The sequence below is a fragment of the Micromys minutus genome, assembly GCF_963924665.1.
Source record: "Micromys minutus genome assembly, chromosome: 6".
Classification (NCBI taxonomy): domain Eukaryota; kingdom Metazoa; phylum Chordata; class Mammalia; order Rodentia; family Muridae; genus Micromys; species Micromys minutus.
The window spans coordinates 73,879,543-73,951,324 of record NC_137975.1 but is presented as its reverse complement, the minus strand read 5'-3'; the positions used below and the strand labels follow the sequence as shown (position 1 = coordinate 73,951,324).

Below are 71,782 nucleotides of genomic sequence, written 5' to 3'. Positions count from 1 at the left end.
ATTACAACGCTGTAAGCTGAAATAAACCCCTGTGCACTCAAGTTACCTTTGGCTGTGATGTTTGTCACAGCGACAGAAAGGCAAACTACAACAATGTGAATATCTCTTCTAATAAACCTCTTACCCAAAAGGGCACTCTGCCTCAAGTGTCCCCTTGCATCCCATACCAAAGCACATTCATTATAAAGTCTCTTATGTCAGCCCATGTTGAGTTGGAAAGATATTTGCACAGCTAACTCCTATGAGCCAGTACAAGTAGCCACACACACCATCGACGTCTGTTCTTGACTTCAGCATCAATAAAATGTTCTTAGGCACTGTGGTGTTTTGAACAAGCTATGTCCCCCACAGGCTTGGGTATTATAATATTTGGTTCCCAGTTGATGACATTCGTTGGGGAGGTGGTACATCTGCTCTGGAAGACGTGTGAGAAAGCGTGTTGCTGAGGATGGGCTTGCCCTATGTGCAGTTTTCTCTCTGTTCTGTGTTTACATTTAAAGATGTGATGTCTCAGCTTCCTGTTGTAGCTGCCTGATGTCATGCTGTTCTCACCATTACGGACTCTGATCCCCTTAAACTATAAGCCAAAAAAACCTCCTTCTTCTGTAAGTAGCTTTAGCAGCAACAGAAAAATAAAGAGAATGGGTACTGAATGTCAAGTGTATTTCTCTGGACATTCGAAAGCCATCGTACAATTGCGTCAAGTCTTCCCTGTAAGTCTGTGAGGTCAATTGAAACATGAATTGGTCACAAACAGCTAAACACTGGGGCAACTGAACTTACTTCTTTCTAATCCGAACAATTAGTAATGAAAGCCATTATGTTCTCTGTACTGGACAAATGGAGATAAAACATCCCATAATCATGTCTATGACAGGGAAAGGGGAGAGAAGAGAGTTCACAACCACAAATAAGAAATCACTTCCCCCAAGGACTAGAACACCAACCACTGAGCACTCATTGAGAGGCCCATGGCTCCAGCTGCATGTGTACTGGAGAGTATCAGTGTCTGGCGTCAATGTGAGAAGAGACCTTTGGTCCAGGAAGGGCATGTTCTCCCAATGTAGGGGAAGCCAAGGTACTGAAGTGGAGATGGTCACTGGGAGCTAGTGCACCTTCTGGAGGACAAGTAGAGGGGGAGGGAGTAAGGGATCAGAGTGGGCCAAAGGGGTAAATACAGAGAGTATCTAAGAAAGAAAGAAAGAAAGAAAGAAAGAAAGAAAGAAAGAAAGAAAGAAAGAAAGAAAGAAAGAAAGAAAGAAAGAAAGGAAGGAAGGAAGGAAGGAAGGAAGGAAGAAAGAAAGAAAGACAGGAAAGAAAGAAAGGAAAGAAAGAAAGAAAGAAAGAAAGAAAGAAAGAAATCACGCCCTTCCCAGCATCACCGGCACTGTGCCTCCTTTCCACCAACACCTCTAGGTCCACTTCATCTTCCTAAAAGCAGTTTCAGGGCTGTCCAGGCATGCTTTGCCTTGCTTCCTGACCAACAGCTGTCCCAAGAGTCTGATTCCCTTCCACCCTCTGGATAACTGGATAACACTAGCCTTCTTTGACCTCTGATGTATTTTTAGAGGTCTTTGGTGAATGTTCTTTAGCAAACAAGAGCAAGCTGTCCCTGGTAGAGCAGAAGAAGTAAGTGTTAAGCTAAAAAGGCCTGAGAGAACTGGTTCGAGGAAAGATTTCACACAAAAGATCACTTTAAAAAAAAAAGAAGAAGCAGGTGGCCTGAGCTAAATTTGAAAGACATTGTCCAAGGAAGGAAAACTAGCTGGCTGTCAGGATGGGGGACACACAAGGGAGTACCACACAGATGGGTAGCAATGAAGGTAACACTGTCTCCGAAAGCACCTCTGAGGATACGAAGAAGTCTTTGGGCCCAAGAGCTGTCCTGGCTTCTGCCTTCCTCCCACCTGCTCACTGTTCCAGGCCTACCAGGAAGCCAAGGATAAAGGAGCCCAGGGGAGAAACGCTTTATGCTGTAGAGTAGAACAAGAGAAGGAAAACAACTTGATTCACGCGATAACCCCATTTAACATTAGCAGGTTGAAATCTGTTAGATGGTAGTTTTAAATAATCTCCAATACTAGAGTCTGCCTTTAGGACAACTGTTTCCAGTATGCCATTATAATGAGAAGACTGTTAAACAGATTTATTAGGAGATTAATAGTATCAGCATCATGACAAGGTTTGTTTGTTATGTTTCTTCAGATGAGTCTCACACTGTAGTCCAGGCTGGCCCTGAATTCTAACTTGCTTCTGCCTCCCAAGTGCTAGTATTATATAGGTGTGGACCATTACATCCAGCAAAAAAAAAGGTATGTGTTGTATGTGCAAATTTTACATTGTTTCTAGAAAGGTCTCAGATGTCCAAAACTGCTTGATCAGACAGAAGGTCTTCCCACACTGTGGAAGAGCTGCACATAGCTTCTTATGTTGCAACACTCACGGCTATTTTTATATTTCAAAAGGTTAACCGCAAATTCTAATAGTACTGGTTCATGACAAATTACATGAAATTGTATGACCCATATATAAAGGTGTATGTGTATGTCTGTGTGTCTGTGTAGTGTGTGTATGTGTGTAGTGTGCATGTACTGTGTGTGTATTGTATGTGTGTAGTGTGTGTGTGTTGTATATGTGTGTAGTGTGTATGCATGTTTTATATGTGTGTTGTGTGTGTGTGTACTGGGTATGTGTGTATAATGTATGTGTAGTGTGTATGTGTGTAGATGCCAGAGGACAATCTCAGGTGTTAACCCTCAGTCACTACCCACCTTACTGTGAGGCAGACTCTGTCACTGTCACTGCATGGAGCTCACTAAGTAAGCTCAGACTGCTGGGGAGTGAACTCCAGTGAGCCTCATTTCTCCATCTCCCCAGCATTGGAATTGTAAGCATCTGCCACAGAGCTTGGCTTTTTGATGTGGGTTCTAAGGATCAAACCCTCGGGCCCTCAGGCTTGCGTGAAAAGCACTTCACCAACCATCTTCCCAGCCATACATTAAGTCTTGTTGTTGCTACAACCAAATCCAGCTCCATCTGCAGCCACACCATACAACAGTAGAAAGTATTTAATATCTAACCCCTTACAGAAATAAGGCAGATCCCAGTCTAAGGAGCGCTTTCTTAGAGACATACCTACCTGCTGTATCCCTGGTATCAGAAGCATTTCCAGAACTCTGATCGCAGATTCTGCAGGGCAGGGGAGTCTGGGTTCTCTTTGCTGCCTGCAGAGGTCTGACAGATGGACAGTTTGGATTAAAGGCATCTGAAAAGCAGCAAGCAAAATGGCCGGCTATAAACGTACTACTTTTTGTAAACCAGTGAAATTTCCTGTTGAGAGCTGTTCTCATTCTTATCACCAAAGATAAAAAAATAAAATTAAAAAATTAAAAAGTGGCAGCCCAAAGAGTTCTGCATAAATAGGCCTTGTTAAACGTATCTCTACAGCTACCCCTCCTACAGCCACCCTGGCCTGAGTCTCTGCTTTAGGGAACAACATTTCAGTTTGCTTTTCTGTTCTCCTGGTCTGGTTCACATATCAGTAACTCCCACTTTTAAAATGGCATTTTTTTTGTGCCACATAAAACTTGTATCAGATTGGGTGTGGTGGTGTGGTGGTGCATGCCTTTATTCCCAGCAGTTGGGAGGTAGATGGAGTCAAATCTTGGCAGATTTCTCTGGGTTTGAGGCCAGACTGGTCTGTGTAGTATCAGAACATTTGGGATTATGTAAAGCAATCCTGTCTCAACGAGACAAGACAAAAAACAAAATCTGTGTAAAGGCCAGAGAAATGTCCCAGTGGGTAGAGATGCAAGGCCTGGCCATCTAGATTCAGTCTCCAGAGCTGACAAGATGCAGGGAGAGAACATGTTTCCACAGGTTATATGCTCTGATTCCCATGTGTCCTGTGGTACACATACATGTGTGGGCGCACAGAAACACACACAAGATAGATAAATGGGAAAAAATAAGTTAAACTTGTATTATGCTTTTCTTTTATTAGCCTGTCTCATGGTAGTTTAATTCTCAAATCAAATCACAATCTCAAGAAGGTGGAATTTAGTCCTGTGCCCTTCTGTGTCCACTGCTGCAGCTACAGGAGACCAGAGGACTAGGGACCGTTATCTGATTTACCTCCTGCCCTCCAACTGACCACCCCTGCACTAGTTCAGGATCCAGAGAGAAGACCCCATAGGATCTCTACTCTTGAGCTATTGAAGTCACCATTGAATAGTTATAAAACAATATGCCTCACTCTGAACTCACCCCATTTCCTTCTTAACTGAGTTAGAGTTGCACTGTTAAAAGTAAACATATTAGGCTGTGAAGACCAGTGGATGCAGAGGGTTTTGATTTGGGGGGTGTTTTGGGCTTTGGTTTGGTTTTTTGTTTGTTTGTTTTGTTTTAAAGAGGTGAAGTCCTGGGCTGGAGAGATGTCTCAGTGGTTAAGAGCACTGTTCTTCCAGAGGTTCAAATCCCCAACCACCTGGCGGCCTTCTTCTGCTGTGTCTGACGCAGTGTACTCATATACATAAAATGTATGAACCTTAAAAAAAAAAAAGAAAAAAAAGGATGTGGAAACTACCTTGGAGAAATGTTCTTCTCAATTTTGGGGAGAAAAGTGGGCCACTGTAGTTTCATAACCATTAGGAAAGCAGAGGGGCTTTGGTGGCTTTAGAGCAAGTTCCACAGTTCCATTTTACAGATATGTACTGTTTACCTACTTGATTCCTGGCACTGTTCTAGGTTTGGCAGACTTCAGTTACTAAAACTGATTTTTAGAACTTATTACTCTGTGTGTCTGTCTGTTTCTGAGTGTGTGCATGTGGACGATGTGCATGCTGGACCCTCAGAGGCTCTCCACCCCCGGTCCAGGCTTCTCTCTTTCACTGGCCTATACCCAGGAATTCTAAAGAATGCAGTTTCGATGTGTATGTATGCCTGAGACGACCAGGAGCTCCTCTGGAGCGAGTAGTACAGACAGCCTGGTGGTTTGAGACCAAAACTGGAATATATACTTCACGGGTTGCTGCAAGCCCCATTCAGAGAAGATAACTCTGCAGAATAAGAGTTCCATTTATAGCTAAAACCGTTTTAAAAAGGTCCTGTTAGTTTGGTGCTAGATCCTGGCTAAGGTACCTAACACATAGCCTGCCTCTGCTGCTCCTAACCCTCAATCACTTGTATACTCTTGCCTTTGCTCCTCTCCTGTTCCTGATATTCCGTTAACAGGGAACAGTCACCAACCTTCTCACCCCCAGTGAACAGCTGATTTCTTCTAAAAGATGGATGTCAAGAGGCCAGTGGAGAGGTGCATGCTCCAACCCAGACTTAGAGGGAGACTCTGGCTGGCCAGTCCCAGTTGCACCTAACTACAGTTCGCTTTGATTTGGACAGTTGAGGACTTGGTTCTTTCTTGAGAATCTCAGGATTAGCAGAACAGCCTTAACACAGAGGAGTCCCGGACACAGCTCAGTTTCTATTCAGCAGCACAGAAAAGTATGCTGGGGGAAGAGAGTGAAAAACAAGGCACTTGAAGAGGGCCAAGTATGGACGGCCTCCTTAACCATCCTAGACAGCCAGTGTGTGTGATGCTGTGACCTTGGTGCCTGGCGAAACATTCAGTCACTTCAAGTCCTCACACCCATTTTCAAATCCCATTCTGTGTATCTGACCCGTCCCAATGCTGTCTCTTCCCTGTCAAAGATAAAAAAGAACCCAGAGACATTGATATTTCATCTCATTTCATTTTTTATTTTATGGGTTGAGAGATGGGAACAGCTTCCCAGACACACTTTTTGAACAGAGAGGCAGAAGAGGTGGAGGGTAAGAGGGTAGGGAGGAGAAGAAGAGGGTAGGGAGGATAGAGGGTAGGGAGGATAGAGGGTAGGGAGGATAGGGGGTAGGGGGGATAGAGGGTAGGGAGGATAGGGGGTAGGGGGCATAGAGGGTAGGGGGAGAAGAGGGTAGGGAGGATAGAGGGTAGGGAGGATAGGGGGTAGGGGGGATAGAGGGTAGGAAGAATAGAGGGCAGGGAGGATAGGGGGTAGGGAGGATAGGGGGTAGGGAGGATAAGGGGTAGGGGCCATAGAGGGTAGGGGGGAGAAGAGGGTAGGGAGGATAGAGGGTAGGGAGGATAGGGGGTAGGGAGGATAGGGGGTAGGGAGGATAGGGGGTAGGGGGGATAGAGGGTAGGGAGGATAGAGGGTAGGGAGGATAGAGGGTAGGGAGGATAGAGGGTAGGGAGGATAGGGGGTAGGGGGCATAGAGGGTAGGGGGGAGAAGAGGGTAGGGAGGATAGAGGGTAGGGAGGATAAAGGGTACGGAGGATAGAGAAAAGGGAGGATAGAGGGTAGGGGGGATAGAGGGTAGGGAGGATAGAGGGTAGGGGGCATAGAGGGTAGGGAGGATAGAGGGTAGGGAGGATAGGGGGTAGGGGGCATAGAGGGTAGGGGGCATAGAGGGTAGGGAGGATAGGGGGTAGGGGGCATAGAGGGTAGGGAGGATAGGGGGTAGGGAGGATAGGGGGTAGGGGGGATAAAGGGTAGGGAGGATAGAGGGTAGGGAGGATAGAGGGTAGGGAGGATAGAGGGTAGGGAGGATAGAGGGCAGGGGGCATAGAGGGTAGAAGGAGAAGAGGGTAGGGAGGATAGAGGGTAGGGAGGATAGAGGGTAGGGAGGATAGAGGGTAGGGGGGAGAAGAGGGTAGGGGGATAGAGGGTAGGGGGGAGAAGAGGGTAGGGGGATAGAGGGTAGGGGGGAGAAGAGGGTAGGGAGGATAGAGGGTAGGGGGGAGAAGAGGGTAGGGGGGTTAGAGGGTAGGGGGCATAGAGGGCAGGGAGGATAGAGGGTAGGGAGGATAGAGAGTAGGGAGGATAGAGGGTAGGGAGGATAGAGGGTAGGGGGCATAGGGGGATAGGTAGGGGGATAGGGGATAGGGGGAGCACAGTAGGGATCAAGGAGAGAAAGAAAGCACTAAATAGGAGGAAGGGGGTGGCAACAAGTGGGAGGGAAATGGGGAGAGAAGGGGGAAAGAAGGAAAGTGGGGTGTCTAGTGGAGGAACAAGACAGAAAAGCAGGAAGGGAACATGATTGAAAGGAAAAGGTAACTCTGGGCTGGAGATAAAGAACGGTGCTAGAAAGTATGGTGACCTGTTCTGTCAACTTGATATACTCTAGAATGATCAGGGGAGTGTGGATGAGGAAATTTCTAGATCAGGTTGGCATGCAAATGACTCTAAGAAATTTTCTTCTTTGAGTTGGGAGGCACCATTTCTTTAACTAGGTAAGCCAAGGACTGAGTAGAGGAGAGACGGAGCTGAGCACCAAGGTTACTGGGGAACTGGGTCCTCCCTCCCCAAAAGAAAGTGGAGTAGTAAGTGGAGGAAAGACCAAAGGCATGGAGGCTTGTAGAGCTGAGTCTTTAAAGAACCTACTCGGGCCTACCCCTCTCATTTGCATTCACGAGCAAGTGTTCTGTTCTGGGATAAAGCTCAAGATAAAGAAGCCTCTCCAGCAGATCTAGGCACACCGCCTTCTTTCATATGTTAATCTTGGTGATGCAGCCTTTCTTACACTGGCGTGCTTTAAGCCTGAGGTTCTCACCCTGCAGGCTAAAACTCCTTTGGGGACCGTTTTTTTACCAGGGTCCCATATCAGATAACCTGCACATCAGATATTTACATTACAATTCATAACAGTAGCAAAATTACAGTTAGAAAGTAGCAACAAAAACAATTTTACGGGTTTGGTGACCCTAACAGGAGAAACTGCCTTGTAAGGGCTACAGCATTAGGAAGGTTGAGAACGGCTGCTTAAGCAATTGCTCTCTGCTCTTCACAGTGGAGACAATGTAACCATTTTTCTGGACCGTTTAACATTCCCTTGACATCACGGACTAAAATTGCAAACTGAATTAACCCTGTCTGGGTGAAACTGCTTTTGTCAGGATATTTTTCCATAGGTAGAGAAACTAAGACACCCATCTTGGGTGAGTCACTACAAAAGAGAAAGAAGGAATTCTCTGGACAATAGTAGGGTATTTTACACCTGAAGTCTCCCTCACATTAACAAATCAAGGGTTGCTGTGATGAGTTCTTGGTTCTTACCGTGGAATATTGTTGTTGCTAAGGCATAAGTAATAACAAAAGTATTGGAGCAGTTTCTCGAATTTTCACTACACTTAACCCCTTGAAGCCATTCCTGCAGTCATTCTGCAGTGTGCGGTGGTGATCTACTATCAAACAGGTCACACAAAGAGGTAGAGAGAACAAGGCACATGTTTCAACAGTCCAGTCTTGGGGAGTTGGCATTGGTGGTGGGTGGGAGAGAGAAACAAAGGCTGGGAGGGGTGAGCGTGCCTGTAATCCCTGAACTTTAGAGGCTGTGGCAGGAGGACTGAGAGTTCTAGACCATCCTGGGTTCTGTTAGCAGGAAAAAGACAGAGAAAGAAGAGGGAGAAAGAAAAAGTGCTTTTAATAATTTCCATTAACTTTTGTGGAGAGAGGGTCTTACTCAGTATGTAGCCCGGGCGGGTCTCCTGCTAATGCCAGGCCTCTGAAGCTTCCAAATGCTGGGGTGACAGGCATCTCCACCATGCCCTGATTACTGTTACTGCTGTTGTTGTGAGATATAAAAAATAAAGTTTTTAGGGGCTCTGAGACTTTTCCAAAACACCCATTTTTGAGAAAGTAGACAAAGACAGAGTTTACTGGAATGTGAGACCCTAAAGACATAGAAATGGCTGAGTGAGACTCAGAGACTTTCCAGTCATCCCAAGGCTATGAGATTCCGCCTGTGCCTGACAAATAAAAACAATGGCCCAGAGTAATTCTCAGAAAAACAAAACACAGAATATACTGACTGATAGTCACTTGGCCCTCTAGAAAACCCCTAGATAGGGTCCTGACACATGTCATAATTAACTCATGCTCTAATCACCCAATTCTGAGAAACAAAACAAGGACAAAACCCCTCAAAGTTTTGAAATATATAAACAAGGTTCTGAAAACATAAAAACAAAGTTTAAATAGACAGGTCAAGCTATACTGACCAAGCTGAGTTAAGACAAAACAAAAATGATTGCTTTAGGAACAGCTCCCCTCCCCCTCCCTGTACTGAATACCAAGGAAAACTGCAAATTGTCAACAACCTTACTGCCAACGTTTCTTCCCCCTTTCCTCCCCCTTCCTCTCCTCTTTCTGAAAATTATACTTCTGACCAATGGTAAAATAGTAGTTCACCCCCCTCATAAAAAAGTATAAAAGATGTATGCTTTTTGAATTCAGGGTTGACTCCCTGCAAGGATGAGCGACCCCATGTACACAGAATAAAAACCTCTTGTTATTACAGTGGACTATCATTTATTTGTGTTCTGTGGGTCACGCTCCTGAGCTAAGACTCCTCGGGGTCTTACAACAATTGCTGTTATTTATCCTGGGGATTAAACACAGGGTGCTAGGGACGCATTCCACTGCCACTGTAACTATATGTGCTGGCAACTTTCGTGTCAATTTAACCCTAGCTACAGTCCGCTGAAAGGAGGGAACCTCAACTGAGAAGGTGGTTACAAGGCTTTTTCTTAACTAGTCATTGATGGGAGAAGACTCAGCCCACTGTGATGGTGCCATTCCTGGGCTGGTGGTCTTGGTCTCTACAAGAAAGCAGGTGGAGCATGCCATGAGGACCAAACCAGGGCCTCTGCCTTATCATCTGCCTCCAGGTTCCTGCCCTGTTTGAGTTCCGGTCCTAACTTCCCTCAGTGATAGATGACAATATATATGAATGCTAAATACACTCTTTCCTGCCCCAAGTTACTTTGTTCATTTTTTTTCATTATGGTAATAGAAATCCTAAGACAATATATTTATTCTTTATAATTGACAAGTAAACATATAATCCATCTATAACACACAACAGGCCGTAAGCATATTAGAAATGGCTAAATTGAACTAATTAACACACAATCAGCTCATGTCTGTTTACTTCTGTGTTGGTTCACGATAAAAAAAAACTTTTAAATTGCAACGAGTGGGGGTACAGCCTGCACAGAGGCAGGCAGATCTCTTGAATTTGAGGCCAGCCTGGTCTACAGAGAGAGTTCCAGGATAGCCAGGCCTCTTTTTGGCTTCTTTAAAAAAAAAAAAGTTTAAAACCAGACTGAAAAAAAATTACCTGAAAACCTTTCCACCACAGCCAGTAACCCCAGAATTCAGAGGGCACGTTCTCCAATGTAGAGGAAGGCCAAGGCACTGGGGTGGAGAGAGTGATTAGGAGAGGGAGCACCTTCATGGAGACAAGTGGAGGGGGGGATAAGAGGGGTGTGGGGGAAGGAGATAACATTTCAAATGTAAATTCAGAGAGTATCTAATAAAAAAATAATAATAAAAGGAAGTGGTCTAGAGTTTGGAATAAGAAGGCCAAAACAAAAGGCTGGCCAGAGCCAAAGACAGCAGCAAAGCAGGACTTAAGAAACAAGGGGGGGAAAAGAGAGAAAGAAAAGAAAAGAAACAAGGACCAAATAGTGAAAAAGTTGTATGTATCTGTTCATTTGAACAAGTATTTAAGGTCACTTATGTGCTGAACTACCCAGGGTTACCGGGTAACAGAAGGTTTCCTTAAGACACTTACACTACAAAGTTTAACCGCTTTTTACTACACCACTGACTGAGTCAGAGGTCTGGAACATGAACAGGATAGAGTAGAAATGCTTTTCTGTGTATGTGTGAAAGACACACCCAGAGAAAATTCTCAGAATCTAAAATACAGTTCAAAAGTTCACTGGTCATTCTGAGTCTTGCTCTTCCTCCCCTTGTCCCTTTTTTGGATTTTTGAGGCAGGGTTTCTGTAGGTAGCCCTGGCTGTCCTAGAACTCACTCTGTAGACCAGGCTGGCCTTGAACTCAAAAAGAGTTTGAGTGTTCTGAGTGTTGGGATTAAAGGCGTGGTCCAGCACACCAGGACTGTATCTGACTCACTATCTCCTTCACACTCACTTCCACACACAGGGACGAGGCCTCACCACAAGCACAACTCCAGAACCTCTCAAGTGGGGGGAAGAGGGGAAGAAAAGAGCGACTGAAAGGGGAGGAATAGGAGGGAAGGGAAGTAAGGGGCAAAAGGAAAGGAAGACAGGACGGAGAAAGGATTATTTCTGTCTATGCTACCTAGTAACAAGTTACAGCTAGACACAGGATACTATTGGCTGATGACTCCTGGCAGGCCAATCCGGGACTTTAAACTGCTCAATGGAAATTGTGAGACTTGCATGCGGAGTGGGTCCACCGAGGTGTGCGGTCGCGAGTCCCCTCACTTTGCGACAAATAGAGAGCGGAAAGTTCTTTCTTCTCTACTGTAGCAGTTTGTTCTCTGGTGGCGACTGTGCGCAGCAGCGAGCGAGCTGGAGAGTAGAGAAAAGGCAGGATAATCAGCATTTGAGGGTTAGAGAAGAAAGGAAACGCAGGTGATTCTAGAAGGTAGGGAAGGGGGCCCGTAGGAGCGGGGGATGGGACACAACACAGGCTGCTGGGAGGGGAAAGCCGGATCTTTGACTCAGGAAAGAACACCTGGGGGGAGGGGTAGACTCACCTACTCGGTTTTACCTGTGGTTCACGGGGAGGAGGGAGGACTGAGAAGGCGAGGGGGGAGAGAGGAGGGAAGAAAGCTTGGGAGGAGAGAAGGAGGAAAGAGGAGGAAGAACTCGGTAGAGAAGTAGGAGAAAGACCCGGGGATTCAGAAAAAGGAAGGAAGGATGGAAGAGAGAGAGAGAGCTTGAGGGAAGGAGGGGGAGGAGGAAGAGGAGGAGGAAGAAAAGCCCAAGAAGAAAGGAAGAGGAGGAGGGAGGGGGGAGGAAGATCAAATAGCAGCTGAAGAAACTAGACTCTGGAAAGACAACTGAGCCTAAGACAGCCGAAAACGGTCTGCCTGGTGTTTGTGTTGTTTAATAGAGTGTTTAGTGAATCCACCTGTTAAAGTATAAACAGCTCCATAGGAGAGAAGAGCCCATCTAAGGCACAAGGTCGAATGCTCATGAGACCAGCGTAGGGACAAAAAAGGTGTAATGTACATGAGAATCGTGGGTGATTTGTCCTCTGTACTTCTAGGTTTTCTGTCCACATGTGACCTGGGTGACTCTGTCCTGAAGACCTATGGAGCCTGTTACTTCCCCGCATTCTTGTCCGCTAGCCTCCCTTCTCTTCTTGGTCCTCAGCCTGCTCGTGCGGGTCTCAGGTACAGCTGTAGGCTTCTTGCTCCTATCAGCTTTTCAGAGAGCTGTGGCCACAGTTTTGACAGACAGAGGCGGGAAGAGGGACTGCAGCTGTGTTGGCTCAGCCTTCTGAATGTGAACGATGGGTTTATCCCAGTTTTGTCCTACAGAAGTGCAGCAAGAAAATCGAAGGAGAGCCGTAAATGTCCGAGTGGCAGCATCCGAAAGAGTTGAATAGATGGAAGTAGGTTTGAATAGTATGTTTTGGTTAAAACCACATCACCAAATACTAATATTTAAATGCTTCCCTTGCCAGTGGTACATACCTGTAAACTTAGGAGGCTGAGACAAAACTGCCAAGAGTTGAAGGCTTGCCAGGGGTACATAAGATGCTGTCTCATAAAGCACAACAAGGGGGCTAGTCTTGCATCTCAGTCAGTAGAGTGCTTTCCTAGCATGCACGGGCTGTGGTTTGAACCCCGGGACTGTGCTGTTCTCAGGCATTGGGCTGAATAACAAGTCTTTCTGAGTGCTGGATCTACACGGCATGCTCAGGGTGACTGCAGTGTTCTGGTCACGTAGGTTCTGGTTTTCTGGTTTTATTTTGTTTTTGTTCATGGCTGGACTTGAACTTGCTATGAAGCTGACGATAACTTGGAAGAGCTGATCTTCCAGCCCTCATCTCCTCAGTGTTGGGATCATGGGTGTGCACCACACACATGGGTAGTGTTTTGTTCCTGAAATATTTGCGGCCTCCTTGGGTTGTTTCCAGAAATGCTGCCTGCCAGCTACAGCCACCAGCCCACTGTGATGCCCCTGTGGCCTTGGATATAACTTGTCTAATCCAGGGTTGTTCAACCTTTTCAGTTCTCTAGGCAACATTAGATGAAGAATTCCCTAGGGCCGTACATTAAATGATCCAAAAGTATCTGCTCTAGTTTCATTTCTGTCGCTGGAATAAATACCCTGACAAAAAGCAACTTAGGAAAGGGAAGGGTTTAATTAGGTACAAAGGCCAGCCACAAGTCTTTCACCTAGGGAAGTCAAGACAGGAACTTACCACACAGCTTTACCTCCAGCTAAGAAGCTAACTTCCCTGCCAAGGAAGTGCAGGATAGTCTATGGAAGACGCTGCTTGCTGGCTTCCATCAGACTCCTAAGCAGGTCAGGACCCCCTGCCTAGGGAATGGTGTGAGCAGCCTTAATGTTGTTGACAATCAAGACGATCTCCCACAAAAATGCCCACAGGCCACTGACTTAAGCAGTTTCTCGATTTAGATTCTCTTAGGAGATAATTCTAGGTTATGCCAAGTGGAACTAACAGTTAAAAACTAACCAGGACAGTGTCCAGAGCACAGCTTGAGTGGTGTGACATTGTGACACAAAACTGTCACTATAAAATTCACTCTTGGGAACTACAGAATGATAGCAACAACAAAAACAAACCTCCTGAGTTAAATTTAACAGCTATAGTTCCTGTCTGATTGTCCCCTTTGTTGAAATAGCCCAGTTTACTGTCATAGGACCAGCTGAGCCCATCCTGGCCATGGTAGGAGAAAATACCACCCTGCACTGCCACCTGTCACCAGAGAGAAATGCAGAAGACATGGAGGTACGGTGGTTCCGGTGGCGTTTCTCCCCTGCAGTCCTGGTGTACAGAGGCCATCAAGAGAGACCAGAGGAGCAGATGGTGGCATACCAAGGAAGAACCACCTTCATGAGCTCAGACATCAGCAAGGGAAGAGTTGCGGTCATTATCCACAATGTCACAGCCTATGACAATGGCGTGTACTGCTGTTACTTCCAGGAAGGCAGGTCCTATGACCAGGCAATCATGAGGCTCATGGTGGCAAGTAAGTCGCTCTGTTTTCCTCTGCTGGATTTTCCCAGTGTGATTTTTGGGGAAAATTTTCAGGCTCATCACAGACTAGCACATTTCTTGCCTGTAATCTCTCCTTTACCTAGGGAGGCTTGTTTCCCCAGTCCACCTGAATGAGCTGTGCTAAGCTGTGACCATTTCTTCTTGAGCAACAGACACTGTTAGAAATGTGTAGGAGTGCCTGAGATAAACAAACATTGCCTCCAAAACCAGGATAACCATTTCACTGGTTAATATTAATCTTACAGTTCAGACCAGGCTTAAACTCACTTTGTTGCTGACAATGACCTTGAACTTCTGACCTTAGTCCCTCCCAATTGCTGGGATTACAAACTGTATCACCAGTTTCACTCTCCTCAGCTAATCTTTTAACCTTGCCCTTTTCCCCAATTCTCCTTATAATAATTGTAGAGAAAGCAACTGCCATGTAAACAGATAATGTAAATATTAATTAGAGCAGCAGAATTATGTACTAAGTCTGGTGGCCTCATAGAGGAGCAGAGTAAGAATGCTACCTGGAGTATTTTACAAAGCCTCACAAGAGAAATGGCAATTTAACTGGGAGTGCAGGAAGAGAGCCATGTTTTGTTAGGGAAGAAGGTTTCCTGACCCTTGTAACCTAATCCCGTTCACAGCAGAACTCTTGGTGCTTGTGGGTTCCAAGAACCCCACTTCTTTCCCTGTAAGCGTGTTGCACTGACTTGCAACTACTACTTTGACTACTCTGCATCATAGAATGTTTTAGTAGACGGTATGTGTGTTCTTACCTGTGTACATGCTTGTAGTAGCCAAAGGTCTTTCTCAGTCACTTTCCAACTTAGTTTTGAGACAGGGTCTCTTGGTGAATTTTGATCTCTGCTCTACTGTCCTGGCTGGCCAAGTAGCTCCCAGGATACGCCTGACTCCTCTCCCCTGTCTCAGGGCTGGGGCATAGACATGAGACCACCTGAGCTTTTGTATAGCTGCTGAGGACCCAAAGCCCTTGTCCCATTGTTACAACCAACAAGTGCTTACCAGAGGGCCGTCTCCCCAGCACCCTTTGATTTTTTTTTTTTTTTTAAGATTTGTAAAATTGTTTTGTTCGGTTTGCCAAGTTTTTCTGGGGGTTGGTTTGTTTGTTTTTGTTGTGGGTGTTTGGAAGTTGTTGTTTGGACAGGATCTCTCAAATAGAGGTCTGGCTGGCCAAGTTATTTTGAATCTTATTTCATATCAAGTTTTTTTTTTTTTTTTTTTTTTTTTTTTTTTTTTTTTTAGTGAGGCTGGGCATCTATGGCTTTGTTTCCTGGGCAAAATCAAATGGGAGATCCACACATAATGGGACATACCTGTACCCCCACTCCAGCACTTGGGACTCGGACACAAGAGCTTCAGGAGTTCAATGTCACCATCAGCTACATATCCAGTTCAAGGCTAGCTTGAGCTATATGTGATTTTTGTCTTAAAAACAAACAGAAAAGTCAAATTGAACAGCCCACTGTGGTAGCATATGTTTGTAATCCCAGCACCGAAAGGATGAGGCAGAAGGATTTCTGTGAGTTTGGGGCCAGTCTGAACTACATTGTGAGGTCCTATCTCAAACAAACAAACAAACAAACAACAAAAAACAAAATAGAGCACAAAATATGGGACTTTAGTGGATGGTCTAATTTCCTTTCTTTGATATAATATATTGAGTAAGCTTAACAAAGGAACCAGTCAATGAAAGTTTGTGGGGGTGTTCCTAAAGCAACGGAAATTTTCCACAACTACATATCTAAGTGTGTGTCACACCTCATGTTCTCTTCAGCTGAAGGCTTCTAGGATATTCCTTTAATGACATACATTCAATGGTGACACTCTTTTGACTATATCAGGTTCGTTCATATCTCCCGAATGGGTGGATTTGGGACAGCACTATTTATTACCTACCTGAGTGAGTCCCTGGGAGGTAAACACTTCTGAATGTCAAGACTCAACTTTGTGGTAGCAGCTTTTGTGGTTAGCACACAGCTGTGAGCCATTGCCTTCCCTCTGCTTGGCCACAAGAGATGGGAAACCATGAAAGCTAGAAAGGACAGTGCCTTAAAGTAAGAAAGCTTCATTAAGATCGGGGCATCCTTGAGCTGGTGAGATGGCTCAGTGGTTAAGAGCACTGACTGCTCTTCCAGAGGTCCCAGCAACCACATGGTGGCTCACAACCATCTGTAATGGGATCTGGTGCCCTCTTCTGCTGTCTGGGTATTTGTGCAGCAGAATATGTGCACAACCCATCAATCAGTAAGTGGGGAAAAAAAATTAAAAAAAAAAAAAAGATTGGAGCATCCTGACAAATTCTTGTATTACTCTAGAATGTCACGAGGCTAAAACAACTGAGATGTTTTCCCACAGAGCACAAAGTGAAGTTCTAAATTGACCTTTTTCGGTTGGACTGGACATATCTACAATTAGAGTCTCTCAGAAATGGTGACACAACACGCCTTTAAAGAGACAATATAGGTATCTATCTAGGCTGTGATGGGCTCAGTTGGCACATTGGTCCCTTCTCTGACATCAAAGCCTTCTTCCCACCCATCGTGTCTTTCCTTATTCCTGCTTCACCCTCCATCCTCCATCTTCTCAATTTCAGAGCTGAGACTTGCAGGAGCTTGCGTCTTCAGGTCTTCAGTATCCCTAAGTCCAGCCAGTTCCCTTTCCTTGGCTTCTACCGTTAGGAGGAGATCTCCTAAGACACGCACACTGAAATACTATTGCTTGTTCTATGATGCTAAGGACCAAACCAGTCCTTGCTTATGCCAGACAAATACTCTACTACTGAACTACAGCCCTAGCTCAGCCACTCTGTTTGCTTGTTTGTTTGTTTGTTTGATTGATTGATTGGTTTTTTGAGATAGGGTCTCACTATGTATCTCTGGCTGTCCTGGAACTCTGTTTGTAGGCTAGGCTGGCCTCAAACTCATAGAGATCCTCCTGTTTCTGCCTCCCTAGTGCTGGAACTAAACCAGCCACTGTTTTAGCTGAGCCCTAGTCTTTCCCCAGGCCTTGGCTCTGAGCCCCTTATTAAAATGAAGACTCTTGAAGATGGGAGCATCTTGCTAGAGTGCACATCCGAAGGGTGGTACCCAGAGCCCCGAGCTGTGTGGAGAGACCCCTATGATGAAGTTGTACCTGCCCTGGAGGAGGAGTACACAGCTAACAGAGAAGGCCTCTTCGTAGTCACCATGACTGTAATCGTCAGGGACTGCTCTGTGAGGAACATGACCTGCTCTGTCAACAACACTCTGCTCAGTCAGGAGATGGAAAGTGTGATTTTCATTCCAGGTTAGTCCCCTGCCTCCTGGAGACATGTCCGGAAAACACGGGCTCCTCAGTAAATAGGTTGGTGTCTGAAGTAGTGATGGGAGACCAGAGGATGGTCTGGGGAAAGATTTTTGGTTCTGCCGAGCTGGAGGCTGGAGCTCAACTGAAACCATACAACCAACAAGAAAACCAGTTGGTCCCAGCCATGTGAGTGAGTAGTGATAGAATGACAAGGAATACCGAGTAGTGATAGAATGACAAGGAATAGCGGTCATGTTGGTTTATAGCCCCCACACTTGGGAGGGCAGGAAAGGAAAATAGAAAGTCTCTATACTTAAGCTTGACTAGACTTGAACTTGTCCCTTCCTCTGCCTCCCCAGTGCTGGGCTTATGCTAATGTGCCACCACACCCAGCACCTGGGATAGGCTTAATTTGTGATGAACTGGATGCCTGTCCCTCTGCTGAGAAGAGACCACATACAGCAAGAGCAGAGCAAGGAGGAAGGCAGAGCTGGGACAGAATGCTGAGTACCCCTGCAAGGTGGCGCCTGCAGAGGTTTAGCAGCCTGCTGACCTTGTTTCATTCTTGGTGTGCATCCATGGGATTCATCCACAGTAGCCCTGGGTGGTTCTGCCATTTTAATCCCCTGAGACCCAGCCAAAGCAGTCAGAGGTCAGCCAGTAAGAAGCCATCATTTTTCTCCCATCCTTGTTACTGAGGTAGAAACCCCAGGTCTGGGACCTAAAAGAGTTCTTTGGCCAAACTTCCCTCCAAGGACTGCTCTTAGCCCTAGTGTTCTCTCTCAAGACACAGCCCTTCTCTGCCTCATTTTCTAGAACCCTTCGTGCCCAGCCTTCCTCTCTGGATGGTGGCCATGGGTGTCACTCTGCCTGTAGTAATGCTGACCCTCCTCACATCTGGAAGCATCTGCCTTGTCAAGAAACACCGCAAGAAGAAATCGATTCTGTCAGCTGAAAAAGAAGCCAAAAATAAAGAGAAGGAAACTACACGTAAGGAACTAGGGAAAAGAGAAAGAACTCAGAGGGTAAAGGGGTAGAGAAGAGTTCACAGTCCTTTAGCCTCAGCTACACAGTGAGTTCAAAACCAGCCTAAGCTACATAGGACCACATAGAAAACAAGAAGAGGAACAGAAAAGAAAGCACTGTCCTCTGAACTGGACAGAGGACACACAGAGGCAGCAGAAGTGCTCAGAATGCTCACATCCTAACAATCAAACCTCTGGATCTTTTTATCCAGTCTGCAAACATTGCACCATCCACAGGACTGAAAGACTGAACAGTAGCAAACCCAAACAAAGAAAGTCCTAATGCTGTCCACTCACCTGGGTTCCGACAGTTCCAGGGCATGGGTATTAGTTACTTTTTTCATTGTTATGATAACATTATATGACAGGGACTGACAGATGGTTCAGCAGGTAAAGACACTTACTATCAAGCCTGACATCCCAGAATTCAATACCCAGAACCCACATGGTAGAAGAAGAGAATCAGCTCCTATAAACTATCCTGTCTGACATCCACATCTGTAACATGTCACATTTACACATAAACAGACACTCACACACACACACACACACACACACAAAGAAGATGAAAAAGTTAGATTTATGTAAATGAATATTTTGCTTAAATGTATGGGTGCCTGGTACCCACAGAAATCTGAAAAGGCATCGGATAGCCTAGTACTGGAGTTGCTGATGTTTGGAAGCCAGCATGTAGGTGCTGGAAACGGAACCTGTGTCTTCTGCAAAAGCAGCTAGTGCTCTTAATCCCTAAGCCATCTCTTCAGACCCCAAACATCTTAAAATTACATCTATTTGTTTATTTATTCATGTATCCATTCATTCATTTGGAGGAGGGTGGTACACCATGGCCGGCATGGCATGCAGAAATCAGAGGACAATCTATGGAAGTTGATTCTTTGCTTTGTGGGTCTTAGAGAGTGAACACGGGCTTTGCAGTAAGCTCCCTTTACCTTCTGAGCCACCATGATCAAATTGATTCACCTAGAGCACCTCTCACCTCTCACCTAGGTTCGTTTCCACAGTGCTGTCTAAATGCTGTCAATGTCAGAATCGAGATTAACTCTCTGAGGTGGGAATGAAGGGGTTAGTGTTGTAGCAAGAGCCAGCCCTGGTTTGTTTATGACAAATCTAAACTCTCTCAGCTGCCTCCTGAGTACAGTACTTTGTTCCCTTTTTCAGGGCAACTTCAAGAGGAACTGCGTAAGTTTAACCTTCCCTGAACTACTCTCTGCAGTTTGTGTTCTACTGGCTTAGCCATGACCTCATGACATTCACCTCTCTCACTTGCAGGATGGAGACGAACCCTCTTACATGCCGGTGAGTGTCTCCAGCATTCCCTTATACACTGAGATCTCCTCACTAAGGGAGGACTTGAACAAATGACACAAGGGCCATGGAGTGTGAACGTGGGGGACTGAGAGTGCTTCATTGGCCATGACCCACTAATGCAGGAGTCCAGCTTGGTCAGGGACTCTCCACAGCTTTCTAGCAGGCCCACAGTTTACTTCACATAGTCCTTTCTTGTCTTTCCTTCCTTCCTTCTTTCTTTTCAGAAAAAGGTAATCCATGGGTAGCAGAGGTCTACCATACAGAACAGCTCTCCCAAGAGTAACTTTTGCGTCCTGAGTCAGTTTGAAAGAAGACAGTCCTGTCTTGGGTATTTATTACTAGGCAGGTGAATAGAGTGAACAGTTGGATCCTTGTGACAAAAGGCAATCTGTGTCCTGGGGCTGATCAGCGTTGTAATAATAAATTTCTAGGTGTCCAGAAATGCGTTCCTGTTCCCAGACCTCTAACACTCAGCGAGTCAGAGTAGGAGACAGCAGAGCAGAGCTGCCTTTTCTTCATGAGTGTTATTTACTCTTCCATATCATCAACAAGAACATAGGCTTCAGCAGATGCCTTGGCACAAGCACTGTTCCTCCTTAAGAGCAAATTCAATATTGTCACAGTCTAACTTGATACACAACCACAAGCTGTCACAATCAGACATACCAGACAACTTGGAGGAAGGAAGGTACTATTCTCACATGATAAGCAAAGTAGACTAATTAGGCAAGGCACAGTGTAGACGGTTGGAAAGAACTTTGTATGTCCAGAGTGGCTTCAAACCTGACTCAAAGAATTCCCCTCTTGTGCTCTTCCCCCATCCATCTTCTTCCCCTCCCGCCCCCCATGTGCTCATGTGCGGCGCGCTCCTCGACCAACGAGGAAAGACGACCACCACCAGAGGATTCTTCTCAGATCACGCTTTATTGTGGGAACCTCTTGATTGAAGGGGAGAGCAGGAAGCGAGGGGCCGAACTACCCTAGCTGTCTGCTTATATAGGGAGAAGTGCATACGGGGCTTGCCATGATTGGTTGTCACCAGTCTGCCGACACCAGAGGCCTCAGGATTGGCCAGAGATAGGTTATGTACTGCGCATGTGCAGGGTGCAGCGCCTTAGCTGGCAAGAGCATTACTATTTATGGAGTTGTTTACCTCAAACTGTGAGGGAGCCAGCGCCATCTTGTAATGGCGTCCGCATTTGGCTCCCCACACACACTCATGGCCGGCCTCTTCTCTACTTCTTCTTCTTCTTCTTCTTCTTCTTCTTCTTCTTCTTCTTCTTCTTCTTCTTCTTCTTCTTCTTCTTCTTCTTCTTCTCTCTCTCTCTCTCTCTCTCTCTCTCTCTCTCTCTCTCTCTCTCTCTCTCTCTCTGCCTCTACTACCCTCTTAACTCTCCCATGACTTGAATAAACTCTATTCTGTACTTAAAAAAAAAAAAAAAAAAAAAAGAATTCCCCTCTTGTGTACCCTCTTGTGTTTGCTGCACACTCTTGGCTTGGGGGAACATTTGTTCTCCTTCCTCATCCTTTGTGGGTACCCTTATCTGTCATTTAAATCAGTTGATGAAGGAGTGTAGAGTCCAGTGAGGTGATTCTGCATTATCCAGGATACTGTAGTGAGACTCACTTTAATTCCCTAATTGACTCATTATTAAGGAGAGTGAGAGATTCATCCTCTCTTGTTGGTCAAAGCCAAGTTGGATGGTTTCTACTAAGGAAATTCCAGAGATCTTAGATCATGGTGAACAGTGGGGCAGGTCTGAAAGTGCTAAAAGAAATAAACAGGAACAATCCATTTTGTTCATTTGCTAAACTTTCTGAGGTTTTTTATGAGCCTCAGTCTTTTCTGTAGAAGATAATGCTCCTGTCCCTGGGAGAAAAATTAGCTTCATCATGAGCTTCCTTGAATCAAAAATATCCTTCTTTGAAAAGGCAACCACACAAAGGAATTCCACATCAGCTCCCAGGACCTGAGGGTCTGGGGGTTGGGGAAGAAAAATTGTGCATATCCAGGAGACTGAGATCTTAGCACTAAGACTGAGACTTTTGTTTCTACAGCTGATGTGGTCCTGGACCCAGATACAGCTCATCCTGAGCTCTTCCTGTCAGATGACCAGAGAAGTGTACGACGAGGCCCAACGAGGCAGAGTGTGCCTGACAACCCTGAGAGATTCGACTGCCGTCCGTGCGTCCTGGGCAGAGAGAGCTTCTCCTCCGGGAAGCATTACTGGGAGGTGGAAGTGGAAAATGTAATGGTGTGGGCTATTGGCGTTTGTAAAGACAGTGTTGAAAGGAAGGGGGAAGCCCTGTTGGTTCCTCAGAATGGCTTCTGGACCCTGGAGATGTTTGGAAGCCAGTATCGAGCCCTGTCCTCCCCAGAGAAGATCATACCTCTGAAAGAGCGTCTTCACCGTGTGGCCATCTTCCTGGACTGTGAGGGTGGGGATATTTCTTTCTACAACATGAGAGACAGATCACACATCTACACATGTCCTCCCGTGACCTTCACTGGGCCCCTAAGACCTTTCTTTAGGCTTGGTTCTGATGACAGTCCCCTGTTCATCTGTCCAGCATTCACAGGGGCACAGGGAGTTACAATACCTGAGGGTGGCCTGTGCCTATATAGGACAAGACCAATTTCTCAGAGCCTTGTAAGGAAGTCATAGTTCTCGACACAGTACCATGTGGTGGAGGGCAGATCGTGTTCTTCAGTTTCTGTGGAGCATCTTCAGGCCCATGCCTCAGTTCACTACACCGTTTCTTCTAACTACGAGCCTAGGTAGCCCCAGTCTTAGGGGATTGTTACTGTGGTACAACTCTCTCCTGAGAAAGAAGTGTGAGAAGGGGAGAGGCAGAAAACCTGGAGCTTCAACATATGCTCTGGCCACAGTGGCTGTCAGGCCAGGGCAACAGGGTTCATCAGGATGTGAGAGGGGAGGACTGCAGAGGAAGGAGGCAGATAGACACAAACTGAGGCCAAACAGGGAGGAAATGGACTGGAGAGCTCCGGGGTGAGCTCTATAAGACAGCTGTAGGTAGCTAGGAGCGAATGATCCATTGATATCCAAAGCCAAAGATTTAAATATCACATCCTATGTCTGGAGTATGTATCCACAGACCGACACATGAGAGGGAACAACCGTAGTCATGATCTGGATGTGAGCTGGCTCAGGCATCCCACGATAAACACTCACTTCTCAGTCCTGTGTCTGTGCTCAGTAAGGCTTGAGGTCCATGCTGAGCAGTAGGTCCTTAGGACTCACATTTACTAGAGACAGTAGCAGTTCACGTTCCTTAGGCTCAGGATGTCTTCCTTTCCCCCAAGTACCTCCCCCTTCAAGTCAGGGTCTCACTATGTAGACCAGGCTAGCCTCTACCACCAGAGTGCTGGGATTAAAGGCAAGCACAACCATGTCCAGTTTGTGATCTAATGATAAATTAAACGATTTAATCAAGAGATTAAACGCCTGTGCTCTTGGGTTAACCTGAACTCACAGAGATCTGCCTCTGCCTCCTGAGCACTGGGATTAAAGGTGTGTTCCACTATGCCTGGCTTCACTCTCTTTAGTGTGGGGATTATAGGCTTATACTGTCATGCCTAACTAATGTCTGTTGCTGCTTATGACATTTGAAGTAATGCGGGGGTCATAGTAAACAATAAAGGCGAGATGAAAGGTTCTGCTATCACAGGTCCAGTTGCAAAGGAGTGTGCAGACTTGTGGCCCAAGATTGCATCCAATGCTGGAAGCATTGCATGATTCTCCAGTGAATTTGTAAAATATATTCATTAAAAAGTTTTTGCTCTGAAAAAAAAAAAAAGAACAGAAAAGCAACTATATGTATTAATTTATATTAAATTAATAAAAAGGCTAACTATAGTTTCGTATGGACTGTATATGTCTTATTTAAAACCTTGTTTCTGACCTGGGCGGTGGTGGTGCATGTCTTTAAGCCCAGCATTTGTGAGGCAGAGGCAGGCAGGTCTCTGGTCTACAGAACCTGTCTGGAGTTCTAGGATAGGCAAAGCTACACAGAGAAACTGTGTTTTGGGGGCAGAGGGAGTTGTTTCTGTGATGACTATTGTTGGCTGTCAACTTGACTACATCTGGAATGATCTATAACTTAGAAGTATAAAGAGATTTTTTTTAAAACTTGATCTGCAGTGGGTGAATCTATTTCTAGTTCATACCTTTGAGGAAGAAAGCTTTGATCTAGAGTTTGGGGCAGGAAGACACGGCCTTTAATCCAGATCTTGAGGTAGGAAAACACACACACACACACACACCTTTAATCTAGAGCATACCTCCTGAGGGAAGTCTATAGAAAAACAGAGAAGAAGGAAGCCTTTGCTCTCTGCCTGCTTTCCCTGGCCTTGCTAGCACATCTGTTCCCTCGCTGGCATTGGACCTTCCTTTGGGATTCCAGCACATGCTGAAGACCAGCTGAGGCATCCAGCCTTACGCTGTTGAGTCAGCTGGACTGAGAGACACTCATCCGATAAGTTCTGTCACTCTAGAGAATGCTGACTAATACAATGTCCAAAGTAAAATAGATTTTATTAGAAGACTATCAAATATTAAGAATTTTCTAACGTTTTGAAAAAAATATAAGGAATAGTTTACCAAAAGATAGCTTTATTGTCATATATGCCTTTTTGTTTACTTTGTTGGGTTATCAAAGGACATAAGGGATTTAGGGGACTACAGTGTACTCTAGAGAATGACAATGCCTTGTTACAAAATAAATGTTAACCTCACAGACCCTTGGCCCATGTCCTCATTCTTAAAACTAAGGTGTTACAGCTTCCATTGTGTTTGAGTTCTCAGAACAGATTCGCTGGTGTTATGGTTAGTTTTTTTTTTTTTTTTAATTTGTTTTGTTTGTTATGAACTTGACACAAGCTAGAGTCATTTGAGAAGAGGGACCCTCAGTTGAAAAAAAAAAAAAAGCCCAGTACTAGACTAGCCAGTGGGGAAAGCCCTTGGGGCATTTTCTTGAATAATAACTGGTATTAGGTTCCAGTCCACTGTGGGTGGTGTGACCCATGCTGGTGGTCCAGGGATATATTATGAAGCAGGCTGAACAAACCATGAAGAGCAAAGCAGTAAGCAGCACTTCTCCATGGCCTCTGCTTAAGTTCCTGCCTTGACTTCCCTTCTGGATGGAGTGTGATCTGATGTATAAGCTGAAATAAATCCTTTCCTCCCCAGGTTACTTTTGGTCATGATTGTTTTCCACAGCAATAAAAACACTAATCAAGACAATTCTAGGGGAGAGACCAGGAGTACTAGAAAATTGGCTTGAATAAGGAGAATGTGATAGAGATGCATTAAACACAGACCCTTGGTACAGGTTCTAGACTGTGGTCCGGTGAGAAGTAAGCACAGCATTGTACAGGTTCCAAGCCGAGGGACTGTCTGAAGGGGTGTGGTGTGGCATGGTTCCTGACCTTGGTGGATGACCAGCTGGGCCCAGATCAACCGTTACATCTCAAGCTACACCATCAACCCTCTGCAGAGTTGTGGGGGCTAATGCCATGCTGTGGAATTGGTCACCGTCAGAGAAGGCTTCCTTGCCCAAGAATGGGTACTTACAGAGGTCTCTGAAACCACCACAGCCAGCAATGTGATGACTCGTGGATTTGAAAGAAAATTTCCTGGTGATAATTAAGTCAGTCCCCTGTGCACAGTACAACTTAGTTACACAGTAAAACTTCAATTACATTGAAACCCTTTGTAAAGTACATGTGAGACCTTCCATAAAGATGGGTTCTGTAGATTGACAAGCTAATATGTTACAGAATATTTGATTGCATTGTAAACCCCAAGATGGTGAACTGTAAAACCCTTTTTCTAACTGTGGCATGGCTCAGCCTTTGATCCTGGAGCTTTTAGTGTATTGTAAACAAGTATTTGTAATATGGCTCAGCCCTAGCACACACTTTTAATCCAAGAGCTAAATAAAGTCAACCCTGGGTCAAAAGATGTAGTAAGTAACCAGCTGACAGGAAGTAAACATAAGAAAGCAGTAAGGAGGGTGTTTGCGTGGAAGTGTTTTTAAGACAGCGTGAGAAGGAGCTTTTTTCTTCAGAGATACCGGAGGAGCAGGAAGGTCAGCTGGGTGCTTTCTCTGCCTCTTTGAACAAGCAGAGTTTCACCACAGCATCTGGCTCCTGAGTCTTAATTTGGCAAATTGAATGTTTGGGATTTTTTTTTTTAAATGACAGGATAAAGGTCTGGGGAGAGTCGTGTACTCTTTTCGACCACATAGATATTGCAAGGTGAGTAGGCTACTAACCACATCTGCTTCCAGCTTTCTGGGTGAAAAGCAGGTCATGCATCCCTGTGTGTTTAATGTTCCTGGATCCCCTGGTGCCTACCTTTGAGCACAAGGACCTCCATCCCTCCCACAGTGGGACAGGGGTAGCATCCGATGACTGCTCAGTGTGTATGTATAAAGGCCTGCAGCTTGTGCCCGAGGTCCATAATTCCAGAAGTCCGTCCTACTTCCAGAGGTCACTGTGGGCACAGCAAAGTCCTCTGATAACTATTTCTGTACCTCTGTCTGTCTTCCTTAATTCCCCCCACAGTAACTGTCTTACAGTCGTCCTCTGGAATCATCAGAGAGAGGGATTCCTAAAAGTGTGCTCCAGCTCCAGACTATTTAAGGGGATCCGTGAAGTCAGACTCTTCATTTCCACTAAAATCCGTGTTCGCATATTTGTACACTGCCTATAGGCCCCAGAATCTTCTAGATGTTAAGTGACACCTGATGATACTATCCTACCACTGGGACACGTGGTTTTGTATTGTGCATAGGCTTAGAATGGTTTTTTGACTTACATTCCTATTATATTAAATGTCGATAGCTACAACACACATAAATAAAAATTCTTCAGGTCCTCAGCTATTTTTAAACGTATGATAACATTTGAAAATTCATGCTTGAAGCAAACACTAAATATAGCCAGGTCTATGCCAGAAGAGAGAGGTGAGGCATGTGTGTCCCATGTTGGAACTAAGGTTTCATTTCCTTTTATTATTATTTAAGACCTTTATTAAAGGTTTTTAGTTTATTATCTTTTTTTTTTGAAAAATCAAGTTGTAAACTTTTATTACAAATCAAAAACCATTTTTAATCTCAATTTGACCGGAGGTGGCGCTAAATTCTCACAGGAGCTGACTGCAAGGTTCTGTGCAACCTGATGATCCTATGGCCCACCAGCCCTGTTCCTCTAGACACCTCAGATTCCAGAGCTGAGCAACCTCCACAGCCCAGTGGGCTCTCCACTGTAGTCATCTGAAAAGGCTTCTTCCAGTTGCTGGACACACACACACACACACACACACACAATCTCTCAGTAAATTGTTGGTTTTGCAGCTCAGATGTTATTCTACAGGACAGGTTGCAGCCTCCAGGATTTTAGCCAAGGAAAGTAGAGGAAAAAAAAAAAAAAAAAAAAAAAAAGCCAGTGGCGCCTCCCATTACCCAAGGAAAGGCAGCAAGCCCTTCACCAAGGAGTCCAGTTAAGTTAATTCTTGCCTGCTGAGAGTCATGAATTCCAACACAGTTAACATTGGCTGAAAAAAAAAAAAAAAAAAAAAAAAAAAAAAAGTCTACACAGAGACCATATTTCCTTTATATAGAAATGTGAAATGTTTCAAGTTAGAATAATAAAATAGCCTATATCATGCTCAGACCTTAGTATTTATGGCCTTTCCCAACTGTAATTCTACAATTTTCTAGGAATCTCCTAAGATACACATTTACATTAGTGGACATGTACTGGGCCCATTGTTCAAACCCTGTGGCCCATGGTTTTTACTTTATTAGATGGAAATTCTATCCAACAACATAGAGGCCACCTATGACTTCATTTATCATGGAGGCAGAGAGAGAAAGAGAGAAGGGGGGACAGGGAAGAAAGAAACATTTCTTAGCAACCCTTTGAGATGTAACTTGAGAGTCACTAAAATTATATATATGGTTACTGGTAACACACATAAGTGTAACTCTTCCTTTGAGATCCCCACATTCGTACTTGGGTGTGTCTTTTCCTTTCCCTGGGTGCCTCCCTTTCCGTCATCTTGTGTGCTTAAGTCTATATTAAAAGATTAGCAGGGAAAGGGGCTCACCATCCAGATGGACCACTTCAAGTTGAGTCCCTGGGACCCACGTGAAGGAGAGAACTGAAAGCTGGTCTCTAACCTCAACATGCATGTGCTCTCCACCTCCCCTCAACACACAAAAGTCAATCAATCAATAAAAATAAAATGTAATAAAATAATTTATGTTACCATCTCTTCCTTTAAATATCTCCCTTTTGCTTCACACCAGCTCATCCTGAAGTTCTTTGCTGTATGTTGTGAAGCCAAGAATCCCTTCCTCACTTGAGTATCTGAAAACAAACAAACAACAACAACAACAACAACAAAACTTCCTTGGGCTGCTGTGGGTGACAATGTGGAGCTACATCTAGACCCACAGAAGTTAGACAGCTGGTAGACCTTGGCCAACAGGCTTCACATAACCAAAGGCAGTCAGAACTCTCTCACAGCATGTCCAGCACCCACCCCAAATTGGCTCCTCACTTTGAGTTCTGGGATACAGTAAACTCTTGACATCTGAAGCCAAGAGGAACTTCCCCCAGCTTTCTAAGAAGAAAAGCTGAAACACAGAGTGTGATGCACTGTGATAATTTTTCTGCAATCAGATGTTCACAGGAGGCAACAGTTGTCTCATTGTTTTATGTGCATATTCCCAGAAACTTATCTTCAACCCGTTCAACTGATTTCCACATACTTAACTCACCTGATAGTTGATTTTGGTCTTGTTCACTTTCCAGAAATACTCAGGAAGGGTTTGAAAGAATATGATTCCTTGTCTCCACTGTTCTACGAACAACAAGCCTTTTATAAGCCCCACTCTTACCACAGAACTGGCCCACAAAATGAAGTGTTGGCCACTGACTTCACAGGGGTTCTCGGCTTTAACCTCCCATAATTTCTAAGCCACAGAATGCAATATAATTTAAAAAAAAATAAAGATTAAAACAGCATTTTGGAGAAAAGGATAGAGAGAGAAGAGATGGTAATTGTTGTTTTAAAGCTTTAGGACACAAAATAGCTGACCCATTTCTCCCTTCCTAGCATACTAGGAGGAGCTGTAATTCTCTGGCTGACAATAAGGGAGGGTGGATTCAGGCAGAGTGTGTTTGGAGATACAGCGGTGAAGAGAAGCAGAGACCCAGAGCTGGTATGGGACAGTGGTGAGCCGGTTTGAAAAAGTCTCGACGATACCAGCAATTGATAACATAGTGTTCGACGACTCCAAAGGCAGTTAGTTGTCTTCTCACATCTTCTGAGCTTCAAGGTTTCACCCCTTTGTCTCCCAGTTTGCCTGAATAAGTACCAGAGGCTCAGGCATCTTTCTGACAAACATCATTATCCAAGCCCCAACAAAGGGTAAGATTTCCACTCGGTTCTCAGATGGGGAGTTTCTAGCCCCACTTAGTCATTTAAGAAGGGTGTGGAGGCCCAGGCCTTTAATCTTAGCACTTAGCAGAGGCAGATGGATCCTGTGAGCTGAAGGCCAGACAGAACTATTTATTGAACTTCAGGGCAGCCTAGGTAACAAAATGAGGCTGTCTCAAAGAGAGTTCCTCAGCAAAGGTGTCCTTTGTGAGTTCTTCCTTGTCTCCTTTCTTCACTCCCTCGCTGTGCTTCCTGAGATCACCTCCCAATAAAATACGGTCTGCTTTTGGTGAAGACGATGGAGATGAGGTTTTAATCAGGGTCCACCGAGTGACAGCAATGGTAAGAGGAAAATTTGAGCCAGTTTTAAAATGAGACTTTACCTTGTGGACCCCAGACAGACTGAAAGCCCTAAATACTGACTGAATCCCTGAGCTGCTGCTTCCGTGACCCTGATGCTGGATTACGGTCACACACCACCACACTCAGCCTCATGACATAGGCTGCTGCCAAAATGTCACAGTATTCACACCAGCCCACAGCCTGTCATCCAGAGGGAAAAGGGAAATGCTCTGGCCATTTGTACAGTAAGGCCACAGGACGGTTAAGGAACCAGAGTGAGCAATAACCAGAAGAAACACAGAGGTAGCAACATGGCAGAACTCAGGGAAGGCCTCAAGCTTAATCCTTTCCCTGAATTCTCTGTCCACCTTGCTCTATCCAACCTTAGTTTGTTGGCTTCTATTACAGCTTCTGGCAACCCTTCCATTGGGTTCTCCAGACCTGCTCCTTGTGGCTTCCTTTCTATACTCTCTCCAAATACAGATTCCATCATACTACCTACCTATGCAGGCCTGGTAAATAGGAATGGAACTTCAGAGTTGTACTGTCAGAATGTCAGAGGTGCACGTTAACTGTGTGTGATCCCTTGGGGGGGGGGGGGAAACAGCTGATCATGAAGTCCAACAGCAAACCAGCTACGAGCATGGAGCTGTCGTGACCCGGGAGTGGCACCCTCATAAAAGCAGGGGGGGGTGGGATGAGGGGGGCTATGTAGGGGAAACCAGGAAAGGGGATAACATTTGAAATGTAAATAAAATATATCCAATAAAGGAAAAGAGTAACACACACACACACACACACACACAGAGAGAGAGAGAGAGAGAGAGAAGAGAGAAGATACAACAATTATACAGACTACCACGGTGGCTCATGCCATTAATTTCAGTACCCAGGAGGTAGAGGCAGGAGGATCACCCCTTTCAAGGCCAATCTAGACAACACAGTAAGTTTCAGGTAAGTCTGGGGCACCTTGCCTCAAAATAAACACATAAAATAAAAGTGATGAACAGCCACCTTGGCTTCACCTGCCTATAATCCCGGCCCTGGAAGGTGGAGGCAGGAGGATAATTTCCATGTTATTGTCAGCTGTGTAACGTGCTTGGTGCCAACCTGGGCAATAAAACGCAGCTCTTCCTCCAGCCCACAACAATGCAGTTATATTTGTTTGCTTTTGAAAGAGGCTGCGGAAGTTACTGCCCTTGGGTGACTTTCAAGAGAGGAAGAGAAATTCACCATGCAGAAAAGAGGGGGCAGAATGTTCTGGAAGAGAGAGGATGAACACTATTACCTGGAGGCAGTACTTTGAGTAACCATGCCAATTCCGAGGACAGTGCAGGAAGAGGAAAGAGAAAAGGCTTTTTACTTTTCTTCAACCTTTTACCATGGAAACCTCTTTGTCATCTACAAAGTACACATTGGAGGAGGGAAAAAAATAGCACAAAATGATCTTCTCTGAGTCTATGTTGAGTCTCATTCACCCTGGAGAGATGTGTTACATGCAGCTGTGGGCCACAGGCTGAATACGCCCTGGACCACCTTAGTGTTCCTCCTCCCTCCCTTCCATCTGTCTTTCTCCTGTTCTTGTTTTGAGACACAGTGTCCCTGTGTAGCCTGTCTGGTCTGTGTCTTGTTTTGTAGACTAGGAAAATCCCCCCCCCCCAAACTCAGAGCAATTCTCCTGCATCAGCCTCTTGTCTGTTTCAAATAGTCATTTTAATTACATCTCTTCCTTCAGAGTCTAAGGGTTGTGGCTACAGCACAGTTCCGAGTCCTAAGAGATGAAACTACACTGACAAAAACTCGTCTTAATTGTTTAGTAATCGGCAATATGTTTAAAGATTTTCATTATTTTTAATTATGTGTATATTCATGTGCCTGAGTGTGGCTTTGTATACACAAGTGTAGATGCCCCAGCAGTCCAAAGAGGTGTCAGCGAGCCACCTGCCACAGGTTGTCTACAAGAACAGCCCATGTTCTAACTGCTCAACATCTCTTCAGCCCAACTGTTAATATTTTTGTTCTTTAGTCTGATAAGCAAGGATGGAGCATATAAATCTATTGTACAAATCACTTTAAGATACAAATTGCTCACAACTGATAGGCAATAATTTGGAGAGAAAGTGCTGGAATTGATATTTTGATAATATACATTTCCTGTAGGTAAGAAGACGAGTGTGGCCTTTCCGGTTGGCATTCAGACCTACAAGGACGGTTACACTCTAAGTCCACATGCCAGTCCTTAGCATGCAGAGAATTTTAAGCCAAAAAAGAAATACAGTCACATTCATGCTTGGGAACAGTATATTCATCCTGGCAGCCAGTCGGGCCAACCGGAGTAGCTAGCTCTGGTCTTAATCATAATAAATTTTAAAAATTAAATAAAATCGAGGACTATAAATCACTTACTTTAAGTATTGTTTGTAAATTATTTTTAATTTATGTGAATGCATAGAAGTCTGTCATGTGTGTGTGGATACCTGGGAGGCACATGTCTGGAATCTTAATTACAGACAGTTGTGAGTTACCGTGTGGGTGCTGAGAGCTGAACCCGGGGTCTCTGCAAGAGCAGCCAGTGCTCTTAACTGCTGAGCCCTCTCCTCGGACTCCAAATATAACACAATTATTGGCTTTAATTTCTAAAAAGTCCACAGACCTCAAAGTAGACAGCAACTGGCCTGGGCGGCCTCAGTTTAGATTGTACCAGGTGGTTAGCTAATACGTGACAATGGACCAGCCTTGCTATGATACAGAGGCTTTATGGTACTACTGTGTCTACTACTGTTGATGATGATGGTGATAGAGCGTCACTCATTTTCATATAAGCATGTAAGATAATACCTCTTGTTGCTGGAAGGTCTGAAGGACACTCTGATGGATGCTAGGGCCCTTTTAGTATTGTAGGAAAGGTCACTGATAACATACATGTTTCTGCCCTTTGATTCAATAGCTTTATTTATGGAATTGGATCAAACAGCATATCGGGCAGTTATCAAATTTATAAACAACGAGCTACACATAAAACGCATATCTTTTTCTACTATCTTCATCTTCCTCTCTCCTCCTCCTCTTCCACCTCTCATTTCTTCTTTGTCTTTTCTTTCTTCTTCCCCCCCCCCGCCCCACCCCCCATCAGATACTCACTGCATAGGTCCAGGAACTTGATATGTAAATCAGGCTGGCGTCAAACTCTCAGAGATCTTCTTACTTCTGCCTCTCGAATCCTAGGAATAAGAGCATGCACGCGCTAGCATGCCTGTTTTACTGTGCATTTTTTAAGAAGTTTATCCTACCCCTTAAAACAAACAAAAGGCCATCTATCGCTATTTTCTGTTTGCTAGCAGCAGATGGATCTGACAAAACAACTCTCCTTCGAGCCGGATTCGAACCAGCGACCTAAGGATTTCCAAAGGCAACACTCCTACAGTCCTCCGCTCTACCAACTGAGCTATCGAAGGATGGTATATGGAACTTCTAATAGGGCTTGAAGTAGCTCATACTAGCTTCAAACTTCCCAAATTTGAGAATGATTTTAAATTTCTGATCTTCCCGATTCTACCTGGAATTACCGGTATGAGCTACCACGTCTGATTTTAAGCAGTGCTGAGATCAATCTCAGAGCTTCATGAATGTTAGATGGACCCTCTATCAAATGCCAAGCGCATTCTTTATAATAGAAAAAGAATTAAAAATTCCACAGTCTTGGCAAGTATATACTTAGTAGCTAAGCTATGAGTTGTGCAGAAAAAAAACCTAAATATAAACATACCAGAACAACATATATCAGTTCATGGTGATTTTATTTTTAAATTTTTTATTTTTCCATTTTTTTCTGTAATAAATGGAAATTTAAAACCAAATAAGGAATTGCCGATCTCATGACTGACTTGGGCAGGGCGAAGCTCAAGGTCCCTGTGAGCTGAGCAGTTCCGCCATCTTGAAGGTTGGGCCTCCAGTGGGAATCCTATCTCCCACGCCCACACTCCTGAAGGTACCCCGTGGAAAAGATCAAAGATGGAGAGCTGGGTCACTCCTTAGTTATTCACAGATGTAAGGACAAACTGATTTAATTTCTGGGCTCCTACTCTTTGGCCTACTTTGTTTCATATACTCTGTGCCAAATACTCTTCCAAGTCAGCATAATTCAAATAAGGTATCATATTAACATTATTAGTCTTTCTTAAAAAGAAAAAAAAAATAAGACCCCGCTCCCTTTGTTTTGTTTTCTATATGTAGTAGCTCTTGCAAGTCTGGACCTTGCTATGTAGTGCAAGCTGGCCTTAAACTTACAACGAACTGAAAGCCACAGAGGTAAATTCTCTGGCTGATGGCCTCATGTCTCGTTTCAAGTTATTCAAGCCTTCTTTCTTTTTGTCCCCGTTCCCTATTCTCAGTTCAGCTCTTTAATGCATATATTGGTCTCTTGAGGAAGATGACCCTGACCTACCCGACCACCTACCTATCTGTAGTCTACATGTTTGAAAAGCTGCCCCTCCTCCCACCCCAAGAAAATACACTTGGCCGTCTGGGGGCAGGCTTCTTCCTTCTGAAGCCCTGGGGTGACAAACAGACTTTTTCACTTGGTCACTGTGGCTCTGGCTCCTTTTTCCTGAGAGACTGTCAAAGCCGGTAGGTGCTTCACTGTGCTCAGCGAGCCAAAGAATTGCACATCTCTTTGCCTCTTCTCTGTACTAGGCTTTCTGGTCCTCAAGCTCTTCAGCTCTGCCTCTCCCCTCTCCTAGATTTCGGCAAGATTGGACGTACCTCACTACGTATCTCCCAGAGATCACTCTCCTGAGTGCGGCTGGGCTTACAGGCGTGAAACACCACATCCCGTCTTTCTCTCTCCTCCGTTTCATTTCAAGCCCTCCATTTCTACCTCCGTAGCCTTTTTTCCATTGTCACTTCTAAACAGGAATAACAAAGTATCCCACTCGAAGCGATTTTATTTTATTTTATTTTATGTGTCGTTGTTGTAAATGCGGAGATTCCGTTCTGGAGGCTGGAGGACTGATTTGCTATTTTGTGTCAGCCTGACCAGATTTACAGAAGGGTAGGCGCTCTTGTAACAGGGACCGGAACTTATCTTGCAGGAGAAATAAAGAGCCCTCCGGGTTGGAAGAAACTGGTGGAGAACTGGGCGCTTACAGAGCCCATAGTTACCCCCTGACCATTTCTCTCCCAGCCTGAAGCTCTTGGGGGACCCCATTGCCGCAGCAAGCTCAGAGATGGAAATTCCCACCCAGTCCTGCCTCTTGGCCTGTCTGCTCACGCTCATGGTCCTACAGCTGCCCACGCTGGGTTCGGGTAAGTCTCTGCTCTAGACTTCTCGTTGCATAGTTGGGAAGTCCCTACAAATATCTGTGGTCCCGTCTGGCTCCTGACGGGGACCTCCGCCACAATCCAGTGGATTCGAAGGAAATCCACCGGGTAGGTAGTGCACATTTGTAACTCCTGCACTAAGTGGGCAAAGGCAGAGCTTTCTGAGGCCAAAGCCAACCTGGAGATAGCCGGGACACCCAGTTACATAGGGAGCGCCTGAGTGTTTTTTCCTTTAAATCAAAGAAACGCTGGGCCTGGTGGTACTGCACATCTGTAATGCTAACACTTGAGAGTTGGGGACAAGGGGATCAAAGAACCCAAAGCTACATAGTGAGCCGGAGGCCACCTTGGGATTTATGAGATCCAGTCTGGAACAAATGGAATAGTAGCCGGCCCACGTTCCTTACTCTACAAGAAATAAGACTGATCTGTAGAGTTCCCCCGTCTCATCCCATCTTCCCATCTGACCTTGTTTTGTTTTTTCCACAGCAGCTCCCTTCGGTGTGACTGCACCTCAGGAGCCCGTGCTGGCCCTAGTGGGCTCAGATGCCGAGCTGACCTGTCGCTTTTCCCCAAACGCGAGCTCAGAGCAAATGGAGCTGTTGTGGTTCCGACAGAAGAAGTCGTCAGCAGTACTTCTGTACCGGGCTGGCCAGGAGCAGGAGGGCCAGCAGATGACCGAGTACCGCAGGAGGGCGACGCTGGTGACAGCCGGGCTCCTAGACGGCCGCGCTACTCTGCGGATCCGAGGTGTCAGGGTCTCGGACCAGGGGGAGTACCGGTGCCTTTTCAAAGACAACGACAACTCCGAGGAGGCCGCTGTGCATCTCCAAGTGGCTGGTGGGTATAGAGGGGATGCGTCGCCTCGTCACTCCGCGCGGAGACTGGGAACCATAGGGTTCTTTCTCCAAATCACTTTGAGTGTGAAGAAGCGGGGCCGGCGCAGAGTGGGAGATGAGTGGGAAGGAGCTCAGCTAAAGGGCAGGACGCAGAGAGAGAGATGTTCCCGCAGATACCGTATCCTAATCATCTCTAGAACAGGATGATTCCCCCCGAGAAATATATAGCGTTCTTAATTTAATTTAGTTTTTGAGACAATATTTGCCGTGTAGTTCTGGAAGTCCTCCTGCTTCTGCTTCCACAGTGAGTGCTGAGGTTATGGATGTGCACCCCGTATCTCGCTATTACATCCTGTTACAAGGTACACATAATTTACGGGACGAGTTCCGGTAAAATTGCATGCCAGTTTACATTGTGTATGTTTTCACGTTTACGTAAAGGCTGTGGTGAGCATCTCAGATGCTCTGAACAGCTTCGTGGTTTAGTGCCTAAGGACTGACACCCTAACAGAGTGTGGTCCGTTGTTAAAGTTCTTGATCCACCCCAAAATGATTTCGCTCATATTACGCATAGTGTCTCCTCCGTCGCTGAGATAATAAGGAAACAATACACTGAGCCCTAATCTCCCTTCTTGCTAGTGATCCAAATCAAGCAAATCTCCCATTTCGTTTTTCCTACTGTGAAACCAGAAAGCTAAACCCAGCAAGAATTTGCAAAGAGGAAAAATGCTTCATCCATGGTAAAACATCATATACTTACAGAATAATCTCTATATTTTAGATTAGTGTGTTATAATCTGTCTCAGACTCCACAGCTTTGTTTAAAGTCCTTTCTCATGCGGAGCAACCCAGGTTAAAAGAACTAGCTTCCCACACCGGGAGTCGAACCCGGGCCGCCTGGGTGAAAACCAGGAATCCTAACCGCTAGACCATGTGGGAGCTGATATGTGCTACCTTCTCTAGCCTCCTCCTCCTAGGTACAGGATTACAGGTGAAAGCCACACATGTTTTTTATGTGCTGTGTCCCTAGCTCAAAAATACATTGCCATGTTTTGCCATATTTAATGTACTAGATATAACTCTCATGTGATTTTTAGGAAAGGGTATCTTAAAATTATATTATACATACATATAAATAAATATATATGTATATATTCACACACACAGTTGTGTGTTTGTGAATGATATTTCAACTGGGATATACAGGCAAGAAGATTAGAAGTTCAAAGTTGACCTTGGCTACTTAGAAATGTGGTTATTATCTTTTATAAATTGGCCATTTTCATAAAATGAGTTTACATTTTCATACACTAGTTTGAAAGAAGAAGAGTTATTGAGGTATTGTTTAAGGATACTTCTCTATAGCCCAGAATGTTTCTGTACCCTGTAGAACTGTGAAAGGGGAGAGGGGAGAAGGAAAGAGAGGGAAGAAAAGAGGAAAAGGGAGGGAAAGAAAAATTTAGACTCAATAGAGGAGAAAAGTAGCCTTTTGTTAACTTTGTTGCTGCTGAATTTCTGTTGCTGTTTGTTGGTTTGACTGCTTTTGCATCAGGGTGTTACTATGTAGCTTTGGCTGGCTGGAAGCCTGCTGATCAGGCTGGCCTAGAACTCAAAGAAAGCTACAGACTGCTTTAGCCTCTCCAGGGTTCAGATTAAAGGTCTGACCATCACATTCTCTGCTGTTATGGAGATATGGTCTTGAACTCATTATATAGCAGAGGCTGGCCTTGAACTGATTCTTCTCCCTCCACATCCTGAGTGCCAAGATTACAGTTGTGTGGTGTGTCCCCTGTGTTGATTTTTGTTGGGGCATAATTCTGTGAGGAAAGACGAGGTTGAAACCATTTTTAAAAATTCTTAAGTCAGCATCCTAGGTAAAGGGAAGTTAAATTATTAACTACAAACCTGGGGGGGTGGAAAAAAAACAAAAGAAAATTTCAACTCTGTTCTCAAGAATATGGTCTTTTGGGGAGTAGAGGTGTGACTTCGTTGGAAAAGTGCTTGCACGAAGCCCTGGGGGGGGGACCTCCAGCACTGTATAAAAATGGTTTGTGGCGGCACATGTCTGTAATACCAGTATTTAGGAAGAAGAGGCAGGAGGGTCAGAAGTTCAAGGACATTTTCAGCTGTTTGAGGCCAGCCTGAGCTACATGATAATCTGTCTAAGAAGGAGAATACTTCTTCATCCATCCTAAAATATTCTAACCATAGTCATCTCGTCCCCTGAGTCATGTTATGCTCTCTAGCCACAGAGGTCTTTCTTGACTTCAGAGCTCCTAGGCCACCTTTCAGCCATTGTTCTTGCTGTTCTTGAAGACTGGACAAGCACCTCCAGGGTTACTCATCAGACTTTTCCTTATGTTGAAGGGTGTGACCCAATAAGGCTCCATCTCTAATAAGATGTAAGACATTGTTTTATTGATACAGTCTTCATACAGAAGGATTAGGATTAGAGGAATCCTACCCACCCCAGTCTGCTTTTGCCTCCTCGTTGTCTTTCTCAAACAAAGATTATCACGGTCCCAGGAAAGCATCCACTGAAAGATTAAGGTCAGTTTCTCTCTAATAGCTGTGGGCTCAGATCCTCACATCAGTATGGAGGTTCAAGAGAATGGAGACATGGAGCTGGAGTGCACCTCCTCTGGATGGTACCCAGAGCCTCAGGTGCAGTGGAGAACAGCCAACAGAGAGATGCTACCATCCACATCAGAGTCCAGGAATCATGATGAGGAAGGCCTGTTCACTGTGTCAGCTTCGATGATGATCAGAGACAGCTCCATAAAGAATGTGTCCTGCTACATCCAGAATGTCTTCCTTGACCAGGGCAGGGAAACAGAAATCTCCTTACCAGGTCAGTGGGACTAGTGCTGCGTTCTTGAGATGACAGAGACTCAGGGAAATGTGACTTGCTTCCCTGCTCAGAAGGGACATCATGGTACAATTGTCTACATTTTACCCTACAGCTCTTGCCTGCTGACTTGAGGAAGCCCTACCAACTTAATTAGAATAGAGATACTAAGGGCTGGGCTGTATCTCTGTGATAGTGCTTGTGTTGCATGAAGAAGGTCCTGGGTTCTTCTCCTAGGTCTATACACACCACCTCCTTGCCAACCTCATAAAAATTCCAGAGCTTTATTCCAGAGAAACAGGTGATAGAGAGGCTTTGCCTCTGGGGTCCTTCCTGACTTGACTCATCTCCTTCAATAAGCAGGGAGAGAAATTATTTTTCTGATTTGACTGTGCCCTCCCTGAACCTCTCCTCCCTTCCTTGTTCCACAATGGAGCTCCATATAGGCCTCAAAAGACTGCGAAGCTCCTCCAAGAACTTTCATCATTTCCAGTTTATTACCTTTGGTGTAGCAGGAATCATTCCTTGTTGATGGGCCAATAACTCCCATTGTATCTTGCACGCACTCACCTTTCTTCTTCCTTCTTTGCTTCAGTCACCTCACTGATGGTTAACAAGGGGGTTTCTGTACATTTTCATTTCACATATTCTTATCCAAACAGGCTCTTCAGGGCTTGCTTTGTCCCAGGGTCAAATCTTTCTGAAAAGTTTAGCATGAAGGAGCAATTCTTGCTGTGGGAGGTGGGATGCCACCAAGAGCACCCCCATCACTGTTCTCCTTTGTTTATTAGGAGAGAAGCTGAATTATTCAGTTTCCCAACCAATGTTCTTTTCGGTTTTCTGTCTGTCTGTTTGTTTTTCTTTTGCTTTGTCTTTTAGCTCCCCTCGTGCCAAGGCTGACTCCCTGGATAGTAGCTGTGGCTACCGTTGTACTAGCCTTAGGATTTCTCACAATTGGGTCCATATTTTTCACTTGGAAGCTGTACAAGGAAAGATCCAGAGATCGGAAGAAGGAATTTGGCTCCAAAGGCAAGTCACAGTGTCCCCAAGAGCTTTGTGTCACAGCTTTCCAGGGAAGGTTGGATTCAGGCCCGTTTGGATGACTTCCAACAGGAAGATGCTGGATTTTAAAATTCTGGGGTTGGAAGGAATGATAAACCTTCTAAAGTCACAAGTGCCTAATATGGAAAAACTGCATGTGACTCAGACAGAGTCAGAATCAGCTCGAACTTTATTGTACACCTGATGTTCCTCCACAGCCCAGTGTTAGGCTCTCTGTTTCTAACTGTTTCCCAGGGAGAATCATATCAGTAAGATCCAGTCCTAAATCCTAAGCTAGGAGGAACTTCCAGGTGATTTCTTAGAAATAGTCTGGGATTTTGTTTGGTTTATTTATTTTTATACTTTAGTTTGTTTTGCTGGCAGCATTTCTGTTCCATGTTTTCGGGCAGTGCTCCTGTCACCAGGGCACCACAGATTAAACAGTGTCCCTTTCTGTGTTTCTCATTCTGGTTTTCCTCCTTCCTTTTTTCCCATTATAAAAAGAAAAAACATTGACACAATTTTGTTTGTTTTCCAGAGAGACTCCTGGAAGAACTCAGTAAGTGGTCTTTTTCTTTTTGAGTCACAAGAGTTTTCTCTCTTCTACTTGTTAGCCCACCACTGATGATCTCTCTCTCTCTCTCTCTCTCTCTCTCTCTCTCTCTCTCTCTCTCTCTCTCTCTCTCTCTCTCTCTCTCTCTCTCTCTCTCTCTCTCTCTCTCATTCCAGGATGCAAAAAGACCACACTGCACGAAGGTCAGTGGTTCTTAGCTCCTCACTGCCTCTGAAGCCCCTGGGAGCCAAAGATCTCTGAGGCATGGATGCAAGAACACTCCAAGGACCTCCTTAGTGATAGAAACAGGGAAGGTGACAGCGAACGGGGTCTCTGCACTTTCTGTGAGGCATCCGATGATGGCTAGCAGAAAAGCTCCTTTGACAATACCCCACTTGATAATCAGTCCTTAAGCAATTCCGGAGCTGCCCGTAAAAGATGGGGCTGGAGAGAGGAACAGCTAGTGGGTGACCTGATAGCTACCCCACTCCATACAGGGATCCCTACCACAGCTTCGTTACAGCTCCTCCAACCCCGTTCTCTGGGAAGGAGGGATAGGTCGAGTAGTCCTGATACCCAATACCTACAGGCTGATGCAGTCTCTCTTTGCCTCCAGTTGATGTGACTCTGGATGCAGACACAGCCCACCCCCATCTCTTCCTGTATGAAGATTCAAAGTCGGTTCGATTGGAAGATTCACGTCAGATCCTGCCTGACAGACCAGAGAGATTTGACTCCTGGCCCTGCGTGTTGGGCCGCGAGACCTTTACTTCCGGGAGACATTATTGGGAGGTGGAGGTGGGAGACAGAACCGACTGGGCCCTTGGTGTGTGTAGGGAGAATGTGGTGAAGAAAGGGTTTGACCCCATGACTCCCGATAATGGCTTCTGGGCTGTGGAGTTGTACGGAAATGGTTACTGGGCCCTCACCCCACTCCGGACCTCTCTCTGCTTAGCAGGACCCCCTCGCCGAGTTGGAGTTTTTCTGGACTATGAATCAGGAGACATTTCTTTCTACAACATGAGTGACGGATCTCTTATCTATTCTTTCGCTAGCATCTCTTTCTCTGGCCCTCTCCGTCCCTTCTTTTGTCTGTGGTCCTGTGGTAAAAAGCCCCTGACCATCTGTCCGACTACCAATGGGCCTGAGAAAATCACAGTCATTGCTAATGTCCAGGACAACATTCCCTTGTCCCCACTGGGGGAAGGCTCTGCTTCAGGAGATGGAGATACTCTGAATTCTAAACTGATGCCTGTCTCACCTAGCCAAGCGGTACCTTAACAAATATTCCAACTTCACCATTTCGCCTTCCTTTGATTACTCCCCGAGCCCGGAAGCTTCAGCTGCCAGCTTCCTGCAGTCCTGTTTCTTCCTGGTGGATGGAGATTAATTCACATTGGGAAGGTGCTTTCTTGCTGCCTGATAAGGCAGGAAGAAGGGCCATCCTAGATGGTTTCTGTACCAACACTGAGGAGGTGGTGAGCTGAATCCTAAACTGTTTCTATTTCTAGCGCTCATATTCCTTCTGGCCAGAGCCTATGCAGGAGGACTTGGCACAATCATTTATTAGATTTTCTGACAGCTTCATACATGTATATAACACATTCTAATGACTCTCACTCTCCTCTATTATTTCTGTCACCCCCGATTCCCTCATCAACGCCCCCTTCTTGCTCCAAACCTGACCTACTGAGCTTAATGGGCTATCCTTAGATCTCAAGAGATCAGGAGTGACTGACTAATGATTTCCCCTCTCCTACAATCAATCAGCAGCCAAAGTTCAGCTGTGAGGGGTCCCCATGAGCCCGTCCCCTATCAAGGCTAGTGACAGGGACCAAGGCTGGTGACAGGACCAGTTTTAGCTCCTGTGAGATCATGATTATGAGAACCCAGAAGAGAGGACTGCTCAGCCACCCCCTATCCGCTGGCTTTCATGGTCTTTCGTCCTCTTTCAGGATGTGTCTGAACATCATATCTTGAGTTTTCTGTCATGTTCTGTGGGATAGGGAGACTGACCTCTGCTGGTTGGAGAGCACCGTGAGCAAGCTAGCGAGAGAGAGGGGAGTGGAGATGAAAGAGCTGGAGAACCAGACAGGGCTGTAGTAGAGGAGAAATTTTTAAACAAAACCTCCAGGTTACGTGTGTTAGGCCTGCTCTTACCTGTGTCCTCTTCTTTCTTGACTTCCCTGAAGGTCAATCCCACCTCACATTGTTGACTTCACTAAATAAGGTGTGTGTGTGTGTGTGTGTGTGTGTGTGTGTGTGGTTTTGAGATAGAGGTTTACTATATAACTTAGACTGACCTTGAATTCCTGAGCCTCCTGCCTCTGCCGTCCAAGAGCTGGAAACAGTCATATCCATGTCTGCTAGCTTCGACTCAGCATGCTTAGGAGTATTGCTGTTTTATTAGGAGCTGCCTGTCCTTCGGCCCTCACTGCAAAGTTTAACACCTCACGGCACATTCCTTCCAGTTCACTGCCTTCCTGTCCCACGCTGTGCAGTTGCCCAATGCAGCCTACCCAGGTCTCCTGCTTCTGTTTTGCCTTAGAGTCCCCAAAGTTACCCCATGATTCTCAACACAGCTGGACAGTTTGTCTCCATTTGTGTGTCCCCCGTGTCCTCCTGTTGGACTTGTTTTGTCCATGGCCTGTGTGTGTATCAAGCTCCTCCACTCCCATTGTATTTTTCCAGCTTCTAGAATGGACGCTATCAAATAAAGAAAGAGAAAGAAATGTGTGTCTGTTTGCTGAAGGCAGCCTCTGCTTTTCTTTCTTTATCCCAATAAGAGGGACTGGGTTAAACTGAAACAGGAATGAAGGATGCTTGGGAATGTGCGGTTACAACAGTGCTGGCCTATGTCCCAGGCCTAGGCCTGGAAGATTTACTGGAACAGGCAGAGATGGCAGCTACTCATGAGGATCAAATTACCTTCAAAAAGTGCTGATGGTTCCCTGCTCTCAGCCTCGTTTCAAAGGCAACTTCATTTTTATCCCTACTAAGGTAACTTGGTTGGTGAGTCAATCCCACCACGTTGCCAAATGTACCAAGAGGGTGCAGTTCCACGGCCGAGTCCTTACCTGCCACACACCAGTCCTGCGTCCCGTCCCTCACACTGCTTCTGCCCCACATGTGAGTTTTGACAATTAATTCTCCCAACACATGAGAATTGGGAGGACACATTCAAAGCGCTGCTGGCTTTTTCTGCCATCACCTCGTAGGTCCCCAGCACCCAGTGTCTTCCTTCTCTCTTTTTTAACTCAAACACTAGCCACCCTATGAACTTTGCCTCACACTAGGCTCCTGGGAAAAGAGCATCATTTATCTTTTAACTGAGAGAATTAATTCGAGAGTGGTGACACATGCCTGTATTCCCCAGAATTCAAAAGACAGGCAAGAGAATTGTCACATATTTGAAGCTGTCAGTTCTAGGTCGGCCTAGGCTATATGGTAACACCCTAGCTCAGTAAATAATCAAGTAGATATGTTCATTTTTTTCATTTTATCTGTAGAAATCCACAGGAAATGTAGTTGAAACATCCTTTTAAAAATGCTTTGGAGGGTTGGTGAGATGACTTACCAGATAAAGACACTTACTTGCCAAGCCTCATGACCAGAGTTCAACCTCAGGGACCCACATGGTGGAATGAATTGTCCTCTGATATCCACATGTTTGTCATAAAATATGCTCACCCATACACATATACACATACACATGCTAAATATGTTAAATGCCAGGGAAAGGTAGACAATTGCCCCACTGCCTTTAATGCATGATGTGTATTGTATCCTAACATGTATTCTGTAAAACTTCACATAAAACATAAGGGGCGGGGCTCCAAGGTTAGAAAGAGAAGGGATCTCAGAACTGGGCACAGTGACGCATGCTTATAATCTCAGCACTCAGGAGTTGGAGCTAGGAGCTTCACAAGTTCAAAGCCCACCTTAGCTACATAGTTGGTTTTAAGGCCCTACCTTAAGGGGTGGGGGGTGTCTCAGATTTCAGCAACTCTGTCTCTCCTTTCCTTCTCCCTATTGTCTTCAAGGAAAATGGTCCTTGGGCATACTGAACAGCAAGGGAACACCGTGTACTGATCCCCAGAGTTCTAGTTGTAAACTCAGTCTGTCACACCCTTAGTGATGAGGAGGTTTATTCTCCATCAAAGGCACTTTATTGTTATCTTATTTATTTATCATTGCTACAATGATGGTGGCCTTTAAAAAGAACCAGAGACGGGTGTGAGGAGTCACACCTGTAATTCCAGTATTTGGAAGACAGAGGCAGGAGGATTAAGAGACCAACATCCTTCTCAGCTACGAATGTGGTTTAGATCCAGCCCGTGTTGTATGAGACCTTGCTTCAAAACAAAACTAAAGCATAATTTGGACCAGAGTCCCGTTCCATACAGTCTTGAACATTGCTATGAATGTTGTTGCTGCCTCCTCATCTTTAATAGAAAGATCTGGGCTGTCACTAAAGCTTAACCCTAAAGCCATGCTCTCAAATCTGGACGTATGTGGCATTTCTGTGGGTAATGAAGACCCCTTAAAACCCAGACAGGTTCCAGGACAGCCAGGGTGACAAAAAAAGTTTCTGCCAATAATAATAATAATAATAATAATAATAAATTCTATCATCTCTGATTTAATTTTTAATTGCTCAGGGAAGAATCACTCTCCTAGAGGGTTATCAAAAGCCTTACCCATGAGTTTTTCTTTTTCCTAATATTGGGGGGAGGGTTTCTCTAAAAATGATAAAGATACTGTATTTTATTTAACCCAAACAGTACTCAGGCTTCATTGCCTCACAGTCGTGTAAAAGGCCTGTTAGACACACAGTGTGGGGCATTGTCCCCTAAATTTGTTTAAAATTGATGTCAGTTTTAATATATATTTACAGTGTACAAAATATTCTGATGTATATTGTGGGAAAGCTAAATGAAGTTACAAACTACACCTGTTACTTCACATGCTTTTGTTTTGTGGTGAGAACCTTTAAAATTTCCCAGCAATTGTCAACTATGTGACACATTGTTATTAACTGTAATCTCGTTTTAAACAGCAAAACTTCAGATTTAGCATCTGTCTTAGTCAGGGTTTCTATTCCTGCACAAACATCATGACCAAGAAGCAAGTTGGGGAGGAAAGGGTTTATTCAGCTTACACTTCCACATTGCTGTTTATCACCAGAGGAAGTCAGGACTGGAACCCAAGCAGGTCAGGAAGCGGAAGCTGATGCAGAGGCCATGGAGGGATACCACTTACTGGCTTGCTTCCCCTGGCTTGCTCAGCCTGCTTTCTTATAGAACCCAGGTATACCAGCCCAGGGATGGCACCACCCACAATGGGCTGGGCCAGGGATGGCTCCACCCACAATGGGCTGGGCCAGGGATGGCACCACCTACCATGGGCTGGGCCCTCACCCTTGATCACTAGTTGAGAAAATGCCTTACAGCTGGATCTCTTGGAGGCATTTCCTCAACTGAGGCGCCTTTCTCTGTGATAACTCCAGCTTGTGTCAAGTTGACACAAACCAACAATACAGCATCTATCTGGATATCTAGAGCTGGAAATTTTATTCACAGTGTCGGGAATTAAGCAGTGTTTCATCAATAAAATTTACACACTAGAAACTTTCTAGAAATAAAAAAAAAAAAAAGAAAGGAAAGAAGGAAGGAGGGAAGGAAGGAAGGAAACAAAAAAGGAGAAAGAAAAAAAGTAGTTTCTAGACTAGACTTGGCTATACAAGCCTGCGAGCCCATTGCTCCGGAAGCTGAGGCCGGCTTGGGCAACATAATGGAATTCTTAAATCTCAAAAACTAAAACCAAGAGTGATGGTGGAGTGCAGCAGAACAGTTCTAAAGCCCACAAACCCAGAGCGATTTGTCTGCGGTTCTTCAGCTGACTGGACCGAAAGCTGACTGAAACCAGAGCTCCAGCTCCTTTGACTTCCAGTGAGATTCCAGGGACACCGTCCCGACCGACGGCTGAGACCGTCAACAACAACAAGGCCTTTAAAAATTCTGTCATCAGGCTACACTTGATTTGCATTTGGAAAATTCTGCGTTGTCGAGGATTGCTATCAGGTGCGTTGACCGGGCTTAGGAGAAAGTTTCTGGTTTTCAGTTTTGTTTTTGTTTGCCTTTGGCCAGTGCTTGCGGGGATGTCGCCTTCCCGAGGGCCCTGGATGAGCTGAGTGACCCGCGGGTGAGCACTGGGGAGCTTCCGCTGCGGACCCGGGGACCCGGAGCCGACCCGGCTGCAGTCCCGGTCGCGCTCCCCGCCGCTCAGAAGACAGAGGGTTCCGAGTTTTTTGGTTTTTTTTAGTTACTGCCGAAGGCAGTTACTTAGATGCAGAGACTGTAATTTGTAAGCGAAAAGAATTCTCAGCTCTTGAATGAAAACAAGATAAAACAAAAATGGATATTAGAGTACGGAGAGTACAACGTTAGCGTAGAAGTAAGAACAAAAACACTGAACTCTCATGCGAGTCAGGATGGCCGAGCGGTCTAAGGCGCTGCGTTCAGGTCGCAGTCTCCCCTGGAGGCGTGGGTTCGAATCCCACTCCTGACAAACCTTGCTTTTTAATTTTTCTATGTGAAGTACTGTGTACTAAGATAGCTTGAAAAGTAGAGATTTTAATATTTTCTTTGTCTCTGCTAGTCTGTTCATATAAAAATTTAGATGAATGTTAACTCTTAATTCATGGCGCATCATTATCACTGATGTCTAAACCTTTATTGGTCTGGATTTTTTTTAAAAAAGGATTCTGGTTTTGTATTTTTCATAATTTTGTATGCACGTAAAACTAGTTAAGATCTTCTACAGATACAGAACTTTATCTTTAAAGTGTGCATGTGTGTGTGTGTGTGTTATCTATCTATCATCTATCTATCTATCTATCTATCTATCTATCTATCTATCTACCTACCTACCTACCTACCTACCTACCTACCTACCTATCTATCTATCTATCTATCTATCTATCTATCTATCTATCTATCGTCTACTGGTATACAAGATGACAGAGAAAAATGCAAATACACAGAGATATTTATCATGAAGACATAGCTCACAATTATCAAGACTGAGAATTATCATGATATTCTGTTTGTCAGCTGGAAAACAAGGAAGTCAAGTGGCGTGGTTCGGTCAACTTACGAAGAACCGAAAATCCAGAGAGTAAATGCTAATAAAGTCAGTCAGAAAATGAAGCTACTTACCCCCAACTCACTACACCACCACATACTCAGGCCAAGACCGTATCAAGCCCATCACATTAGGGATGGCAGTCTACCTAGTTCAGTTATGTAGTCCCAGAAATCTGAAGAATCTATGGCTGCTAACTTGACGTTTTAAATTAACCATCACACTGCTGATGGTCAGGCATGAGCTTGTCCGTAAAGTTACAAGAGAACAGGACAGGTAGAGCCCCAGATCCAGACATAAAGAAACTGTTAACAAAGATGGGAGCTGGGTATTCCGCTGTGCACCTGTAAGCTTACCACAGGCGAGGCAGGAACATCAGAGGTTCAAGGTCATCCTCAGCTAGGCCAAGTCAGACCGTGTACATCACTCAGAATTTAGTTTATATTGAATTTTTGAAGGACCTCACCTTGCTGTGGTTGGCTGAAGTAATTAGGTAAAGATCAGAATTGGCAGGCAGACCTATTGACAGGTGCATAGAAACCACCAAAAACATAAACAAACAAAAAGCGACTGTACTCTTAGAGAAGTCAGGCTATTTGGATAAAGTGGTCAAGTAGGGGAACCCCTGGAAGAACCTTTTGAGATCTTAACACCCCATGCCTCCGATCTTTTTATTAGATCCGCCATATAAAAACGGCACCTGAGTGCTTAGCTTCTGCATGTGGTATGGTGCAGATAAGGCAGGTTCGGTAAGAGAAGGGGGCGGCCATATGCCATCACTGGAGGATATAGAGAAAAGGAGTTTGTGGGAAGAGAGGGAAAAAAAAATCTAGTGAATCAGCTAACCTGCCTTCTCACAGTCATTGCTGCTTACAACACAGGGGGATCAGAAAGTGCAGCTACCTCAGAGAATCGGGATGCTCTGTTACCACAAAAGCCATAAAACCAGGCTTGGTACTCCTTCTGTTGATCTTGGGGTTGTTGTCTGAGTTTCTATTTCCCTGGTCTTGGTGAGAACACTCAGCTAAGAATAAAAGTGACATTTTTTTTTCCCCTCCAGACTTCTTAATTTCCTCATATTTCAGAATCTGGGGGAAGATTCCCCACTGCTAAGTTGTCTTCACGTTTCTGTGTTCAGAGTGTCTCTCTGTGACAGGTGACTTATGGATGTTCTCCTGGATAGGTTTTCAGATGTTTCTTTCCCAAAAATATCTGAACATCACAGAGCTTTGAAATAACGTGGTTTGTTGTGTATGGTTGTCAGAGATGCTGCAGGGCTTTCCACAACAGATCTATTAGTCATTTCAAAAACGGTTTTAAAAAATAAATAAGTAAAAGGAACAAACTAATGGGGCAGACTGTGAGAGTATACTCATTCAAGAATTCCCGGGAAAGAATATAAGATAGCCAGAGGTGCTACAGTTCTTGTAGAGTGTTTGGTTTACTGTCCGTTTTCCCTGATAACTTTTGTGTTTGCTGGGGGAAAGGTACTACATGGAACAACCTTATAGGAACACTAAGAATATATTTGTTCTTAATGAAATAACCCTAGTTCTTATTATTTATTTACTTACTTAATTTTGGAAATTATAACCCACTTCCTAATCTGAGTAAACAAACTCTGGTGAAGGGCAGGCAGTGCATGACCTTGATGTAAATTTTGAAGGGACCTTTGTCAAGGAGCAGCGGGAAAACCACAAAAAGGCCCCGCTGGGATTCGAACCCAGGATCTCCTGTTTACTAGACAGGCGCTTTAACCAGCTAAGCCACGGAGCCGGCACGCTTCATGCGCCTCAAATCAACAAAGAAAAGGAATGAACATTATATTCGTTGGTTGTAGTCTTAGCTTCTTTAATGAATATGACCCAGGCAGTTCCCCAAATCTTAAAAATGCTCTCAGCCTCGCTCCAAAGACGCAAGAAGCCAGCGCTCAGCTGCAGGAAAACCGAGTCCTGGTCAGGATGCTCGGGAAAACTACTAGTACAGGCTGGACGCGCAAGAAGGAAGCTACCCCGAAGGGCAAGATCTCTCCAGATTATCGTCACACCGATAAAAGCACCAGCCAGGTACTAAGGAAAAGCGAGTAGGCGGGGCGCACGAAGACGCTTTGGGTTAGTTACACTGAAGTTGATCAGAACATTCCCAACCCCCAAAGGGTCCATGCAGCAAGCAAGCCTTTTTTATTTTATGACTTTTAAGTTAAACTGAAATGTAAGATTTTGATCATCCTTTAACTGACCCCTCCCTCCCCTGCGCCCACCGTAGATTTAGGTTTCACCTACTTTCTTCGTGGTTCCAAAACGAACAAAAAGAATTTCAGACTCACGACTTAAAAAAAAAAAAAAAAACAGGACTTCATAATTAATAGCCCTTTCTTGGGAAGGCTTAAAGAAAAGGCCCGTGAGCCAAGTCTGCAGCGGGAAAGGCTTCTTATAATGCTTGTCCAAAGGGTCTGATTTAATAAATGGGCCAGTAAAGAGCATTTGCAACATTTCTGTATTGTCCCGGGTGCTGTGTATTTTTTCCTGCTTACAGTTTCCTCGGTCCTCTGTTAAAATTAAACCCATCCTTGAAGAACAATTCAAACAAGTTTGCAAACTGTTGCCAAGTTGTGAAATCAACTTCACAAATGAAACCGGTCGGTTACAATTGGTCGGGTTTCCTAAGACCTATCGCCACAACAATGATGCTAAATTCAACATCTCAGTATTTCTAAACTGTGTCGACAGTTGATGGACAGGTGAAGGATTTGTCAAACTAAGACAGCCAGCCAGTAGGTGACAAGAGAGGGGAACAGGGAGCGTCTGTGGGTCCTAGAGTTTTTGCTCTTATTTAAGATTTATGATCTCTGAACTCAGTATTTATGATCTATACAGACTTTATGAGATAAGCACCTCTTTCTTTTATTTTAATTTTTAAATATTTAAGTGTGTGTGTGTGTGTGTGTGTGTGCTTGCTTGTTTGAAAGCTGGGGCTTGAGGAATCTGGACGTCTCAACACGTACAGCCTCAACATCAAGCAATTAAATTCTGTTCAACAGCCCTTGATTTATTTACAGTGCACGAAAATAGAGATGCCTTTTCAAAAAGAAAGACTGAAACACGCATATGAAAACCATCTTTGCTTAGAAAATAACCAAATATGTACCAGAATTGACATATTCACATAAGGCACCATGCTGGAACGTGCAGTTGAGACTGCCTGTTGCGTTCTCGTTTGGTAAATATTTGGGGTTGGCGGGAGACAAGAAAAAAAAAAAAATCAGGGGATGCCAAACATGATTCACTTTTTTTTTTGCATTATTTTTCTTTTAAATCCATCAAAGTTTTATTTAGAGCTTTAATGTTTGTATCAGAACTACCATATTGTTTTCTGATACAAACAGAGGGCACGGGGAACTCTGTTCTCTTTACTGTTTATCTCCTTAGCATCTAGTAACATTGGTTAAATGAATGAGCGCGTGAATAGAAAGGAGACATAGGAATGTCTCTCACCACCGTTTTTGTTTTTGTTTTACGGGGATGGGGGAAGCAGAAACAAACGTAAAAAGAGAACCTTAAATCCATTATCCTAAACCAAACCTAAGTCAGGAGAGCAGCGCAAGTTTAAGCTTCGAAATAGTCTAAGTAGTTGCCCCACCCAAGCGCTTACGTGTACGGGGCCAGTGGCGCAATGGATAACGCGTCTGACTACGGATCAGAAGATTCCAGGTTCGACTCCTGGCTGGCTCGAGAGGTACCGCTCTTTTCCCTTTTGTTTCGGTACCACCTCATGGAAATTTAATAAAGAAAATTCATTCATGTCTGAGTTTATCTGTAACAAAACAAAAAATACATTTCACTCTCATTGTCGTTGTGTTTCGGGACTTTTTCATTCCGTAACCCAGTCTGTTCGAGTTCATAGCAAGCCTCCTGCCTCGGTCTTACCGGACGTAACTCATCACTTCTTGTAGAGCAAATTCCACGTCGGCCCATGCTATGGCGTCTCCAGAGTATATGCAGAGCCGTGATCCCTAGGCCGGATGACTCGCCAGTTCATATTGGTTGTAGGATAGATAATTTTGAAGTAAACCCCTTAAGCCATTAAAATCTATTTAGAGCGATTAATTTTAATAACAAGGGTGATTTGGAGAATCTACCGAATTTTGTCTTAGTCTTTCCTATTCAGACGTTTGTACAATGATGACGTAGTTTCGGTTCCCGATTATGAGCCCCTGGGTTTGTGTTTAGTCCTGTTTCTTAGGTTTAAGCGCATCGGACACCTCAAGTTACCGTGCAGAGACCGGAAGCAAACCATACGAGAGAATAGCGGAGTACAACAGGGCTCGGGCAGTCAGTTTCCGTAGTGTAGTGGTTATCACGTTCGCCTCACACGCGAAAGGTCCCCGGTTCGAAACCGGGCGGAAACAGCTATGACATCCCTTTTATTATCACGGAACAGATAACTGATGTTATTTTTATTCGTTATATACTCCTTAGCTTCCAGAGTGCGGCTCGAAGCGAGATTTCCCACAGCGAGATTTTCCTGGGCCTCTCACAGGAGCTGCCGGAAGCGCATCCGCGGCTGCTTCCGGTCCCCAGCCCGGCGGGGGCCGGAAAAGAAGCCCGGGCGTTTCCGTAAGCGCTATGGTGAAGGCGGGATCTGGAAAAGGCCGTCGTCCGCCGTATTCCCGGGAGGACAGGGAAGAGTGAGCCGAGGGGGCGTTTGGCTGGGATGCCCTGAGCTCGGCCGCGTTCCTCCCTGCGGGTTTCGGGCCGAGGGGAATCCGAAGCACCCGGTCTCCCTTCACGTCGTCCTTCTCACTCAGCCCAAAAGGAAGGCAGCCTGGAGGGGTGGCTCACACCAGTAACCGCTAGCATTTGAGAGGTTGAGGCAGGAGGATTGCTGTGAGCGCAAAGCCACCCTAGGCTACTGAGTGAAACTGTCTAAAACAAACCAAAAGTGAGGGTAGATGCCCCAAGTTGAGGAGGTGTAGAGGGATGGAGAAAGGTTAGAACGAGCTCCCAGCAGGGGAGCAGCAGCCGTAACGCGGTGCCTTGCTCGCATTTGCTGGGAGTGAGTGTTGGAGAAAATGGGGTTTAGTCCGTGGGCAGACTTGCGGCGAAGAAAACAAACAAACAAAAGGGCAAGACCTCAAAATTAGCCTAATCACAAATATCTTTGCCTGGTAATAACATCTCTAACACAATTTTAATAATTGCTTCAACCCGAACTATCAAAATGAACCCAGATTTGCTACAGTGATAGAACACAGTAATCAATAAACAATACAAATCGACAGCCTGAATCTAAACTTTGTAAATAAGTCCAGAAAATATAAGGTAACCATATGAATTATTTATTAGCTACTTCTCTTCTTGCAGTGACTATAAACCTGTGTAGAAGCAACTTAAGGGAAAGAGAATTTATTTGACTCTTAATTTTAGGAATAGGCCGTTAGACCACCAAGGCCTGGGGATAGGTGTAGCTCACAGTTTTGACAGTAGGAGCTTATTCATATCTGAGAGGATTAGGGTTGTTTCTTAATATTTATTTAATATATACAAGTTACTAACTTTAGTATAATTTTATTTATAAATGTTAAACGTGCCAATTCCTTGGTGGCTTATGTGTTTTGTGTCTTGTGAAAGAAGTCACCAGGCAGAAGAAAAAAAAAAAAAAAACAACGGGGGGGGGGGGGAAGGAAGGGGGAAGGCCCCTAAAAAGAAGGGAGAAAAGCTATCCAGAGGAAGGAGGAAGAAGGGCAAAGCAAATGCTGGAACAATCCTGTAAATCTCAGGACACTTCCACAGCTCAGTCCCAGAAAGAAAACGACACTGGGGATGCCAAGTAAAATAATGTATGCTGTTAGTGACCCTGATGTTAAAATAACTATGCTTTAAAAAGATTTATTTATTTTATGTATGTGAGCACACTGTCGCTGTCTTTAGACACACCAGAAGAATGCATTGGCTCCCATTACAGATGGTCTTGAGCCTTGTGGTTGCTGGGAATTGAACTCAGGTGTCTGGTACATCTCTCCAGCCTCCTAAAATAACCGTTTTAAAAAATCTTTTCTTTTTTCTTAAATTGTAGAATTTTATTTCTTTTTGAAGTTCCATTATTCATACATAAGGACACTTGAATTGGGGGTTGGGGGAGTTGGGGTGGGGGTTACCACTGAGTGTGTCTCCGAGGATGAATTGATAGGACAGACATGGGATTTGTCTGTCTGGATTTTTTTTTTTTTTTTATGATTGCTGGTTCCCAAGAAAGGTCCTAAGATATTCATTTACACTTCAGGAACTTTGGCAGAGAATCATTACAGAACAGGAGCAAAACTTCACAGGTATGGCTGCCTCGAGGAACAATAAATGGGTTTTCTGTGATATCCTAAAGCTGCCGTTCAGAAGACAAACGTTCTGTGGAGAACCGTCGTGTTGGTTCATTCCCTTGTCCGAGTTGCTCTTCTTCTGTGACTGCCTTTTCACAGCAGCAACCAGCCCGTTGCTGACTTCTACAGTGAAGTTTTGGAGAAAGGAGGTTAGGAAACGGTGTCACAAAGTGTTGCTCACAGCACCCACATCCTACAGTGAATATCTGTATTTGAAGAAGGTAAAGCTAGACATAAGTGGGCTTGTTGGAGGTGGAAGGGCTATTTTATACCCAAAATTCAAAGATAATCTTTATTGCCCTGTAAGTTTAGAGTTTCGCTTTTCACACTTACCTTTAGTCTGCTCTGAACTGAGTTTTTTGAAAAGAGGGAGATAGAAGTTCAATTAAAACTACTTGCTTCAGGAGTCAATAGTCTAGTCCCATTCACTCAAGAGCCCATCTTTCTCCCCAGCCTGCAAACCTAGCTCTTAGTCCAGGTTCTGTGTAAGTATGGGCCTCTGACTGTTCCTATCTTCTTGTGGCCCATTTGCCTAACCCTGTGGCACTATCACCTAATGACTGCAGCGACAGAAATGGCTGTAATAATACAAACAGGATACCTCTGCCCCTTGTCATAGTGCTAGCCAATCTCAGGCCGAGCTTTTCCTTCCTCGTTAATTTCTTGGCAATTCTAGCCATTCGTTCCTCCATAACATATCCAGAATAAGACATGTTGGAATGTTTATTGTATCTGTACTGAGCTTATTGATTAATTTGGTAGGATATTATCATTTTTTATAATGTTGAGTCTTCGGTCCATGAACATGGAATAGTTCTTTATTTGTGTAAATATTTTGAATGTCTTTCTATAAAATTTTATAATCTTCTGTGCATATTTGTGAATGATATTTCCGGAGACTCTTTATTATTTAATGTTGTTCTACTTGGTATATTTCTAGTTACTGGCTCGTTGCTTATGTCTTGAAGCAGAAAGGGTGTTTGGGGCCAGTGAAGAGCCTTTGGAGGATGGTGTGTTTATACTGTGTCAGCAGATGAAAAGGTGAAGTGGCCAAGCACAAAAACAAATACATAAAAATGTTTCCCCTTCTCCAGGGCCAATATCTCAGGGTCAGGCAAAAACACTGGATACTCAGCATGATTCACTTCAGACACCCAAATCCTCAAAGTAGAAGTAAAACAGAACTTTTATCTACAAATTTACAGACAGGATGAGCTTCTAAGATCACCGAAATCCCGAGCAGACTAATTTAAAATTCCCTCTTTGAAAATAGTTTTTTTTTAAAAAAGTTTTAATTTTAGTTGGCACATTACCGTATATATTCATACAGTATGGGGAAGATTCTATTAAGTACAACAATGCCTAGCAATATGTATTGATTACTTCAGATGTCTGTCGTTTATGTTAATGTTTAAGAACTTTTCTACCTGCTTCTTGAAATATTCGATTATTCGCCAACCCTGGTTATCTGTGCTGAGGAACACTGAAGGCTCCTGCTTCAGGAATATAATCTTTGTCTCTTCCACATGCATATGTGGAGTCAACATTAGTCAAACAACACTGTCTAATGCCTCCATCCTTCAGAGTTTCTGCGGGTACAGAAACCCTGACTTTCAAGACTGCCGTGCCTTTCTCTTCACCATTATCCCCTGGAATTGAAAGACCCCCGGAATGGAGAAGCCCCTCACTCAAGTACCAGGATACTCGAACCCAAGAACTCACAGAGAGCCTATCTTGCTGCAATCAGGCAAGAGGTTTATTGGGGGGAAGGGGGTGGACCAGAGCTCTGGGGACGACATGTATCTCATGCAGGAGATAGAGGAGTCGACCCTGAATTTAATTGGGGGGACATATTTATAGGGAAAATTACATAGGCAGTTAGCAACGCGCTCATAGCAATTTCATTGTTTTTTTTTTTTTTTAATTGGCACACTCTGTCCATTTTGGACACGATTCAACTCTAGGCCACTCGCTTTTGGGGCACACTGACCTTTATACTTTGTTTCTCTCAGGACTGCAAGGCCAGCCCAAACCTTATCGAGTCTAGTCGGTCTGGGTTTGGGCCGTTTTTTCAAACAAGTTATGTTGTTCTTAGCCTTGAAGCACTTGTCTTCAAGGCAGGGTCAGTGGGCCAACTTGAAATTTTAACTCTTTCAGAATCACTCGTTCCAGTTTTATGCTGGAAATTATAGTTGTTGAGTTTGCAGAATACTGTAGCCACTTGAATTTTATAGTTCCACATGGTATCTTACACGTCTCTTAATTTACTCACAGACAGCAAAACTGAGGTTTGTGGAGCGGCGCCGGGACATACCTTCGAACACAGGACTAAAATGCTCCATGACTGTCTCATGGAGAACCACATTGTGTGTAGTAATCGTGTTAGCTGTCCATCTTACATACGATATCATGTGATATACATTCTTATTTTTCTGTAATCAAAATTGCGGGTAAAACCTTTCCATATAGTAAAATATTTTATTAGCTTATGTTAATTAGGTTTCATAGTGACGTGTTAAACGTGTACATGATGTCATGACAGTCACACTCTCCCTTACTCTATCCCTCCTTCTCACAATTCCCTTTGCTCGGGATAACTGGAAATTAATAACTAGGTTTTGTTTGGTTGTGTTTGTTTTTGTTTTTAAGGAAGTAAAGGCCTGGGCTGGAGAGATGGCTCAGTGGTTAAGATCAATGTCTTCCAGAGGTCCTGGGTTCAATTCCCAGCAGCCACGTGGTGTTGGGAATCATGTGGTAATGGGATCGGATGCCCTCTTCTGGTATGTCTGAAGACAGAGACAGTGTACTCACACATATATAAAATGCATAAATCTTAAAAAAAAAATTCCCCTCACATGGAAATTCAGACTTTATCCATTTTGCCTTGAAGGTTTTAGGAAATATGATATTTGGATTTCACAGAATCTTTGTGTTGGCTCTTGAATGGTTGAGTTCAGAGGGAGTCACCAGGAGTGGAGATTTCCTAACAGTAAAATAGATTGCTTTATTCTGTCCAACAAGTCAGAACTGTCTAGGATGATGTGGAACAGCTGTCCGCTTTAGATGAAGACAAAATGACAAAATACAGCTTAAGAACACTGGATGCTTTTACAGGGGGTATGGATTCATTTCCCGGCACCCACATGGCGACTCACAACTGTGTGTAGCTCCAGTTCTGGGAATTCATGCCCTTTTCTGATGGCCTAGGGTAGAAGCCAGAGGCCTGGAAGAGCAGCACTCAGGAAGGGAATTTAGCAAGATCCTGACCCAGACCAGCGTCCCTTACATTGTGAGTTGGCGGCCAGGCCAGCCTCGGTTACCTGAGACCCTGTTTCAAAGAATGCAACCCAGGGCCAGTGAGATGGCTCAGCAGACAACCATGTGCAACCCATTCTGGCGACCTAAGTTTCACCCCCAGGTCCCCTATGGCAGAAGGAAAGGATGAGAAACAGTTTGTTAATGGTGATAGCCAGAGTATCAGCACTTGTACTTTGGTTCCTGGGCTCCAATTCATAAGAGAAAACACTAAGAGGGTTCTGAGACCCCGTGAGATGTGTTTGGGGAGAGAACTACGGAACTGGGAATCCCATTTCTTACAGAGCAAGCAGTAAGTATGACTGCATGACTGCTCATTGCTCCGGAGACACCATTTTCTAAGGCTGTTTGCTTTGTTCATTGAAAATAATCTGAAATGAAGGGAAGTCAATTTGTCAATTGCAAAACATAAATGAAGAAATGAACTCCACAGAGAACTGTCTCCCAACAATGAATTGTTAGCGGCAGTTGAGTTTTCTGTGTTTGAAAACAACCAAACTAATAAACACACTGGTTTAGAAGTCAAGAGAACGGTGAAAATTGGTAATATGTCTATTTGTTTAATCTATTGCCACTAGTATATAAACCGTCTGCCTCGGAGAATTGAGGATGATGAACATTGTGCTTTACTAATATACCCCTCATATATGTGTGTTTGTGTGTGTGTATGAGTGTGTGTGTGAATGTGTGAGTATGAGAGTGTGTGTGTGTGAGTGTGTGTGACTGACTCTGTGTGTGTGAGTGTGTGTGAGTGTGTGTTAGTGTATGTATGTGTGTGTGTCTGTGTGTATGAGAGTGTGTGTATGTGTGTGAGTGTGTGTGTGGTGTACTATATATATTTATTGTATTCTAGCAACACCCACAGTCTATACCTAGGCTTCCCAGACCAGTATCAATATTCCACATTTGAGCCGGAGCAAAGCCACTTTCAAAAGTAAGTGGATCTGTTGCTGGAGCTTGTAAGGGAGCAACTGAACTGCTTTCAGCCACAAAATGTGAACGTGAAATGAAGGGCGGGAGCAACTGTTTATTTAGAATATTGCTTACTGCTTTTGAAAAAAAATGCAAAAGAAAGAAGCTTTAAATAAGGGTTCCCAAGGCTGGCCTCTTTTTCCTTGTTGGATTTCTAGGCGTTCCTTTGAGACAGGTAGTGAAGTGACGATCCTGTGGCTAGATCTCTCCTATTCGAAAAGCCGGTGACAGCTGTCTCTCTTGCCAATTGAGGATTTTGTTTTGTAAGAAAATAAAACCAAAACCCAAAACATTCTAAAAATCCCAATTTTACAAGGGGAAAAAAAAAAAGCGATTTCAAAAACTGGGGAGTGTCTCAAAGGGTCTGCAGCAGCTGCTGGGGATGTAGCTCAGTGGTAGAGCGCATGCTTCGCATGTATGAGGCCCCGGGTTCGATCCCCGGCATCTCCAGTTCCTCTTTTGCTACCGGAAAAATTAGTCCTTACATTTAAAATGTCAAATCATTATGTATTGTCCTGCACTACATTTGTTTTATACAGTATTTTTGTTTTAACTCCGTCTACTAGAGCTACATATTCATAGGGGGTGGCCCAGGATTGCCTTAAGGTGTTTTAATATCACTTTGTCTGAAATAAACGGATCCAACTGAGCGTAGGAAAACACACCCCAGGCATGACCAGAGAATTGAAACGTTCTGGGAAAAGATTCTTTTTCAAGAATGAGTGCTTATTTGTGGCGTACTGCCGGTCTTGTAGGGCAGAAGAAATATTGTCTTGAAAACGCAGAAACACGGACAAAATATCTTTAATCCCGTGTGTCACAGAGCAAAAAAAATTAGTATACAGTTGAGAAAAGGGGAAAAGCCTAGTTTGTTAAGGGCAAGTTCAGCTGCCTAAATATATAATTTAATTTCCAAGACAATCAGAAAAAGAATTGTCAATTAGGTAGTTATGGTTATTTTGCAGGCCTTTCCTCATGTCTGGCCGGTTAGCTCAGTTGGTTAGAGCGTGGTGCTAATAACGCCAAGGTCGCGGGTTCGATCCCCGTACGGGCCAGTGTCCTTTTTCTTTGACCCACTTGTGAAAATTGTATAAATATTTAGGTTGTCCAAGGTCTACGATGGTGATAACGCGTGAAACTTCCGTCTGACGTTTTGCAACCAGCCCGTCTCCCTGCGCCAAACTGTAAGGCTCATTTTCCCTCAGCAGAGTGTCCAATAGCTTCACCTCAGACAGCGCCGGTATCTCGTGAGTTGGGTCTGAATACGTTAGAAGGAAACAAAGATCTCATCGGCTTTGTTTGTTTGCAGTTCGTCCTCGGAATGGCCCGTAAGCAGCATCCCGCCGCTGTCCTCCAAGTTCGGTGTGAGCGGACTCCGCCCAGAATGTGTCTGCTGGGGACAGTTCGTGGCAGGACTTCCACCCTAGAGACACTTCGATGTCCCACGCGAGGGAAGGCGAAGCCCTTTTACAGAACCAGGGTAGCTCGTGTTAGGTGAAGCTGGGCGCCCCTCGCTCGGTCCTTTCCCTGATGGTGTCCTGCCTCAGACGCATCTTCCTGCGTCTTCCTTCAGGATCCCAGTCTTACTGTCCTCCTGGTTATTCACGGTCGTATATCTAGGCGAGTGCACTTTTCACCCGTCATTTTGTCATCTCAGGGAAAATTCCCAGATCCTCGGGTCCAAGCGGGTTTGGGGCGGGTGCAGGCCTCCTTCAGCCTCCATGATATGGTGACTCAGTTTCGGAGGTGCCCAGAAACGGGGCCTTTTGGGTTGCGGTTCCAGACACCGGCTATGTAAATCAGAAGAAATTTTGCTTCCTGTATGTTTAATGAACGCTAAGGTTGTTTCTCTTACAAGGGCGAGTCAAGAGGTGTTTATACGGCCCTTCGAGATTTACGGGAGAAACTTTAAGAGTCAGTATTGTCTCGACTGAACCTTGAATGAAAGATCAAACAACTTCCAAATTAAGGACAGTATGAATTTTATTTACTAAGCATCTATTGAAACGTTAAATGGTTAAGAAAACGAAACAACGAAATTCATATCTGGCTCGTTGGTCTAGGGGTATGATTCTCGCTTAGGGTGCGAGAGGTCCCGGGTTCAAATCCCGGACGAGCCCATTTTTAAACTTATTTTCCGAGGAACATCACCGAACTTCCGAAAGTTCAAACTTAATTAATGCACAACTTGTTTGTTTGTTCCTTGTATTGCTTTTGTTTTGTTTTGGTTGTTTGATTTTTTTTTTTTTTTACTTTTCTGCAAGTAAGTGTTCGGTTTCGGTTCGTAACTTGAGCTCTCTTCTAATTAAAACCAGTCGTTTTCAGATTGGAGTTTCATTTTTCCCTCCAGGCTCTCTAGACCAAGCTCAGCGCCAAGAGAGTACTAAAGTCTGCAAAAGATGTACAGGCATACGATGCAACGTAACTACTCGCTGTAATGCCGCAATTAGAATTGTTTTTAAGTTACAAGTTCTAAAATAGTATTTGCGTATGATGAATTACATTGTATCATCAATTTGAGTTGCCTTTAAAATTATTGCTTGCGCCCAACGTGGGGCTCGAACCCACGACCCTGAGATTAAGAGTCTCATGCTCTACCGACTGAGCTAGCCGGGCACATGCACTGCTGTTGTCTCCACTCTCATAGGAGGATAGTCGTTACGTCTCCACCCCTCCCAGCCCGTCATAAAGAGTAGTTTTAGATTTCATTTTGTCGTTCACATTAGTTTTCTAGGTGAAAAAAGACGAAACTCTAATAATAAAAACTTAGCTAGAAATGATTACCCTGTGCTCTACATTTTCCTGCTTTTCCTATTCTCATCCACTGGTGTCCATATATTTCTTTCCTTTTTTCTCTCTCTTTCTCTTTCTCTTTTCGTCTCTTTCTTCTTCCTCTCTTCCCTGCCCTCCCCTCTCCTCCTGTCTTTTTCTCCCCTCCCTCTCTCTCTTCTTGATAAACCACAAAATGTTTCCTGGTCCACTTACGGCTCTTTCTGAGCTCCCCACAAGTGATGTCAGGAATAACCAGTCAGCCAGGGCGCCTCCCTTCCGTGAGCCCGAGGCTTTGTGCCGCGGTTCCCACAACCTGGCAGTTCCCCCGCTTTCTAGACCTGAAGGGAAAGCAATGCAGACAAGTTCTGTGAGGGGGCTTCTGTTGACAGGGGCTGATTCACGGCGGAGTAGACGGAAGACATGATCCTGTGTCCGTCAAAATGGCGTGATGGATTTTAATTCTCATGAGGACGAGAATGGCGACTTCATAAATTTGTGGCTAGAAATAGAACTGCGTGGTCTGGTTGCATTTTTCAGTTGTTCTCAACATTAGGAAGACCAAATTCACACCCCAAGTGTGTAATCAGAGCACAGGGGGTTAGGTGGTAACAGCTGCATCATTTTGGAAACCCGAGAGCTCTCAGCACCTTAGTATTATCTGCCAGGAAGCTCTGGAAATCACATTTAACGCCCCCTACCCCAAGTGTAGTCATCATTCCTGCCCTCTCCTATCCACGCCGTCCTCTTTCGTTTATCTGGATGTTACCGTCTCTCCATTTTACATGCCATGTCATTCCACATTCCGGCTAATCCACAGAACAAACACAATTCATATGCTACCTAGTCAAAAAGGGCAGCTGGCGCCTCAAGTTGTGGTAAACAAAGTCATGCTCTGTGAAATATCAGGGTGGTGAGGTTGAAACTGGGAACGAAACATCAACAGTGGATTTTACCTAAGTTTAAGGCTTTTAAGTCTAACCTAACCTAAGGTTTTTAACTTAGCTTTCTAACATGGACTTTATTACATAGTTAGTAAATGTTATTAAATCGACTTATAAAATATTATGTGAGCTTTCCTAGTAACAGATCATCTACAAACAGTTTACACATCTTTGGGGGGAAGGGGGAGATTAGCATGACCAAATAAATAAATTAATTAATAATCAGAAAGCAGTCACCTGAGGGTCTGCCTACAGGATCATATGGGCATAGGAATACTTCTGAATTTATCAGGGTTCTGGGTGAAGGGCACAGGTTGAGACGATCACTGTGACAATTTAGCCTGTCCAGGTACAGTGTTTGATCGATCTGTGCAGGCGACTGTATACTTTAGAAAGCCTTGGCAGTTTCAGAGACACAAAAAGAATACAGAGGCTTCAGCGACTTAGTGCAGTTTGAGGGACAGACTGGGCCTTCGATGCCGGAAACAGGAAATCCTTTGCTCAAGGGTTATCTGAGCCCGCAGCAGAGGGAACCACAGAAGGAACAGCATGTAATAAAGACGGTGCAAGGCCATCTCAGATCACAGTTCAAGAGAGCTTCCACGCGGGATGTAATCCGGCAGGGTGCGAACTCTTGGAAAGTCTTCTGGATTGAGGTGCACAAAACTCAGATGGATTTCCACTCGAGTCGCCACACAGGAGTCTCACGGAGGACAGGGCTGTTCGTTGCTCAGGGTCCTGCTTTCTTCTTCAAGTGCTAACAGTGAGGTCACCCCTCGATTTATGCTTTGGTGAATAATGTGGAGCCGAGAAGAAGAAAGAAGAAAGGAGGAGGAGGAGAAGTTGGGTTCTTTCAAGAATTTATTTATTCTTTTGGCAAGTTCTCATTTTAGATTAAACAACAGTCACGGACTTGGGCCTGTGAAAGTGTGTTTAGACAAAATGGACAATATTAAACACGTCCGCAATAAGCTACAATAAGACAACCCACTCAATTGGCTGGGGTTGGGAAAGAGATAGAACGTTGTATTTAATTTACTCCAATATTTCTTGGAGACTTGAAGAGGTTAAGAGCTAAGTGATTAATAGCCTGTTTTCTTTCTTTTTTATTCTTGTTCATAGAATCAAACAAACAAAATAACCAAGTCCCACGAAACACTGAACGATAGCAGAGCAGTCTTTCACTACACCACGGGGAGTGGACACTGCTGCCCACTGGTGGTCTAGTTCTGGGTGGGGGACTGTTTACCTGTGCGTGTGACTCCGGTGTGTAACAACACAGTAATCTTTAATAGAATCTGGAGAAGAATAAATCAGATTTTCTGATGTCAGATGTGTCTGTCATGAATAAGGAAGAACAGGAGCCATTTGGAACGCCTCATGATCTCAAGGAAGTTGGAAGAAATTCTAATACTACCGAACTAATTTGCATTTGAACCCAGCATGGGAACTGATAATTTAAAACTATATTAACTTCATCTTGATAGTCATTTTTAAGTTAAGAATTTAATGTAGTCTCCTTGTTAATCGAAAAAGACCAATGTCAGCTAAGGGGCATTTAGCTTCTCCTCCTTATTTTTATTCATTTGTCTTATCCTATCCTTTCTCGTCTTTGTTTACACAGGCTTTCTCACTTTGGCTGGCTCTAAACATACCGTGTGGACCAGGCTGGGGCTGGAATTCATTGAGTGCTGGGGTTAAGAGTGAACTCAGCCACATCCAGACCAACCTTAGAGTTTTGCTGCTACTACAGACTAACGCGTCTCAACTCTTGCTGATAAGATTTGAGAGGGTGGGGTGGGGAGTGGGGCACGGAAGGGGGGGGGCGAGCTGTTTAAATTCACCACAATGAAAATTGGTCCTCTCAAAGTTCTTAACGATTTTGCTTGTGTTTCCTTGGTTCTCAAACTTTCGTTTCCTTCAGGGGTCAAGTCGCAGAAATTTGGTTCTGAAATAAATAAGAGAATGAATGAATTACAAATTCAAAAAGAAAGAGGCAACTGTTACTTGCCCAACGATTAAGCCACCGACTCTAACCTCAGAGATGGCATCGGAGTAGGGAAGGCAGTGCACGTGGGTCCTTCGATAGCTCAGTTGGTAGAGCGGAGGACTGTAGGTGGATCTTCCGGAAATCCTTAGGTCGCTGGTTCGAATCCGGCTCGAAGGAACCTGGTCTTTTTTATAGAACGTGGTGGCGCATTTCCAAGAGAACTGTCATGTTCCGTCTTTGAATGAACCCAGCGCTGTTCTCGATGGGAAGTGAGTGTAAGTTTTAAAGACTGTTCTCTGCAATGATTTTTTTAATGCTTCCGTGACTTTGGCGTCAGAGACCGCATAACCCCACCCCTGGAGATCTTTGTGCCCTTGAATAAAGGGGACGCCTGTAGGCTTGAGGTTCGCGGCCGGGTGTGACGCCTCCACCCACCCACCGCGTGGCCGAGAGTGCAAACAGGGCCTGTGGGTAGCCGGTGGGGCACGCGCGCCCTCCAGCGGTCAGAGAGCTCTCAGCAGCTGGACTTCATGTCTCTCAGCCCGCGGCACAGGAGGAAATCCGGCTCATTCAAGCTTCTAGGTTTAAGTAGGTTACGGTGGTTTTGTTTGTTTCAAGAGGCTGGGGGAAAACTGGTGTCTACCAGAATGACCTGGAGACCTTAGCCTAGGTGATGCTAATCTCAAAAGTTATTCAGGCGACTTTAACGTGCTGCACGGGCTTTAAGATGCTACTAGGCGGCAGGCCAGCCAGAGCCATAAAGCGAGCCTTTCTCTCAAAAAACAAAAACAACAAAAAAGAAAAACAAACAAACAAACAAACAAACAAACAAAAAACCCCAAATAGCATTGCTGGAAACGAAATGGCCGTTTTAGGGAAGAAACGCAAGAAGAGATTACTTCAAAGGAACTTCGACATATCAGTGGTACATATTTGTTAATTTTGTGCTAATTCCTTTAAACTACGTTACTCCTGCTCTCAAAATAGGCAGCTGTGGTAGTGTCGACGAGAGGTGAAGATCAAGTAAGACAAAGCAATTGACAAAGATTTTAGTTCAATATATTGAAGTTGTACAAGGATTTTGTGCTTTGCAATTTCTCGTACCATCCCATGTGTCAGAACTTTTATTCTCTAAGCAAAGTATTTTCAAGTTTTGGTGTAAATCATAACGATCTTTAATTAGCAGCATGAAAAACCACGAAGCCTAGCTGGTTGCAGGCCGGTCTGAGCTGGCAACTTTGGATGATCCTGTGTTTTGAAAGTTAGCTGTGCGCAAAAGAAAATAGTTCACTTTTTTTTTTTTTTAAAGATAAGGTCTGGGCCTTGGATACAAAATATAGTTCTAGGTTAGGGCGTTTCTGCAAGGCACAGTAAGTCCCAATCCACATAGTGTCCTGCATTTCTTTCCATACCTTGGACTGTATTCTGGGATATTCCAGTGCCGGTAACTAAACTGAAACAAAAAAGTAAACAATCCAAACCGTGAGAGAAATCTCAAAGAATTCGGCCATCTCCCGGAGAACAGTGTGTGGTAGGAACTAGGTCTTTCTGGGGTGCCCAGAGAGCCTCTGAAGCTTCACTCTGGAGGCCAAGAGACTGAGTTTTGGCTATTCTTGCTCTAGCAAGGCATGATGGGAAAAAAACCAGGCAGATGCAAAACTGGAGAATGCGGGCATCGATCCCGCTACCTCTCGCATGCTAAGCGAGCGCTCTACCATTTGAGCTAATTCCCCTTCAGATGCCTACCGGCTACTTCCTTGCTCCCTTTTAATATCTCGAAGTAATTCAGTGCTAGCTGGTGTTTTCGACCTATCAGAGATTATGGGAGTCGGGGAGGGAGTGTTAGTGTGTCTGTTGATTTGTCTTTTAAGTCCAATGAAATCCGGACAAGAAGAAAAAAAAAAATACGGAAATGGAAAAGGTAAAATAGAATATTTGAGAAAGATGTTTCTGGGTTGGGTGTGGTGTTTTATAATCCCAGAGCTGCAGGGGAGAGGGAAGAAAGGAGTTCTAAGGCAGGAGAATCGCCCCCTCTTTGAGGCCATCTTGCTTTTCACAGCAAAAGGAAGCTAAAAGTTTGAGTGTGGCTTGGTGGTCACGGAACAGCCCCGGGGTTACTTGCGACCTGTATAGATGACAGCCAGCACCGGCAGTTCTGAGGACCGCGTTCAAATGGGCCAGGACCGCGGAGATCACTCAAACAACGGTGCTGGGATTGGCAAGGACTTAAAGCTGGGACCCGTGCGCGGAAACCGGATGGCAGAATTCCACATTCGGCCGAGAAAGGTAATCTAGTTCCGCAGGCCCCACTTCGGCTCACTCCTTGGTCTGCACCAGTTCTCACATCCCTCTCGTCCTCTAACTTCTACAACGGACTCAGCTGGGTCCAGAAATCGACTGGATTTGGTTTCTACGGCCGAAGAAGGCTCGCTCTTCAAGGTCAGTCCTTTGTCTGGCTTTTTCTCTCTTTTTTTTTTCTTCTGCCGGAGGCCACGAGGCCAAGAGTGAAAGCGTCAGTCCTGGCTAATTTCTATTTCCTTTGGTTTCTACAGGCCCTATTTCGAGGAGTTTCAAATCTAATTTTCCAAAGTAAATATCGAGAAGCTGGTAATTTTGAGGTAGAGACATGTAGCTAGCCCTCGATGGCCTGAAATTCACTGTGTAGTCGAAGATGACCCCGAAGTCATGAGCCTCCTCCCTTCTTTCAGGAACGTTCTACTACCTTCGGCTAGAAGTAGATAACAGATATGGTTTGGGTCTAGAGCAATCTTTGCCAAAAAGGGGGAAAAAATACTTGCTCTTTTCCTTTTGGATTTACGGAGTGCCAGGATCAGGTGTGGCTCCTGGTTCTAGATAGGACTGCGGAGTCGACAACCCCAAGTCCATCTTCCGAAAGTTCATCAATGAGACTTCCGCTTGTGGGCTTAATGCTTATATTTTAAAACTCAATAAAATCGGGGCGAGATAATACTAAAAGAAAGAAAGTGAAACGTTTAAGTCAGCGATTCTAGGGCCGGTTGTGGGGTGGTGTATCTCAGCAGCCGGGGGCTGAGTTGGAGGTCAGCCTGGATTACCAGCCTGTCAGAGCTAGAAAGCAAGGTCCTGTAAATATGCAGAAATAAATGAAAAAAATAGGACAAGGAAGGAAAGAAAGAAAGGAGGAAAGGAAGGAAGGAAGGAAGGAAGGAAGGAAGGAAGGAAGACACCCCCAACTCCGACCCCATGTCTCTGAGCTGTGCAAAGAGCGCCTAGAGAGGCCTCTCCAGGGCCTTTAGCCCACCCTCGGCACTTGTTTATTTATTACAGTCAGGGCTGATGACAATTGCTTTCTGTGGAGAGAAGCTCCCTTTACCTAAGAGGCTTTAGATCTCAGATGCTGAAATTGGTAGGAACCCAGTGTTATACCTCTCATAGACTCGATCCGACACTCACCACTGTCTAGACTTCCTCTGACTGGACAGAATCTGCCCAGTCTGACCTCCGTTTACCCTCCAGATGACCATGTAGAACCGGATCAAAAGGCACAGAGACATCTATTACACTTGCACCACAACGCTTCCGACAGGAACACATTTTGGGGTTCCAGTAACACTGGATTGGTTGTTAACTTCCCAAACGCTCAGTTCAGTGGTCGAAGATGAAGAATATCTTAAAATTCACACTGAAGTTTTGGCAGTTGCTAAATGGTGCCACCTCCTGACATTCAGGAAGAAATAAAATACCCAAGCACCAAAATACTCGGGCCATGGATGTCGGCAACCCACAACTGGCTTCCCCAGTTGGCTCGTACTTGATGCAACCATATCATTTATCTAGAAAACCTAGATAAATCTATGAGAAAGGAAGTAATCAGAAAGGATAGGCCAGACAGTATTTCTAGATATTTCTAGAGAGGGTCAAGGACAGGGAATTTTACTGGATTTTTTTCTCTTGGTGATATATATCTCCATGAAACTATGAGCATGACTATATAAAACATGTTTATAGTTTTAAAAACACTTAAAAGAAATAGTTATAACACCAACAAAGCAAAATCGAGATTATATAATATTGCTAAGCACGTAGCTCTTGTATCCTTCGATAGCTCAGTTGGTAGAGCGGAGGACTGTAGAGGGGCCTTCCTGCCTTTAAGACATCCTTAGGTCGCTGGTTCGAATCCGGCTCGAAGGAGGAACGTTTTGATGGGTATTTGGTCGTTTAGACCGGTCCTAGAATGCCTCTTCCTCCTACACCGATTAAATATGTAGAATGTGTCCTCTGCTCACCATACTTGGCTTTTACTTTTAAAACAAGGAATTAAATATTTGCGACAGCCAGTGGTCTTGACATTTAGCAAAATGAGGCCAGACCAAGTTTAGCCCAAAGCAAAACGTAACGTACCATTTCCCAGATAAAGCCAGTCCAGTCCCTTTGCATAGTGGGTCCCCAACACACTCTGCCCCACCTGATCTACACAAACCTAAAATGTGTGGTCGTTTCATCTGGGACAGTAGCATTGAGAAAAGGTCGGCGTGAGGTTATAAAAGAGGGACCGGGCCCCTGTTCCCCTCCCCACTACCAGAGGGGTCGATTGAGGAGGAGTCTCTGAAAATGACAGAAGGGCACAGAGACCCACGCCTGGAAGACCAGAAGTGGTTGAAGCAGGATTTCTCTAGACAGAGCTCGGAAACGTCTCCAGCTTTGGATTTTGCTGCTGGTGTGTGTTTTGGTTTTTCTTTCTCAGAGGCGTTCAGGTGCACCTAGATTGTTCCCGCTCCTTACAGCTCTTTCCACTCTCCGGCTTCTCTCCTACGAAGTCCTTGTCCCTAGCCCTTCGTGATGAATAAACTTGAAAATTTAGAAACTTCAACAGCTAAATGTCTCCCTGTATGGAGTCCTTTGCTGTCCCACGGTGTTCATTTTTCTGTTTTAGCTGCGTAGCCGAGTGGCACCGTAGGTGTTGGTCACCAGCACAGCAGCATTCTTAAAAATGGAGTGATTACATGTATTAAGTTCGAAGTATATGTTATGTTACGTTTGTTTGCTTCAGTATAATTGTGCAACATAACACGGGCCAGGGCATTCCTCAATACATGCTGTGCTGTGATTAGTTTTTCTCAACTCGACACAAGCTAGTCATCTGGAAGAGGGAACCTCAGCTGGGAAAATGCTTCAATCAGATTTGCCTATAGGCAAGTCCGTGGGAGCCTTTACATCATAACTGATTGATGTGGAATGTCCCAGCCCGCCGTGGGGGACGCCACCTTTGGGCAAGGGGTTTTGGGTTGTATAAGAAGCAGGGTGACCAAACCGCGGAGAGCAAGCCAGTAAGTCGCACCCCTCCATGTTATCCGCTTCCTGCCTTCAAGTGCCTGCCTTGTTAGATTACCCAGGTTTCCCTTATGACGGACTGTGGTCAAGACGGTTAAGTTAAATAAACCCTTTCCTCCCTAAGTTGCTTTTGGTCATAGTGTTTTAGCACAGCAAAAGAAACTAACCTAAAACACACATCGAAAGCTTCTCAAGTTCCGTGTCTCATGCTTTTGCACTCATTCTTGATTTTCCGCGTTTCTATGGCGAACTGGGCAGTAGCTCTGCTTCAGAATGGTATTGTCTGCCAATGGTATGGCTGCCGTTTTCTCTCGCTTTTAATAGAGAAAGAAGGCCCTGAAGAAAAAGGGCAGTTAGCACAGCAGAAGGGCGATAAAGGCCTTAAAAGACTTTGCTGATGGTTATCTATATTTAAAAGGAATCCGAAAATAGAACAAAATAACCAAAGATTTCATAAATCAGCTAGACTGTGTGCCTCCCTTCGATAGCTCAGTTGGTAGAGCGGAGGACTGTAGAGTGCTAATGGAGTGATCCTTAGGTCGCTGGTTCGAATCCGGCTCGAAGGAGGTGTCTTTTAATGACGTACTTCCGTAGTAATTAACAACCTTTACAAGTTCATGTTTGGAGGAGAGTCAAGTTTACGACTACAGTACATTTAGCTTAAACCGTTTTTAGTTTTAGCGAGATGATCTTTTAGAGAGTTGTTTAAAGTTATTTAAAGGTATCTTTCCATCCGTACCCCTTCTCATGACCCAGTCTGGATTTCGTGAAAAGTAATAGCTTTTATCAACTTGTGGAATACCTTATTTCTTTGTACTGTACGGGACTTGAGGCTTATTTTACCCCAAATCCTACAGTTGAGTATTTCACTGCATTTTTCAAATTTCCTTCATTCCTAGGATTCCAAGCATGACGAAACCGGTTCAAAAGGTCATTCCTTCGAGCCGGATTCGAACCAGCGACCTAAGGATCACTTACATGAGCACACTACAGTCCTCCGCTCTACCAACTGAGCTATCGAAGGAAGACGTTATAGGTTACTTCAAAATTTGTAAAAAAATATGTAAGTACGCCAGAAACATTTTATACATGTCATAATTTATAATATCCAAACCTTTCATAACTCATATATTTCATGAAAATGTCCCCGGATGGCTTCTTGTTTTTCCTACCAGACTCATTTTCTGTCTTAGGATCAGGAAGCTGAATGACACCACAGGTACGTGCCTGCTGAGCCCAACAGCACACTTAAAGTTGAAATAGTTAAAATTATTGCTTGGTGTGTGTGTGCGGGTGTGTGTGAGACATGTTTCATTCATTTGCCCCACTACAACTGTGGAAAATACGCACTATTCCCTTCCTACTTGCCAAAGCCCCCTCGAGTTTCATGCCTCATGCATTTGTGTCTACCCCTGGTTTTTCTTATTCAGAAAGAAGAATCACGGGTTTCCTTGGTGACGTGGGCAATAGCTCTGCTTAGGATACTATTGTCTGTGTTACCACTGTCATTTTCCACTCTCTCTTAATAAAGAAAGGAGGTGCTGAGACTGGACAGCTCAGCAGGGAAAGCGCAACAAGAGCAGCGGATGGTCCTGTCTGGAAAGGCGGCTGAACGTTCTTAGCGGAAATCTATGTAAAGCACTTATATACTAAAAAGCACTCACCTCAAACCTGTTCTCAAACACCTGTTGAGGGATCACTAGCTAAATTAGTATTAGAATATCCTAGTGTCCACAAAACATTTTGTATTTCAAAGATGAATAAGGGCAAGTCCACTAACTATTTTACAAAAGTTAAAGGTAAGTTTGGTGTCTTCCTTCGATAGCTCAGTTGGTAGAGCGGAGGACTGTAGAGTGCTCATGTAAGTGATCCTTAGGTCGCTGGTTCGAATCCGGCTCGAAGGAGTGACCTTTTGAAAAGGTCTCACTGGAATCTCAGGATTTTTCAAGGAAATTTGGAGAATTAGTGGACTTATGGCACTTGAAATACTCAACCCTCAGGTGCTTTCTCGAGTTGCAGATTCGTACTTTTCACGAATCATGAGGAGGGGTAACGATGAAAAGATCCCTTACACGACTGTTTCGTTGCTCATTCGGGTGGATTCTGTAAGCCCCACCCCTCAGTTACCTAGCAACAGCCAGGTATACCCCACCCCTTGGTTACCTGGCAGTAGCCAGCCAGGTATGCTCCGCCCCAGTGACCTGACACTATAAAAGGGGCTGCGTGCCCCCTTGTCTTTTTCTTGTTCTCTCTTGCTCTTGTTCTCTTGCTCTCCGGCCCTTACCCATCCTCTTCCCCTTCCCTTCCACCCTCTCTCTCCACGTTCTCATAGCCCGCCTCTACTCCTCTATTCTCTCTCTCTCTCTCTCTCTCTCTCTCTCTCTCTCTCCTCTCTCTTCTCTCTCTCTCTGCCTCTACTACCCTCTTAACTCCCCCCATGACTTGAATAAACTCTATTCTGTACTATACCGTTGTGTGGCTGGTCCCTCAGGGGGAAGGGATTCCCAGCATGGGCCCCTCAGAGGCATCTCCCTTGCCCCCATGCCCCGATGCACCTTCATGGGCCATAACCCCTCACTCTCTTCATTTCCTAACATTGGTGCTGAAACCCGGGACGTCATTTTTAAACAACACATTCATTGATGACTCAATGTCACGATCTTCTCTATGCAATCATACACACACACACACACACACACACACACACACACACAAATTTAAAAAAGGTAGCCCAGGTTGGTCTGAAACTTCCATTTTTTCCATCTCCCAATAGCTGAGGATTACAGGATTGCCACTACTTCCAATTTACTTGGC

The 71,782-nt window shown here is 44.6% G+C and overlaps 1 protein-coding gene across 1 annotated transcript; it reads left to right on the top strand.

Annotated features, from left to right (window-relative positions):
• Positions 1-12,145: 12,145 nt before the first annotated feature.
• On the top strand, positions 12,146-42,785 carry LOC308422070 (uncharacterized protein; the record flags this gene model as incomplete). Its single annotated transcript, XM_080918530.1, has 12 exons — positions 12,146-12,227; positions 13,710-14,057; positions 17,099-17,380; positions 18,197-18,370; positions 19,585-19,605; positions 19,696-19,722; positions 21,793-22,393; positions 34,732-34,853; positions 35,358-35,708; positions 38,277-38,558; positions 39,435-39,594; positions 40,749-42,785. 12 exons carry the CDS (start codon positions 12,146-12,148, stop codon positions 41,428-41,430), a joined length of 3,132 nt encoding a protein of 1,043 aa, XP_080774656.1. The 3' UTR covers positions 41,431-42,785.
• Positions 42,786-71,782: the final 28,997 nt, after the last annotated feature.